The sequence below is a fragment of the Benincasa hispida genome, chromosome 9 (genome assembly GCF_027475165.1).
Source record: "Benincasa hispida cultivar pf3 chromosome 9, pf3_genome.v1.1, whole genome shotgun sequence".
Taxonomy (NCBI): Eukaryota; Viridiplantae; Streptophyta; class Magnoliopsida; order Cucurbitales; family Cucurbitaceae; genus Benincasa; species Benincasa hispida.
The window spans coordinates 68785181-68857269 of NC_143486.1; the positions used below are offsets into that span (position 1 = coordinate 68785181).

Below are 72089 nucleotides of genomic sequence, written 5' to 3' on the forward strand. Positions count from 1 at the left end.
GGTTGCCATATCGATCCAACAAAACATACTTAGTAGCTTCATACATCATCACATGTTCATAATTTAAAGATATGCGTTACTTAGGAAAACTTATTGAAAACTAGTTAACATGAAAAGCTTTCAGTAAACATGGATTTTCTAAATCATTCATAAAGAATTTGCAAAACATTTAAAGCATTTAAAGTCACTTACCATCTTTAGATAATCCTCACAAGATTAATGAGCTTCTTTTCTTTATGTCACGCTGTGGACTTAACAACATATTTTAGCTATTAGTTATGGTCTCCTTTTGAGATTAACTTTCATAATTAAACTCATAATCTTCCACACGTAATGACGTTACCTTCCAACGCCAACCCTCCTAGGCATTGAACACTTAGAGTAACTTTAGAAATCAGGCTTGGCTAAGCAGCAACACATCTTTCCATCGCCCACCAACAAGTGTCCATCACATGTCCTAGGCATTCCACGAGCTACACACCAATGCCCGACCTTGTCACCTACTTAGCCCCATGCTCAACCTCACATAGTCTGGTGTCCATCTCAGTTCGTGCAGACATGCTGACCATCGAGCTACCTGTTTATTCATCCCAAGCAGCTGTCTGCTTGTTCAACATTTCTAGATTCAATTTTTAATTTAAATAACTTATTTACTCGATGGCAAACTCAATGCCTGATCCCTTTCTCGCTCACGCATACTCGATGCACGATCCCTTCCTCGCTCATGCATACTCGATACACGATCTTTTCCTCACTCATGTATACTTGATGCACGATCCTTCATCGATCACACATACTCGATGCACGATCATTTCCTCGCTCATGCATGGCTTTTACTCTATGCTCACCTAGTGCTTACTCGATGCTCGCCTAATGTTTACTTGATGCTTGTTTAGTGTTTACTCAATGCTTAGTGGCCAACACTTAGCCAAAAAAATTTCTTGCTAGGCTAACTTATAAACACCTGAGAGCTAAGTCTCCAATACTTAAGTATTTTTCCTTCTTCATTTCCTTATCCTTTACCCATTTCCCTACAATTCCACATTAACTTAAATATTAAACCCCTTATTTTTCTAATCTCAACAATAAACATATGTAAATAGGAAAAGTAGGGTTCGGGTTTCACGTGAGCTGTACCAGGTGCTGAGAGTTGGGATACAATTCCATGTTCTATCAAATAATTTTGAAACGTCATATCCATAAACTCTTCATCTCGATCAGATCGAAATGTCTTAATAGTTTTATTTAATTCATTTTCAACTTCAGCCTTGAGTTCTTTGAACTTTTCAAAATATTCAGACTTATGTTGAATTAAATAAACATACTCATATCTTGAATAATCATCAATAAAAGTGATGAAATATTCAAAACCTCCCTTTACTTTAACTTTCATCGAACCACAGAGGTGTGAATGTACCAGCTCTAGAGGTTCTTTGACCTTATGACTTTTTCAAGTAAAGGGTCTTTTAGTCATTTTATCTTCAAGGCATGACCCACACACAGGTAAAGAATTTTCTTCTAACTCGCTTAGAAGTCTATTATTCACCAACCTCTCAATCCTATTGAGATTGATGTGTCTTAATCTCATGTGTCAAAGTTGAACATTTTCTTTAGGAGAAATTCTAAGTCTTTTATTTTGAGATACCACAGTTTTGAACATTTCAGTGTTATAGAGGGTTTTAGTTGCTAACGATCTTAGCACATAAAGATTATTTTCCAGTTTAGTAGAATAAATATTGATACCATTCTTTGAAATAAACACTTTATTTACATAGAAATTTATACAATAAACACTTTACAGAAATTAAGTTCCTTTTTAAACCAGGAACTACATACACATTTTCTAGTAAAATAAATTTATTCTGTAAAGTTAACTGGAGACCTCTCACTGCCACAGCCGAGACGACGTGCCCAGTTCCAACCCGCATCGTCATCTCACCAATATCAAGTTGTCGCCAGGAACTAATTCCCTGAAATGAAGAATAAACGTGGTTAGTGACGCCATAATCTATAATCTAGGTAGGATCATCATTCTCCATTAAACATGTTTCCAAAACAAGTAAATCATATTTACCTTGCTTGGCCTTCTTCTTTTCTGCAAAGTACTTGGGACAATTCCTCTTCCATTGTCCCTCTTGGTTGAAATGGAAACAGATTCCTTTTGCAACCTTTGTTTTCTTACCCTTTTGGACAGCAACTAGTGGGTTAGCTTTTCTCTTTCCGCCTTTCTTCTTCTTCCACTTTTTGGTGTCAGAGAAAGAAGTTACAGATTTTGTCCCAGAGGTCGAACCTCTGTGGAACTTCTTAGAGGATGAAGCAACATTTGTCTCACTCTTCTTTTCCTTGCTTTTAATCAAGGACTATAAGGTCTGTAGCTCGTTCAGTAAGATGGTTAGGTTGTAGTCAATCCTGTTCAAAATAGCATTGCTACGAAAGTGTAGAAAACTTTCAGGTAAAGATTCCAAAATGAAACTAACCTGGCTGGCTTCATCGATGACAGACTCATTCGTCTTCGCCACGTTGAAGTGGACCATCAGGTTGAGAACATGTTCTAGAACAGATGCCCCTTCTTGCATACGGGCATTGAAGATGTGTTTGAGAGCGTCATGCCTAAGTTGTGCAGACGATTGTCCGAACATTCCCTTCAAGGACTCCATAATCTCACGGACTATAAGCATGAGTTCATGCTTCTTAGCCAAGACTTTAGAAATACTCGCCAAGATATACGCTCGGGTCTTTTTGTTTGCCCGTGTCCAGCGCTCGTATGCTTCTCGAAAATTTTGAGCAGCATTTAAAGCTGAAATGGGAGGACAGTCCTCCATCAGGAAAAAACGAAGGTCATTTATGATAAGTATTTTGTTGATTACGTTTTTCCATGAAGTGTAGTTTTCGCCCGTTAATTTATCAACAGCGAGTAGATTTAAGGTCGTGGAAGTCATTGTGAAATAAATTTGCTAAAACCATACAAATTATTTATTATTAGTTTATTTTCATTAAACCAACAAGACAACCAATCAATTTTAGCAAGAAAGTCTAGTTTACCCTAAGTGACATCTATTTTGCAATGATGTTTCAGTGAGGCAGTACAAAATTCACCGTAAGGTGATCAAGTGTCCGTTCACTAAAATGAGACAATTTCAACTAATAGACAGAATAATTCCTTGTTACTGTCACTATTAGTCACCATTGTTCTGTCAAAAATTTGTTAAACTCGCTAAACAACTCTTGTAAGTGTAACCCATCATTTTAGGCCTTAGAGTTCTGCCCTAATGAGCCAACCGTAAGGAAAAACCAATTGGAACATGAAACTAAAGTAACTCTATCCATTGATGGAGTTTGAATAAAGCATCATGCAAAAATACCATCCTTTAAGGGGACACCCACGGTGTCACGAGGCCATGCTTGAAACTTTACTTCAAACTATAGAGAGAGATCGAGGGGTGTGTTGTCACACGTCCCGCTCCCACTTACTATAGACACTCTCTCCATTTACCTTGATATTGATCTATATAAATGCCACCCGTAGGAGGACACCCATGGTGCCTCGAGGTCGTGTGTAGATCTCACAATGTGAACTTTAAGGAGAAACATGAAGAGGATGAAATGAAGTATCATATACTTCATTTTCCTCCCACTGAGCGTTTTACTTAGGGATAATTAACTTAGGAAAATTCGGCTACTAATTTTATCTAAGTGATTGTTTAATTTGCCCAAAAATAAGACTTGCCTTTGGATAGTTAAATGATTTTGATTAAGATTTGTTAAACTCTTTAACAAACTTTAATCAAACTTGCATGCATATAACAAACCTATATAATTCACCTTTCTAGGTAAGTTCTCAGGTAGGGGTGTTACGTTTCCGTCAACTTAAATACCCCAACCTAGACAGAACATGCCTTAGACGAAAAGTCCCTTATAGTTACATTTGTTACATAGTTAATCTTTTATTAAGAATCAATTTAGTCCAATTAAATTGATAAAAAGATTAAACTTATATTTCTAATCTCATTAGAAATGTGATCTTAGGTCTATCTGAATCATGTTTTAAAATAGTTTTAAAAGATAATTTTGACCTAAGGTTTGCATGCAACTTTGAATTATTAATTTTAATTTCTAATTTCATTTTGTTATAAAAATTATAAGTAAATGAAATAAATTAAAACCATTCATTGCATGTGGAGCATACTTAGGTAATTTTATAACAATTATGAATTATCCTAAAATGGTGACATGCTTCATGCAATTTCATTTCATTACTAACATACATAACAATTATATACTAAAATAATGAGATTATTAATAACATACTTTAAACATACATCCATACTATATATTATAACTCTTATAATATTAATGATGCATGCATATGTTATTAATGCATGCATGCATATATTATAACATTTATACTATATGATGCATGAGCATTCTGTAATATTAAAACATGCTAAAACATACATTATAACAATTATAATATAAATGATGCATGAAATAAATATATAATCTATGATGGGATTTTATACTATATGGCATACAATATGACATATAATAATAAAATAATCATACATCACATGCATAATTTAAAGACAATTAATGGATCGAGATTGGACACCTAAAAGAAATAAAAACATAATACAAAGGAAGAGTCAACCAATTCAAAACAAGTGAACCTGGTCTTGAACCGCTCGACCGGAACTGCCTAGCACTGATCGCCCACATCCAACGCATAGCAACGATCATCCAACGTCATGCTTAGCAAAGATCATATATTTCTATCGCATAGCAATGATCGCACAATGTTATTGCATAGCCACGACACATAGTGCTATCGCATAGTTATAATCGCACATTGCTATCACATAGCACCTCACGCTAAGTGCCATCGCGCAACAGACATCGCCAAGCACCAATCGAACGAGCTTTCTTGTTCTTCCAAATTGGATTTTGTTTTCTCCAGAAAACACATCGGCAACAGCACGAGCGACTCAAAACTTTAAATTCATACTCGATCGCACTTAAATGCCCCAAACATGGGCCCTTACAAACCAATTTGCAGAAAGAAAGCAATGAATATAAATAGTCCAATTCCGAAAACATCCAATAATCACAAAATCATACATTCCACATAACATTCATCATATGAATTACATAATACAAAATCCCACCAGAACTCTGTAAAATTAATCCAAAATTTTGGAAAAATTTGGGCCAAAAATCGCGCTCTAATACCAATTGAAAGAACCAATAAAAGTCCTTGAGCGGAAGCATGGGATCGGATCAAATACCCAAAATTTATAGAACATAAATTTTATAGCAAAAACATACAGATTATGCATTTAAAAGATAATTGCAACATGCTTTAAAAACATATTATAGAAGAGAAAAAGAATTTAAGAAACCTTGCCCTTAAAGAACTCTTCTTCACGAGATTCCTTCTCTGAATCTTGTCACGAACAATCTCGAACCCTCTAACTGTCAATGAGGACACCATTAGAATGCTACCTTTGTATTCTCTAGGTGAGAATCCAGGAGTTTTGTGGGCTTTAGCTATTTTGGAAGAATGGTTTGTTAGAGTATTGAGAGGAAGAGATCATATTCATCAATTCTCACATAACTTTTTTGTCTCTTTTTCTTATGAAAACTACATCAGGAAGAAGAAGAATAACCTCTTTTTATTTTCCCACTACTACGTTTAAAAGAGAAAAGAGGGTGAGGGAGTTACCTTCCAAAATGATTTTTAAAATAAATTAAATTAAATTAAATTATTTTCATAAATCAATTTAATATATATTTATATGATATCTACCTTATCATATAATATATATTAAATTATATGTTATATCAAATATACACATAACCTATAGTTTTTTTATTGTATCAAATACAATATAACCTGTAGTTTATATTCTCTCACCAATGGCATTTAATATAAATCTCATTTATGTTAAATTTAATTATGTGAATCAAATTCATATAATTAATATTTTAATCATATTCAAATATTTATTTCTTTTCAAATAAACTTTATATTATAATGTATCGAAATACATTATAGTAATTATATCACATATAATTAGATTAAATTAATTCTATCACATATAATTAATTCCCTCAATTAATTTGAACAATTCAAACTAATCCAAAAATTGATTCTCATTAATTCTGTTGAGCTACAGAGGGGACCTCATGGACATGTAACATAAAGCTTCAACTGTACGTGAATAATTAATTAAACTTCTTTAATTAAATTATTCACAATCCGCCAATTGTCGGGCACTCCATTAAAGACCGACAGCTGCACTTTTCACGCTACATATATATTTTTGTGTCCATTAGATATAACCAATCAACAGTACAATGACCCTTCACAAACTACTCATAAGTACAGCTAGGCCAAAATACCGTTTTGCCTCTATAGTTACATCTAACTCTTTAAGTACCACCGATTCCTCTAATGAACAATAAATCATAGTCCAACTATGACCAAACCCCTCTCGGGCCAGGAGACAGTATGGCGCCATATTGTTCAAGCCCCGAAATCAGCCCTTAAGAGAGCAATTTAACTACTTACCCCGACGTTGGGGAAGGAGTGAATTCCTTCTTATGTAGCTGTATTCCCAACTCTCAAATCAGAAGAATCTCCAAAATAGTAGGCTTGTTGAGTCGGCGATCTGGTCACTCTCACCTATACAAATCAAAGGATCGCATTCATAGACAGGAGTTCACAACTCACTCAAGATTCAGGTCATGTTATATTTGGTCATCCTCGTGAAATGTAAGTGTATTATGAATGGCGTTATATAATGAGACTAAAAATTTCGTGGTCTGGTCTTATACAAACTCCTTTGTATAGAATATCCCCGCTCACATGTTTCCACATGAATTATCAGGATCGGATCATTTGTAACATTTTACAATAATTGTAACATCTACAAAGCGGGTCATACTCGTAGTGTCACCAGGATAAGGTATCCAGCCTTATCCATCTACTACAAGTCATTAGGTTATCACTTAAACATGATCCACCTGTATGTCTCTACATACATGTTTAAGCTACAAGATAATCTTGGATGTTAGTTTATTGGTTTGTGGTTAATGCAACTAATTTTGAAATAAAACGTCACATATTTTATTACATAAATAAAATGTTTGTACATTACAGTTACAAACTATGGGACCCTACGAGATTTAGGGCATTAACCTCAACAATGTGGTCTTCTTCCAAAAATGTAGCATTTGTCGATACAAACACTTTATTTTCACTTTGATCAAAGAAGTACCCATCTCTTGTTTCATCAGACCACAGGGGTCTGAATGTATAAGCTCCAAGGTCTCTAGGTCTCTTTGACTCTATAACCTTTTCCAGTAAAAATTCGTTTTTTCATTTTGCTTTCAAGGCATGACTCACATACAGGTAAAGAGTTTTCTTCCGAACCATTTAGAAGTCCACTTTTCACGAACCTCTCAATCCTATTGAGATTAATGTGACCTAACCTTAAATGCCAAAGGTGGGTATTTTCTTTAGGAGAAACTCTTGGTCTTTTAGCAATTGTTGCCATTCTGAACATTTCAATATTTAGGACAGCCTTTGTAACTAAGGGTCTTAGTATATACAAGTTACTTTCCATTGAACCAAGGTCTATCTCCATTCCATTCTTAAAAATAAACACTTTATTTTCAGATAAGGATAGAGAATACTTTTGTTCAATCAGACAAGAAACAAAGATTAAGTTCCTCTTGATATTAGGAACTACATATACACTATCTAATAATATATATTGTTTCTTGTCTAAAAATAACTTAAGCTGGCAATAGCTAAAATGACCTCACCAGTACCATCTAAATTATTGATTTCTTCATATACACCATCTAAATTATTGATTTCTTCATAATCAACCCCTTTCGCTTGAATTGTGAGAACTTTCACTCAAACAATTCCTACGTTGATTGCATGATCTTAATTGTAGTGATCATGCTCTCAAATATTTTGGCCAAGACATCGGGTATGCTCGCCAAAATGTAAACTCGGACCTTATTATTGGCCTTCGTCCACCTTTCGTATGCATCATGAACACTTTGTGTTGCATCAAGGGTTAGGATTAGAGGACATTGTGAAGTCAAGGTTGTTTTTCATGAAAATAGTTTTAATCGAATCTTTCCAAGTTGTATAATTAATATCAATCAAACAAGTAGAGGCAAATGACTGTTTAACATTTTGCTGAAATGAAACAGATTAATCTACATTAGATTTTAGCATAACTATAAAACATCCAATCAATTTTAGCAAAAATTAAATGAGCCTCATTTCACATCTAATTTGGATGGCTGAACAGAACCAATTTTAGTTGATGCCTGAACAGAATCAAAGCAAACCCATCAAGAAAAGATTGTCTCGAATGTATGAACCGTAATCTGCTCTTCTAAATTCAAAGGTTTAGGCTCATGGAAGCCTTTCATTTCATTCAATAAATCACCATGCTATACAAAAGAATCATTTCTTTGCATCATTATTATGAATGTGCATCCAAATCTATACTCCACAGCACATTTGCATCTAACATCTGCCACACAATCTTCTCATTTTGCCAAACCCCATACTATTTACAGCCAATTCTATGTCAACTCAATATCATACACATATAAACATCTAACTGATCCATTTTTTTTTTCTCGTTCTTCTGTTTTATGTTGCAATCCCTTTAAATTGTTGCCAGGATAAAGACAGAGTCAATGCCTGATGGCAATGAAGTTGTGAGAGAGGCGCTCGAGCTGAGACTTGACCATGTCGCTGAAGGAGAAACGAGACCTGGTAATTTGAGGCGTCGATGGAGGGCTTGTCTCGTTCTTGACTCGAAGGACAATGGGGCCAATTTCCTTCTTCACGGACTCCACCATCTCCATGTCTACTTCTTTGCCTGAAATATCTTTGACATAAAATGCATTAATGGCCTTCTCTCCCTGTGTTGCTATGTCTGCTCTCACCACATTCAGCCCATTTTCCCGCAGAACCCTTGTTATATCTGATAGCAATCCCGCCCTGTTGTTTGCACATAACTCCAGCCTCACTCCCTGACCAATATTGTATTAAAAAATACATCAACATCAATATACTTGCAGCTTCTTCCTGATGGCGGTGTAGAGATTAAAGTTCCGTCTCTGTAAGTGATTTGTTTTGTTTCTTTTTTTCTTTACTTTTTGTTAAAATCACACCTTGGTTCCTAAACTTACTAAATTTTATGTTTATCTGCAGCTCCTCTGACTGTATTATAGGGATAAATATCAGGACCAAACTTATAGTTCAACATAACTTTTTCTTTAGGGGTATTTACCTCGCAAACACGACGTTCAATGGCTGCCTCTAAGCATTTTATCACCCTATGCTTGTCATTCTCTGAGTTCAAGGGGTACCCATTCACATGTCTTATAAAATACTCCTGCATCACAAATTTATACCATTTCCAAAGCGATAGGTTAGAAGAATAATTTATAATTTCATTTTAAATTGTGATGTTGGATTGAAATGGTTGTAGTTGATAATACCTGAAAAGCATAACCTCCCTTGGAGCTAATGGAAGCATGGAAGATTACATATTGCATATCAGTAAGAGTACAAACTGTGTCAAACATAAGCCTCGGCCGATCCTTGCACTCGATGCTGACAATGGAGTATCCTTTCTGATCACAGCTTTCAATCCCCACCGTTGTCTTCCTCCACTCTTCATTGCTTTTGGGTCTCTTTGAAATGGATTCAGAGGTCCAATCATAATCTTTAACTGAGAGCAAGAGTTGGTGCAGCCGCCGCTCCACGTTGGTTGTTATGGTGGCTGATATCTTCACTTCTTGTTGCAGGGTATGCGTCCAACTGGTGATCGGAGGGGCGGTTGCCGCCCTGAGGACAGTGGAGAGATGCTCCTCAATGCTGGCAAGCCGGTTGGGATCCTCGATAGGACTATCTGTAGATTGGTCCGAAATGTAAGCAATGCAGGCCAAACGAGCATTGTGGCTCCAAGCATGAGCTTCCACAACGTTGCAATGGAGGTCAGCCAATGCAGCAGATATCTCGGAGAAGAGACCGGGCCGATCGGTGCCAGTCATTTCGATGGCCGTATGCTCGCCGGAGTTATCAGATTCCAGAAGTTTGTTAGCATAGCGTCTGGTTTTGGCCGAGTTATCAGGTCCTTTGGTTGTTCCAATTGCCTGCACGTGCATGGAAAACAGCTAAATCAAGCAGATGGTCAAAAAACAAAGATGAAAACACAAGGAAGAGTGGATTTTTACGGGCCTGTTGGATCGAGTTGATGACTTTCTGGTCGGTAAGTTTGTGGCTATTCTCATCTTTTACATGAAAAACTGCAGGTAAAAAAATTACCCAAATTCAATTCCATCTCAGGAAGCATCTCATCAGAAGAAATGGGAAAACATTTATTCATATTTGGAGAAAAGAGAAGGGAAAAATGAGATGGGTACCATCCATGAACCAGCCTGCATCACAAGAAATATAGCTTTTTGAGATTGAAAGGTTCAAATCTGTTAAAATCTGAACCACTTCAAGGAGGAGACCTTGTTTGTTCAAGCTATCCACCTGCATGAGAAATGAAGCCCATCTGATCAAGTAGAAGCCAATGAACAATCAAAAGAAGAATAGTTAATAAAACCCACTATTAATTGCTACCTTAACAATGGTGCAATCCTCCATGCTTTCATTGTCAATGCAGACCCTGCAACTGCAAGAAGAAGAAGAAGAAGAAGAAGAAGAAGAATATTAAGGATTGATTGCATTGGAACTTGGATGAAGATAATTAGAGGGTTTAATCTGGAAGAAAATAGTAGCTAAGTTAATTTAATTACTTACGTTGGGCCATTTATCCTCTCAGGAAGAGTATCAAAATCAGGATCAAAGTAGGGCCAACAGACATTCTTCATGCTGCAAGATAATTTTTTTTTTGTTTTAAAAAAAAAAAAAGAAAAAAAAAAGTCTCAAAGAAGAGAAAAGAAAGAGAGAGAGAGAGAAAGATGGAAGATGAGAAGAACAATGGGAAATGCATGGAAATGAGCTAAAGAAACCTATAATTAGGGAGGAAATGCATGATTTGAGGGATGAATTTTGCTTGGCATGCAAAAATAGATAATGATGAAGAAACTAGAGAGGAAAATGGGAAGAAAAAGAAAAAGAAAAGAGAAGAAAAAGGCCAAAGGGAAAAGTCAATACAGAGGTAAAGTAGGGGAAGATGTGGGAGTATCCCATGGCCAGCTGACATCCATAATCAAACTTTGTGGCTCTTTAATTTATTAATTAAGATTAAAAGAAAGAATCTAAGATTCTTGCTTTAACCTCTTAATTAATCAGAGACAAAATGACAAAGCCTTTATATAAAATTTGAAAAATAAGTTATTTTAATTTTTTGTTGGAACTGGAAGGGGGAAAAAAGGAGAATAATAATGTGTGGAAGTGGTTTGTCTCAACTCTTTAGAAGAAGAAAAAACAGAGCAAAAGTGTTTTGTGTGTGTATGTGTGTTTGAGAGGACACGTTTTCTGTTTTTTTTTTTTTTTTTTTTTCTTTTTTCTTCCTTTTTCTCTCCCTTAGTTTGCCATGTTTTTTTTTTTTTTTTTTTTTTTTTTTTTTAAATTTTACCTTCTCTCAACCTTCTGTTTTCTTGGTTTTCCTTAAATCTCTCTATCTCCCTTCTTCCTATTTTGGCAATGAGCATTTTATGGTATGTTGTCACTTGTCAGCTTGTCAGTCAAATAATGGTTGTCCTTGAGTCTTTGACTCCTTGTCCATATTTTTCTTTTAATTTTAGAAAGTGAGACAGAAAAACCCACATTCTAGAGATACGAAACGGTAGACAGAAGCATAATTTAGTGGTAATTGGTAGTAATTCTTTTATTTAAAGTTTGGAGTTCAAATCTTTATACTTGAAGTTCAAATCTTTATATTTTACGTTTGGTGTAGTAACGAGATTATATAAATTTTATGAAGTTTTGTTAATTGCTTGGAGGATGGTCTTATGGAATATTTTGTTCTAAGATTTTGATTAATGAGAGTTGTATAATATATATCATCATTATATTTAGATTGTACCTTTGGTAGATTCTTAAATCCTTTCAAATCTATGCTTCACTTATTGGATTGTTCCATTTCCCATGAATGTGTAAGAATTCAAGTTATCTTAATTCTCAAATGTTGTATTTTATATCAATTAAAAGATTGATTAATTAATTTTATTATTATTTGATAAACCAATAATTATTTTTCAACATTATAGATTCTTTTCCATAATCAATACAAAATTAGAACTTTTTCATGAACGTTATATTCTTATAGATTTTAAGTGAAAATATCATACTTCGTACTTTGAAATTTTTTTCAACTTTCGAAAAATTTTTCAACTTTTTTTCAATTTTGATTTTTGTACTTTTAGGTTTTAATTGTTCAATTTAATCTCTACTGTTTATTTACTTATTGTTGATTTTTTAAAAGAAAAAATTATTATACACTAATATTTTTCTATAAAATTGAAAAACATATTTCTTGTATAATTAATTTCAATAAAAATTGCGTATAGAAATCAGTGGTATTTTAACCTAGATTTTATTACGAACGGATTCCATTTCAACAATTGCTTTGCAAATATATGAGATTGGGAGTCTAAACTTTCCATGACATACAACACTAGAATAAAAATAAAAGTTAAACATTAAGAGGCGAGATGAGCGATTTCTTTGAAGATTGTGCATTTAGTTTATTCTTATTTAGCATCTTATATGAACATGCTATATAACAGATCCTAATCAGAAACATTTATTTTTTACATAACTTTGATGAGTGGACTGATACAACAATAAGAACATTCCAAAAAGCAATTGATAGTTTGAGGTCACTTTGAGCAATATAACACCCATCAAATTATTTGGAAAAAGAAACTGTTACTAGAATGCTCAGATACATTAGATGAGATTCAAATAATGAGGATTCTTTATTTGGAAGTTAGAAGGGAAAAGAAAATCTACCCTTCTCTTTTCTGTCCCTCAGCTACATGCTTCTGCTTAGTTCATACGGTTTTTTCCTTCTCAACTCGGACTAATCTGCCTATTCGACTCCTATTTAAACTTATTCGTGCATGATATGATAAAAGATCAAGCAAACCAGATTGTCCATTTTCATCCAAAATTCATACCGAGGCAACACATGAACAATATGCTTGATTATTAACCAAGACAAACTTTTCTTGATTCAGCTAATTAAGACGTGTATTTAGTCGATGTCGGTTACCTCAGTCAGTAAAAAGCCATGAAGGAAATTGAATCAGAGAACCAAGAAGGTAAAAAGAAATGACAAGGGATTTTCTGGGATGGCCTATTTGCCTATAATGAACTTTTATGACCTGAAAAGAGAAATGCATATGAATGGCATTTGTAACTGCTCGATACTAAGAACGGAATCAACTAGAATCCTCACAAACTCAACTATGAGAACCCTATATTCATAGACCATTTTGCTATTTCATTCAATCTTGCATTCCGCTCCCAGAACCGCTAGACCAGTAAAAATGCCAACTCAAAAAAAAGTAACATCCTTCTCTCGTGATGTTATCCATCTTAGCTCTATTAGGGAGGAAAAAAAATTGACTATGTTACCATTGTGGCTGTGACCAAGTGTTCAATCAAGCATGGTTGAACCATGGTCCAACTCCACCACCATTCACATGGCCATTGCTGTGGATCCCTGAGCCATTGGGGATGAGTGAAGGAGGCATCCCGACTGCCATCGGGGGCGGTGCAGAAGTGTACAACCCATGACTGTGAGAGAGGGAATGAGGGCTCACAAGAGGACTGCCAGCCGGACTCCCTTTGCGCTGTTGAAGAGTATGAATTTGCCTTAATCCTTCTTCATGAATTCGGGATAACGTCTCTAGCTCCTTCATTGACAGAGCTTCCAAACCAGCACCATAAAGAGGGGCATGTCTTGACATTTCCTCTTGTAGCGATGCTTCAAGTGAATGAATATATTGCTGTGCAAGAGAAGAAAAAGTTACATTAATCCAACATGGACTAGAGTTGTTCTGTTTGAATTAAAAAGAGAACGCAGGACGTTGTGGTGATAGATGAACTTCTGTAAAATTCTCGAAAATAACACAAAAATAAATCACACGTTTAATAAGCATCTTCAACATTGAATTGATTTTTTCCTATTGTTCTGCTTATCCAACAAAATCTGTGATAATAACTAGAATTAGGGGTGGATGCAGAAAATAGAAAAAAAAAATGGAAAAAAATGTATAGAACTGCTGCAAGAATAATATAAGGTCAACGGCCTTCAAAAAGAGTTCTCTCACCACAATCTAAACCCTGATATTTTATACAGATTTCTTCAACGATCCCTTCACAATTCAGCCTTGAAGGTATTCGGTCCATAGTAGAATGTTCATCTTTCAGTAACAGAAGACAAAAGATTTTGTTGTGTGGATCTCTTTATTTGAAGAGCTAGAAATTGTGGGGAAGTGATGTTAAGGAAAACCCGTGAAATAGCTTAATTTTCTAAGGAGCTCTTAAAGAATGAGGAGCTTTGTTTGAAGGTTCAAAACTTCATTGCTCACGTAGAATTTCTGTAGGTGAAGATTTGAGTAGTTTTCATTTTTTCCATCATTGCATTACACTAGGAGGGTGTTGACTTCATTTTGGGTGCTTGTGAGTTAGTTTTAATTGTGGGTTCGTTTACTTTTGAAACTCTGATACCTTTTCGATATTTAAATGAAAAGGTAGGCCTCTGTTTCAACCATCTCAACAAACTCCCCTCTCTAGGTTGAAAAAAAAAATTGACATGGCAAAAAGGTTAAAGGGTGTGTTTGGAATACATTTTCAAGTGTTTAATTTAAAAAATAAAACATTTTGGAAGAAATTGGAGTGTTTGGCAATCACTCAAAATAGTTTTTCAAGAGTATTTTAATCCCTTTTTATCAAAAGTGTTTAAATAAAAATGAATTTTTTTAAACACTTTTTTGTCAAGTCAATCCAAACGGGCCATAAGTTACCTCCCCAAATCCACGAGTTCAGTTCAGGTGTCTTATTTAGGTATGAGTACTTAATTACTCGCTGGAGCTGCACTGGACTACATTTCTTGCAAACCATGCTCAAAACAGTTAAAATGCGTAGCTTTGCTGAAATGCTCACCAACTTTCATCCCTCTCTAAGTGGAGAGCTCTTTATAATTCTCTTTTGGGGTATACCCCTCTTTTATAATTTCATACCATCCATGAAATTGTTTCTTATAAAAAAAAAAAAATGCTCCAAGCAATTATCTCTTTCCTGGTTGGGCTACACTCCCATCCTCCAGCTCACCTCCCCTTTTTCTCTAAAAATGAGACCAACGCTTCTTTCAGCCCATCCAAGTTCATAATTGCAACCAAGCTCGTAGCGTTCAATACCTGACCAGATATTATTTCAATAATAACCAATTCTAATCCAACTGAGATGTTTGATTCTTTCCACCACATCCAAACCAAGGGAAACCTTGGTTGCTCCACCTCCAGCTCTCACTTCTCTTCCAATGTCTCAGGCAGACACATTTCAGTTTCTTTTGCTTGTTACAGCCATCTCCAAAGCTGTTCTGAAACATTTTTGTAACCTCTACTTTCCTCAATTTCATGGATGTCAAAACACCCTTCATTTCCATCAGCAGACCACGAAGACTCTCCCAGTGTTGTATAGATTTTGGATCCACCACAAGGAAATGCTCTGTTGCTATTGATAAGAACCGGAATTTGGAGTGGAAAAGAAAAAGATATGGCACGTACTGGATAACTGTAGCAAGGAAAAATAAAGAGGTTGATGGATTTTCATGGCTACTACGTCTTTTCTTTTCTTTTTTTTAATTAACAATCATTGATGGTGTCAGGTAGAAGTTTGCCTTCTGAAAAAATTTCAAGGGTACACGACCTCTCTCGCACAATCTAATCCTCAATGTTTGTCTACCTTAGCTCATTTACTTCTCCCGATTTTTTGTTGTCATTAACAACTTCCCCGAAAAAGTTCGAATTATCTCATATAGTGACTCCTATACTAGCTAAATTACATGTACAATAGATCTTCACTGTTGAAGAGATTTTTGCGAAGTATGATGCAGACCTAACATGACCCATACATTATATATCCACTCTAATGCTATATCATTTTTGTTCGTTAAATTTGGCAGGCAACAGAAATTTAAATAAGCAGACAGAAATCTAATAGAGAGATTACTATCATGTCGAATTAGGAAAAAACCTGGCAGGCCTGCAATTTTGCTTCCATCCCATCAATATATGCTTCACATCGAGCAATCTGCTCTTCCTTCTCCCTCTTTTCTCCTTCAGTCTGTCCAACTGTTTGTGTAAGCCTACGAACTTCATCTTCTAGTGACTGCCGGATTTCTTCCCTCGTCATATTCTCATTTGCATACCGTTTCAGTTGTTCATCAAATCTTTTTCGAGCAGCTTCAGCACTCTTCAATCTCTCAGCAAGTGCATTTTTTTCCTTCACTACTTTCTGCCACATTAGAGATTGATGTCATTAACAAGCTTAAAGTGATTGATCATACGAGGCAATAACCAACTATTTAAAAGAAAACAGTTAGATTTTCACTAGCATGTGAACATATATGGCAACGTAATCCTTGGAGCCCTTTCCTTTAGGAGGGTCTCCTTTTGAGGACTTGTCTTTCTGTATACTATTGTATTCTTTCATTCATTCTCAATAAAAATAATAATAATAAATAAAAGCAACTTAATCCTTTTATTTCTCCAAGAACAGTAAAATCACAATAGCAATGGATAATGAATGACAGAAGAATGGCATGTGACCACCGAGTTACAAAAGATTTCTCAAGTAGATCAAAAGAAAAGAGATATTATAAGAGCTATAGAAAGATGTACGAGGTTCTCCCTTGAAGCCTCACAACTATTTTCTTGGATTGAAGTTTTAGATTTTTCATTTCCATTAGTTACCATTTTCTATAATTCAATACTAGGAAATTGACATTTCAACATCAAATTTTTTATTCATTCAACCAATTATTTGTATCAGTACGATCTTAATAACACTTTCCATGGATAGACATATAGGAGACTATATGTACAACACTTGATGACATCAATGGCACCTATAGTTATAGCTCAGTTGTCCAATTTTTTATGGAAATGTTTAAACATAAATGTTTCAAAATTTCAATGATAAAAGTGCAGATCGGATACAATAATGGTAATGAATACAAGTCAATATGCAGTAACCAAGTTAGATCATTTAGAATACGATTCAGCTTACAGCATTCATTGAGCATCTAATATATAAACTTATTTGCAAATCATTTCCGTACTAGTGATAAGTATCAAACGGAGATGTCAACAAAAATCTTTGGAGGCCTTTCTGGCTTGGCCAAATGTTTTTCTATTAGTCTTTTGGCTACAGCTAAATTTATTATTCATTTTTCTCAGAACGTGTGTGCATGTAAGTAAAGATTAATTCAAATAGGGGTTGTCCAAACAACTTACTGCCCATGAAGAAAGGATAGTCGTTAGTTTGAATAATCATTAGCTTAAATTATCAATTGATACCTTCATCTCATCACGTTTTCGGGATTTCAATTGTGCAATTTGAGTCTCAGCATCATGGAGACGATCATGGAGAACTTTCTTCTCTGCTGTTAACTTCACAATCTCATCATCTCGCTCAGAGCGAAGCCACTCAAGCTGACTCTCAATGTCATGTATTTGTTCAGAAAGTTCCCTTCTCTCGCGAGAAAATCGCTCCATCTCAGCCTTCATCTCATTCTGTCAATTTTTTTTTAAGATCAACAATTGTGAAACAGCAAATGGATAATAAAAAGTTAAAGTAAGAATCTTGATAGAATCTATTCCGAAAGCATTTCTTAACTTTTTATGTTTTTACGGCGTGTTTAAAAGAAGTTACAAAGATCATGTAAATTTTGTGTTAAAATTTAATACTTTACTTTTTAAATTCACCATGTTTTCTTTGACGTGATTCATTAATTCTCGCCATCCATATACCATTCAATGGGCAACTAAATCTAACTTATGAGCAATGTACATGGGCAAGCCAGAATCAAATACCTTAAGGCGATTGTTCATAGCATCAGATTCACTCAATTTTTGTGACAGAACAGTTTTTTCTTTCATCATATTTGAAATTTCTAATTTGCTTTCTTCACGGATACGGATGATTTCATCTTCAGTAGCACATAACTGGTGCCAGAGAGCAGCACGGTCAACATTTGCTAGTTCCGCAACATCTCTCATCATATTTAGCACAGGTCTGATTATTTCTTGTTCATCACCCATCAACATAACCAGAATTTCCAAATCCATATCTACTTCACGGTTATTGTCTGCACTGCTGGTTACACGATCAACCAATCTTTTTAGCATCCTGGCCCGATACGACTCACTTGCATACCACTTAAACAATAATGGGTACAGCATTTTCACAAATCCTCTAACACGAGGGTCTCTGGAGAGTGCTAATGTTTCGGCAAGACCAACAATAGAAGTAAAATCATCCCGCTGGACTCTCAGCTGCTCACTAGTTTCTCCATCTATTACAGAATCTCCAGGCTGGAAGCTTTCAGTTACAAATCTAGTGTTGCTATTTGCTTTTTGAGCAAGACGTTTTTCCAACACCACAGCAATAGATTTAACCGTGATGGCACCACGAGCTACAGCTCTCTCAAATGTCTGTGATGCTTCAACGGCAAGACATGGTATCGATAACATCTCAATCAAGATATAGATATCAGAAAAATGACGAGCAGCATGTAAATCCTGTTCATCCAACGGCTGTAAACTTTCTGAAGCAGGGCCAGGTTCACCAAATAAGAAAAGCTCATGTGATATTTTTGAGCAGAAATCATCAGCATCATCATCACAATCAATATCTCTGAGTATAATATCAGAAACATCACCCCAGCTATTTACAGTTTTACTTAATAAATCAAGAACACATGGGGAAACCTCCATGCCCAAATTCTTCAGCCTACAGCGTACGGATCTCACCTATACAATGAGGCAGAATAAGGATGTAGTACTCAGAAAAGTAAACATAATAATAGAGTACAAAGGTTGCAGAAAATATAAGCAATGCCCAATCATTCCATATACATACCGCTTCAGAGAGATGTTGGCACTGAGCTCCAGCTTTGAAAACAAAATCTATAGTTGCAGCAAGAGGCTCATCATTTGAATCTGCTAAAAACTCAACAGCTTTAAATAGAACTTGTTCCCAAACTTCAGTGCCACACTCCAATTGACTAAGAGCACCAAAAACCTAAGGAAAAACAATGTTCCAATCAGGAGAATGAAGCATTCTAAAATCAAATTTTAGAAGAAACTAAAATTCCAGCACAACATAAACCATAGGAGCACATGCGTTACACATGATTGTTTCCTTCAAGTAATTCAGTGAATAAGGATCGAAAGGAGGATATATAACACTGCACTTACAGGTATCCGCAGTGCTGGCTCAGCACCAGGCTGTTGAAGCCGTTCTAAAAGCACACCAGCAGCCAACGGATGTTCTGAATGCTCGACCAATTTAGGTACTAATGCAACCAGGTCAGAGTGTAGATGTCTGGGAGCTTTATCCAGCACAAGTGCAATCTTTTGTGCAGACTGAGGCCGTCTTCTTGGCTCAGGACATCCTCGAGGGACAGCCCCATCTAGGGCTCTCAATGAATTTACAATCAAGCCTAAAAGCTCCTCAGATTGCTCAGGCCACTTGGTCTGCGAATTCAATTTGTGCTACCAATAAATGTCAAGGAACAAAAGAAAGTCGTTCACCACTGAAGCAGCATTAAAATGTACCTTTGTACGGAGGAAGACATTCTCTGAAACCCCAGCAGATGTTTCAGGTGGATGTATTAGCTCTTCAGGTAGAGACTTACCCTGCCTATCAGTTCTATTCATGTCAGAGCTTTGTACAGCAGGAGCACTACTACTTTCCTCGACGGAATCCAATCTCTGAAATGGAGGAAAATCTGCAGCCTCTGTTGCTGCATTTTCAATTTCACCTTCCGGTGGAACGGTAGTAGCTCCATTGCTAGGAACAGAAGGCTTTGAATTTGCTTCCAAATGATCTCCAGAGCCCCCTTCCGAAGGTTGACAACACTCAACCATTATATCCAACAGTAAATCAATAATCGCCTGCTGTAATACTTTGACTCCCATCAGCAAATTCATTAAACTGGGGGACGACTCATCTGTCTTTGAGACCTTTTTCCCATCATTGCTACCAGATAGTTTAGTAGGAAGAAGTAAGCGCTTAACTTTAGCGGGATCATCAAGATAAACACGAAGTCCAGTAAGAAAGCCTGCAATTGCACCGGCATCCATTAAAAGTTTTTCTCGCAAAGTGACTTGTGGTTGTGAAGGATTATCCCCGTATGTTAGATGAAACCCAGCTGTGGATAGAAGGTTTCTAAAAATGTCTTCTTCATCACCACTTATTCCTTCACTATCTTCTGAATCAATGAGTTCATCCGGATCAGTAGTCAAAGCATCCTGATCATCTTCTGAAGCCAAAACCTGAAAGGAAGGTACCGCTTGAAAACAATCACATAACCATCTCACATAGTAAAAGATATGGGAGTTTTTTTTTTCTTGTCTTAAGGAAACAAATTTTATTGATGTATGAAATTTACAAAAGAAGGCCAATAGCCCAAACCAAAGGTGTTACAAGAGGTTTCTCCAATTGGTAAAGAGATGTAAGGTTATAAGAGAAAGATATGGGAGTTCAAAAATATTAATTTTGGAATAACTGATTTATAAATAGCCTTGAGAAATAGACAGAATTAAGTCCAAAATTGTAGCCCAAGAGATAAACAAATATCCATGAATTTCTTCCTTTTCCCTGATGAGTTCTACACTTCTACTGAAAAGCATATACCCGAAGTGTGAACATATCAGGAGAAGGAAAATGTCTTCTTTGCCATTTGTGATTTAGTGTAATGAACTTACATTATAACTTCCTTTATTTAGTCTTCTTCCTCAAACAATTCTATTACAGAAGTCAAGAACCCAAAAGTCAAACTAATTAATAAATTGAACTGAAAAATTACAAATCTTATGTAAAAATACAAATCTTATGTAGACATTCATGCATAAATATCAAGAACTTTGAAGAACCAACAGTAAATAAAGACAAATTAACAAATCAATAATCAAGTGACAAATAACTTTCAGTTACTGAGAGGAGAGAGAGAGAGGGATAGAGATTTGAGCCTAAGTATATAACTCTCGTACATTGTAGGTCTTGGTGCGTATGAAAATTTTAAATGAAAGAATTTTGTGCAATTGAGAGCATAAAAGTAAAAATGATGCAATAAAACGATGTTCTCAATCAATTACTTGAAAAGAAACAAAAGCTACTGACCACCACCAAGCTATAGTCTTAACTTAATGGTCTTAAAGTTAACTCAAGAGCTTTTTGTAACTCTAGATAGGACCTCTTCGATAGAGTTTTTTTTTTTTTTTTTTTTTTTTTTGGTAATATATCTTATTATCATATCATCAATGAAATATTTATTTTCTATCTTATTATCTTGGATTGGAACTCATTTTTGTACAGTTATTCTCTTAGTTGGCCCATTCATACACCCTTCTGATTTTTTCCATTTTTGAAAGCTTGGTTTTTTTATTTTTTTAAAGAATGAAATATTTGTTTCATATAAAAGAAAACAGAACCATGGCAAGATCCACTGACCTCAAGATCTGAAAACTCAAACCATGGGCAGCAATCCAATATTTCACATACGAAAACAACTGTATCTCGTACAAGAAACCCCGCTTCTGCCTCTAGCATGTCTGACACCTTCATGAATTGCAAAACAGAATTATTCCATGTCTTTGTACAAATAGAAGACTCCTTCCACACAGTTTTTGCTGGATATTTTTGATTCACCACGGCCATTTTGTATCTGACCCAAAAGTTTTTATCTGGATCACTGCCAACAGACTGATCACTCTCCAGATAGATGCAAATGGTGTCAAAGGACTCATAGACGCCTGCAATGTTTGAAATAAATTTAATATACAAACTCACGACAATTTTTATAAGAAGACAAATAACAGCGTTTCCACCTAATTAAGGAAGATGCAGAAGACATACCAATACGGAGCTCACATCCACCAGCTTGAAAAAATTTACTAAAAATTTTACGAGTCTCCATTATTTCCTTGAAGGACAAAAAGTTCTCCACCTTCCATGTAAATGAACTTTTTTTGGCCACCTTATCTGTAAGAGAGCTGGAACCGGTTGGCTCCATGTCTTGATCGTTAAAATCCTGCATCACAGATGTCTCCTTTAATATAAGGACCTCTGCGGAGAATATTACAGTATCCTGAACAAGAAACCCGGAATCTTGATCAAAGAGGCTGGTAAGTGTGACAAACTCACGCCATCCCCAGTCTTTTGCAGCTTTGGAGTACCGGTTTTGAGACTCCTTTGTAACAGATTTCTCTTCCATCTTCTGGTTTACTACCGACAACCGATGACTCACAAAACAACTCCAATCACTGGAAGTATTTCTTGAATCCGTAACTTCAAGAAAGACTGAAAGGTGACATGGTGGTTGAGACTGCCCTGGTACCAGCAAGTAGAAAGGACAATTTAATCAACGTATCCTAAAACAAAGACTAACAATAAACAAGAGCATATATGTCCTGTTAAATTGTCAATCAACTTAACATGCAACTCCAACAATATGGAAACAATAACAATGATATCAGACTATCAGAGACATCTAGCATGATCTAGCCAAATATCGTCTCAACTCAAACCATTTCCAGCAAGAAGATACGAAGTGCACGTGTAACTTGATGGCTATATTCATATACAAGTTTTTAATCTCAGAGCAGACAAAACATAGAGAGTGAGACGTGCTTGAAAAAAGTTCAGCTGAAAGAACCATGATAAAGAATAAAAATAAATTATCTACATGTTGACCACGGCAGGCTAGAATGTCAACCCAAAACAAAATTCATAATGATTAGATAAAATTCTAGATGCTTGAGTTTTTCTTTCTTTCTTTCTTGTAGGATGTCTCATCCTCTTTCTAATCTAATTTCGGTTTCGTGCAGAAGTTTTTGGGGGAAGTTTGGGCATACCTCGAGGATATACAATGAGGCGACAGTCGCGGTTCCCAACCTGAAATCTCCTGCTCTTGATGCAAAGACCTGTAATCTTCCTCTTCTTCAAGAGGTCCTTTAACCTTGTGAAGTTCTCAATCCTCCATGTGAATTTCCCCATGTGACCATCTGATTTTCTAATTCCACTTCCATTTCTACCTCCAATTAATCCACCATTCTTTGAAAAATTACTAAACTCCTTGATAACATGAAAGGAGGTACTAAACACAGCGGTATCGTCAACTAAAAAACCAGAATCTTGCCCAACAAAATCAGACATCTTCATATAGTCATTCCACCCCAAACTGGTATTGTCCCCACTCTTATTATCAGCTGCAAATCTCCCATATGAGTCTCGATGCATGTGATTCAAAGCAGGCTTCTGGTTTAACACGGACATCCGAAACAAACACCAACAACTCCTATCAGGTAATATTACTGTCTTTTCGGTATCCTTGCTCTCTAGACACATTGATAAATATTCAGCCCCATTCACTGAGCTCTGATAGACACTAATCCTCAAATTACACTCTCCAGCTGGGAAGACGGGACTCATTATTTTCTGTGTTTTTATCATCTCTTTAAACAAACTAAAATTATGAACTTTCCAGGTGAACTTGCCGCTGAGCACCTCGGGCGCAGGGCAAGCAACAACCGAGGATGCCATCATCATAGATGAGGCTGGCTCATTGTTATCCCGGGTAAAGTTTACAGACTCATTGAGAATTAGAATATCAGCAGTGATCAAAATAGACTCGTTATTAAACAGATAACCGAGCTTAGAATCAAACACGGTGGAAGAGGGAGTAAAATCGCACCATCCGTGTGACTTCTTCTTGCTCGAGAAACGGTGCCATGAATCCCGATGAACGGTCTTGGAATCATCAAGAACGTTGACGATGGCCAGACGGTAGCTCGCAAAGCAATCCCATTTGGAAGAGGATGTGCCGCGCGGGTCCACGATTTGAAGGTAGATTGAAATATAGCCCGGCAGTGCTTGGGAATCCCCTTTTGGATATATCAACAGACGGCAATCGTAACCTCCAACCTCGAAGTACTTGCTCCATAGAGCCCTAGCCTTGATTCTTGGAAAATTTTGTACTGTCCATCTACACACCGCGGAGAAGTCCCCTCGTCGATCGACAGTCACCGTTTCTTGCGCCCCGCCGCCATCCCTTGACCCGACGGCCAAATCCTCCGCCGCCGCTGCATTCGATATCGATTGAAGCTTCTCCAACGGCGTCGTCGACGATGAGGACGACGACGATGATTGCGAGTGCTCCGATAACCCCGTGGTGGATGATGAAGATACTGCCTCAGATATACTCTGCTTCATTGTTTCTTCTCTTCTGAGGGCTTTGTTCGTTCGTTCGTTTTGGTTTCTCTTTACTTTTGCTGTTTTCTTTTTCTTTTCTTTTCTTTTCTTTTTTTTTTTTTAAATCAAATTTTCACGTAGAGAGCGAATGAAGAAGAAGAAGAAGAATAAAGAGATAGAGAAATTAAAATTTTAAAAAAAAAATAAATGAATAAAACAAAATAGAGAGAGAGAGTTTGTGATGTGTGGTGAGAGGGTAAGAATAGTGAAGCTTTGGACAATGAGATGCGCATGATAAGCTAACTTGCGCGTTTTTCCCTTCGAAATTTCTCTATCTTTTATTTTTTGGATCTTAAAAATATATATATAAATATAAACATAAATATTTACACAAAATAACCAAATAACAAAATTTTAACCTTTTTTTAATAGAAACGGATTGAATTCTATTCATGTCTATCAATGATAAAGATTGATAGAAGCCTATTACTAATAGAAGCAAGTCTATCAATGTTTTTTTTCTATTTCTGAAATGGTTTGAATGTAAATTTTTTTCTAAAATTTATTATTATTATTATTTAATCCATTTAAATAAAAGTTAATTTTGAATGACCAAATTAAAAATATATTATAAGTACGTGAACTAAAATGAATAATCTTCAAATTACGATGATCAAAATAATATTTTTAACTATTTTTTTGTTAAAATATTGTTTTTATCCTTCAACTTTTTACTAAATATAAAAATAAAAAAAAAAAAAAAAAAACTTTGAAATTTTTAGTTTGTGTCCATTTGATTCCTAGACTTTAGAAACATCCATAAATTTCTAAACTTTCAAATTCAATTTTGTATCCATAAGTTTTTTAAACGAATGATAATAAAAATAAATTATTATCCAATGGAATTTTTTTTTACAAATATTATATAATTTTCAATTTTATGTCTAGCACAACCAATTTTTTAAAAATTATATATTAAACAGGTAAATAGTCTATTAAATGCCAAAATTAGCTCTTAAAAAATATATAAAATTAAAAATTTAATAACTTATTTGATATTTTATAAAATTGATCCATCTGTTAGGTACGAAATTCAAAATTATAAAATATATTAAATAATTTTTAACATACGAAACCGAAAGTTTTAAGAATAAAATTGTAATTTAAGCATCTCAAAATTAGTCCTCTAAAGTAGGATGTCTCGTTCGAATTTCTTAAGTGATATATTTTTATTGATCTATTTCAATAGTGTTTAGACAGATAAGTGAATCCCATTTAAAATGCACTTCAACCTCATAATTTCGATATATTTATTAATCTGTTTCTATTGTGTTCAGTATGGGTCTTCTTTCTTTTCCCAATAATAATAATAATAATAGTAATATATACATATATATAATTAGCATATTTTTATAAAGTTCGAAGACAAATTACTTTACTTTTCCGCGGTTTTCAATTATAGGAAATTAATAAAAATATTTATAAATATGGTAGCCTATCCCGATCTATCGCAGTAGACTATGACTTTTATTATTATTTATAAATATTTTCAATAATTTTACTATTTAAAATAATTTTTTATATTTTTTGAAAAATTTAATTTGGTATGTACTTTAATTTTCTCAAAATATGGCAACTTTTTTTAGTTGTAACTTGTGAATGGGTGATTTTAATATTTGATATTTATGAAGATAGTGTAGATCTTGACCAATTAAATTATACTCGGAATAACATTAATTTTAAATGTCTACAATTGTAAATCTTTTTAGTACAATGATTAAGGAGATATTAATATTGAACTAGACTTACTTTGGAAACTTCATTGTGAATTTTTAAATAGTAAAAAATAGATGTTTTAAAACAAAATTCAATTTGGCTCTTCATATTTTAACAATTTAAACTATACATATTCTATCAATCAATAGTTAAATTAATAGATGAACTCGAGTATAAACTCGATATTACTTTGCATATACTCTTCCTCTAAGATTGAAAATTCAAATCTTTGTATCCCCGTTTTTATATTGAAAACTTTAAAAACAATTGACGAATGATAACTTGTTTTTCCAAATTTATAAATTGTCATTTTTCTCTCTCTCTCTCTCTTGTATATCTTCATTTTTCATAAAGCATATTCTACTCATAATTCATTTTATATATTTTTAAAGGTTTGTTTGGTATAGAATCTGAAAACATAAATTTAAAAACAATATAGTGAATGAAAATAAAGTTGTATTTCTTATTTTCAGATATATATTTAGTAACAGATTTATAAATTGAACTATAATATAAACAATTATAAATTAATTGTAGTTATCTACTAAATATTAGTTGACAATAAATTATTATTATTTTATTCATGAACATGTTTTATGTTTTAACCGATGTTACAATTATTATTTTATAATATTATATAGTTTAAAGGAATATTTGAAATGATGGTCCCTATCATTTGGAGTAAGTTAAAAATTAAGTATTGTGGTTTATAATTATAATTTACCATTGATAAAAGCTTCATAATAAATAGTGTCCGTGGTATGGATTATTTAAAAGAATTTAACCTAACCTATAGATTATCAAGCCATATGAACTAAATTCTAAATTTTAAAATATATAGACTAACTTTCAACTTTATCCAAACCATATGGATCAGAAATTTAACCTAGTTTAATTTATAATACATTACATAATACATAATTTAATTTTAAAAAATCGAACCAGTAACATGACATACTATATTTATATATTTTTTATTTTTATTTAATATAATCATGCATTTTAATTTTTAAAATTCAAATTCTACATACAAGAGAAAAAAAATGTTGTTTTCAAAATTTACACTTATTTGGATCACAAAATTCAAAAATAATCTTTAGGAACAAAATTGGTGTTGTCTGTCAAACACATGTTGTCTGTCAAATACATATTCGTTGAACTTAGCGAACCTGAAAGAATAAAACATAATTTGAATTACGAACCAAATAGACCCTAAGATATCGATAGAAATTTCATATCACGAGTTTTTTAAATTCAAGTAGCTCTTAAGTACCACAATAGATAAGCTCTTGACATTATTTGGAGTGGAGAAATCGAACATCTAAGTTAAAAGGTCGATAGTACAAGTATTATATCAATCGAATTATACTCATTTCGACCATGGTAGGTAAACTAACATGCACTAAATTGTAATATTCATCAACAAAATGTGTAAATAAAAATGCTAATAGTAAATGCAAACACAAACAACTACATTAAAACACTAATAATTTATCATAAAAAAGGAAACTTGACAATGAAAAATATGTTAAAAATTTTGACACTTAATTTTTAAAAGTGACCAAATGTTTCTATATTTGGAAAATAGCAAAGTGATTTAAAAATCAATTACGTAATAATTAATAGATGACCAAAATATCTTCCTAAGACATAGGTTGTTATTATTATTATTATCTTGAAAGAAAAAACATACTTTTCACAACAAACCATATTTGGTTGGTATTCAAAACACATTTGGTTTAAACAACAAAATTGAATTAGGACATAATTTATTGTTTTGATTTTTAAAATATAGGTAAAAAAGGTCATAAAATTCAAACGTAGAAACTTGGAATAAGAATCTCCTAAAGAAAATAAATAAAAGATGACTAACACACCAAAAGATCGTAAAATTGACCAATTGTAGGATTATTGGCAGATGTATATATTGCATTAGTAAAAAAATAGGGGTTAAAATTCAACATGTTTAGCCACAACACACGTATCGTTTTGGGAATATTCGATATCAACCACAATACATTTTTGTCTCTAATAATCCTAATGATGTTTGATTTGTTAAAGTCATCTCGATACCTGGGCAAACGAGAAATAGTGTGATTTTTAGAAGAAAAAAATTACCTTGAAGAGAATCCACGAATTGTTGAAATGATGAATATGTAAGGATAACAATTTCAAGAAATCGAAAATCGTGATCATGAAAATCTCCATCTCATCTTCCTTCAAACAAAAATCTTATTGGACGAAATGTCATAGCAACATAAAAATCCGATTTAAAAGAACGTAAATAAATCGATGTTTGATACTTATTTGATGTGAAGAAAATTTGGATATACTAATAGTTTAGAAAATGATACCCTAAAATCATTAAAAAAAAAAAAAAAAGTACTATCGATTAGATCTCGTAACTGCTTAAAAGGTATAAAATAGTACTAAGGTAACAAATATAGAACTAACATTGAAAAAACACTTATATAATATTAGATTTTTTTAAAAACAAATAGATCTAAATAAGAAAAAGGATATGAAAATCTGAAAAGATAATCTAAAGTATAACGAATGGGGGAAGATGAGGTGGAATTTGAAAAAATAGGATGGAGTAAATTTTATGATTCAAAACTGAGGGCCCAACGATTTTTCGTTTTTTTAATTTTTATTTAGAACGAAGTTACGGTACATATGGAAATATTACTAAGGTCATTTTGAGGTTAATGGAGGTGGGAACACGTGCTAGGCAGTTATTTGCCATGATTTTTTATTTCTTTTTTTTGTCATTTGTCCAAAGGAAATCTTACCATTTATGGTACAATCCAATTTTCCTTAAATTTTTTAATTTGGACTGCATTCTATTTTAGTCTTATTATGAATTAAGTATTAGTTAAGGTCTAAATTCAAGAAACTGGCTAGGCCACTTGAACCCCATGTTGACATAAGAGGAGAGAAAATTTTTGATTTGTGAATCACGTGTACTGAGTTCAAATGAAACTAACTATCCCTTCTGCCTAATTTCTCTGAATGTTTGCTTTTGTTATTACCATCAGGGCACAAGCTCCAAATGTGTGACAACCAAAGAGCCATAAAATAATCAAGTTCCAATAATTATGAAAGTAAGCATATATCTCGAGCTTTAACACTGTTCAATGTTTGACTTGGTTAATTTAGGCATTGAAGTGTGTATGGCACGACACTGCACTTGTGCGGCATCTCGAGTAGATCAATTTGGTTTAAATGATAAGATTCATACAAACAAGTCCTTATACCTTTATTTGTCCAATTTTAATCCTATCAAATTTGGTTTAAATGATACTAATAATTTTCATTCCATCATGTTATAGAAGTAGTGACAACAAAAACTTTTTTTAAAAATAAACCAATATTAAACTAATTGAATTAAATATTTTAAAATATAAAAACTATAATGAAACGAAAATCGAAACTAGAAAATGATATTTTACCCTAAAATTTACAAATGCATAAAATTTGGGGGACACAAACAAAAGATAAAATGAGAAGCATTAATTTGAAATAAACGAAAATTCAAGGACCCTTTTATAAATAGAATGAACAATGTAACAGTAGACCACGTGTCAGCTCACGGAGTTGAAAGAATCCCCATTTCCCCAGACCTCTGCGAGCTTCACTGTGACTCGTGCTTCTTCTCCAGCGGGCCAAGCTCGGTAGATTAATTGGACTTCGAATTTTCCGGCGAATTCCTTACCCCGGCGGTTCCTCTCCGTCGATTCTGTAAGATCACCCCGATTCTCAACCTATAGCTGCATAATTTCAGTAATTAGGGCATTGAATTGGTCGAAAAGGTATCTGACATGTTTCTCTCATATGGCTCTATGAATTCGGTTGGTTTTGGACGAATTTGAAGAACTGTTGGGTAAACTTTTGCATTTGTTGAATTTTTTGTGTTGAGGAAGAGAACGGAAAAGTCTGTATATTCGCTACCATATAAAAAGAAATGATTACGACACGTTGTCTCGTTTACTCGATGGACTGTCATTAAGCAATTCATGCTTGCACGTCAAGTTTCATGACGTTGTTGATGTAATTTAGCATTGTTGAGCCCATGAGCGTCCATTGTTTTGATAACCGACCAATTGAAATGTGTACTTGTAGTTGCCTTATTAGAGTATTAGAATTTCGTAAGGTTATATAAGGAAGGTGATTTATTTAGCAGTTAGTGCTGAAAACAATGCGATTCTTCTTGAATGAAGATAAAGTTAATGGAAATTTTGCAAATCAATTTAGTATTATGAATGCCTACTATTTACAATTACATGGATTGAAGTTAGATTATCTTGAAGGTCAGCCACGGAGTTTGATATTGGTATTTTCATATTTATGGGGGCCAAGTATTAAGCGGTGAATTTATAGGATGAAGGCTGGAGCAGGCTGAAATGTAAGTTCTCTACCTATATGCTTAGTTTTTACGTGATTTCTCTCTCATAACTGAGAGAATTTTTTTCACGAATGTCATCCCGACAAACAAGTGTGTCCAATTCTACCTGGCCTTTTATCGAAATGTTAATTCCTCGGTTCCTCAAACCCTACACGTTGAGGATGGCACTGTATTATAGGATTTATGATGGATTTCATGATACAATATATGACCAAAAATTTTGATTATTGAACTTTTATTACGTTTGCTTTCTTAATAGTTCTTTTCCTTCTCTGTTTCTACATATGCCCAATGGCCTATGACTGCCAAAACATAATTATGTTAAATCTTTCTTTCAGATGGAGGAAGTTTGTCTTAATAGCGAGGCTATCTTTGATGAATGTGACGAATATGAGGTGGATGGTGATGGTTCCTTTGTGGACAACGATGATGAATCTAGGGAAGCACAGTCAAAGAAGAATCCTCCACTGCCAACTGTGGGTTTAGAATTTAATTCTTTCGATGAGGCATACAACTTTTATAATGTTTATGCTAAGGAACTGGGCTTTGTCATCAGAGTCAGTAATTTATGGTTTCGATCTAAGTGAAAAGAACGATTTGGAGCTAAACTAAGCTGTAGCAGTGCAGGGTTCTAGAAAAAGAGTGAAGCCAACAATCGAAGGCCGGAAACTAGAACTGGTTGTCCTGCAATGATAATTATCAGGCTGGTTGACAAAAGGTGGAGGATAGTCGAAGTTGAGCTTGAACACGACCATCCAGTGAGTCCACAAATCACTCGATTTTACATCTTACATAAAAAGATGATTCTTGCAGCATAGAAAGCTCAGCCACAACTACATCCTGTAACTGAAGTTCATACCATCAAGCTCTATAGAAAAACTATTCCTAACAGTTGTAATGGAAGCTCAAATGTTGACCAAAGGGAGGGTATCAGTTCTGTTGATCACTTGAAACACCTTGAACTTAAAGATGGGGATGGTCATGCATTGTATAATTATTTCTTCCGCATGAAACTGACAAATCTCAATTTTTTTACTTGATGGATCTTGACAATGATGGGCACTTAAGAAATGTGTTTTGGTCCGATTCCGGGTCCATGTCTGCATATTGTTACTTTTGTGATACTATCACTATATACACAACTTGCATAACAAACAGATATGAAATTCCTCTGATTTCATTTGTTGGTGTGAACCACCATCGACAATCAGTGTTGCTAGGATGTGGCTTTGTGGGATTTGAATCAGTGGAATATTTTGTTTGGATATTGAAGGCGTGGCATAGATGCATGCTGGGACGCACTCCACAGGTCATTATTACCGACCAAAATAAAACGTTGCTAGCTGCAATCTCTGAAGTTTTCCCTAAAGCTTGTCACTGTTACTCTATGTGGTATATCATGCAAAGAATACCAGAAAAGTTGGGTGGACTGGAAGGATATGAAATGATAAGAAGCCAATTGAACGAAACCATTTTTAGCTCATTGAAGAGAGCTGAATTTGAAACTTCATGGACTAATATGGTCAAGCACAATGGGCTTGGAGATAACAAATGGCTCCAGTCACTATATGAAGATCGGACATTAGGGCTCCCATATACTTAAAAGACATATTTTTTGCAGGACTGGTCCCTATCCATGCAAATGAGAGCTTCAAAACGTTTTTTGACGGATATGTACATAAACACACATCTTTTAAGGAATTTGTTGATAAGGATGATCTTGCCCTCCATAGGAAATACCATAAGGAAGCAGTAGTAGATCTGGAGTCAAGAAATTTAAACGTTGAGTTGAAGGCGAGATGTAATTTTGAGTTGCAGCTCTCCAAGGTGTATACAAAAGAAATATTTAGCAAGTTCCAATCTGAGGTAGAAGGAATGGACTCTTGCTTCAGCACAAGGCAGGTCAATGTAAATGGGCCTATAGTAACTTAGTGTCAAAGAAAGGATTGAAGTTGAGGGAAACGAGAAACAGGTAAGATATTTTGAGGTATTGTATGAGATGACCGAAGTGGACATTCGGTGCATTGGCAGTTTATTCAACTACAAAGGTTACCTTTGCAGGCATGCGTTAAGTGTTCTTAATTATAATAGCGTGGAAGAAATCCCAGCTCGCTACATTCTGCCACATTGGTGTAAAGATTTTAAATGCAGGTATCTTCTAGGTCAGAGGTTAAGTAATACAAATGTGCATAGTTCAACATACCAATACAATCATATTATTAATTTTGCACTTCCAGTTGTAGAAGAAGGTGCACAATCTCAAGAACGTTATAAGCTTGCATTGCGAATTAGAGGAGTTGTTACATAAATTAAATCTTGTAGAGGATGATCTAAATAACAATGGATAATTTGTTCTGATGAAGTAATTGTGAAAAAAATACAAAGATTTGTAGCAAAGACAATGCTAGTGTTTATGCTCTCTCTCTCTCTCTCTTAGAACAGTATGTATCTGTTGAGTCCTTCTGTAAAACTGATTCATTATGCAGGTAAACAATTGGACAATACTCCCAGCCTCTCCTAAACCCTCCCCACTTGCAATTTGCAGTAAGCATCCGAAAGAGAGAGATCCTGGACTTTATTTATTTGATTTACTTTCCTTTGCTATGATTTCCTACAGGCCTACAAGTGGGGCATTGATCAAAGATATCAAAGCTCAACTACTTTCTTCTTCTTCTTCAGGAAAACCCTGTTTCTCTACCTCCATACATAATGATTCAACCCTTTGCATTGAAAAGCTCCCTTGCCAAACTGGTCAAAGGGAGGTACCTAACCAATTCATCATGGTTATGGAAGAAGTTTGTCTCATTTTATTGTTTCAAAAAGTGAGATATTCTGAATTATTGTTGGAATGAGTTTGAAGGGTAACAGGTGTTTGGTTAGGTAAAAACTGGCCTTATGCGTTCCGACAAACTATTGGAAGGGAACGAAAAGCAGGCATGTAATCTGCATCATGAGAGGGAGCTAATCCAATCAGAACTTCGCCTCCATGTTATCAAGTAAGTATGAAATGAGAAAGTAAGAAACACTGAATAATCATTTCTCAATATATGCAATTGCACTGCAGCATTTTGGTATATCAACTTGCACGATGTCTAGTTTGTCTATTATTCTTACTTTTTCTCGTTTTAGCAGCCTACCTATGGATGATAGAGGAGCTTTATGTGCATAATTTTCTGTGGAAGTTTAAGCAAGAGCTCTATTATCATACAGTAGTCTCTCCTAGGCTAAGCTAGTAGGGTTTTTGTACAAATTATCCAAATTTTGGAGGTAAAGGAAATTTGTCCCACTTTTTTAAATTGAGGTTTTTTTGACTCCTTTGCTGACGTCAAATTCACGAAGAAAAACTCACCTTGCTCTCATTCTCGAGCTCCCGTAGGGTATGACCCCCCTTTTTTTCCTTTTTTTGAAAATCTTGTGAGCTCATATTGCATCGACTCTGTTCAGTACCATTGAAGGCGAGACCATAAATTCTTACAATTTGACCCTAGAATTATCAACGTCCTCAATAATAGTCTTTGCTCCGTCTTCTAATTGAAGACCTGCTACTGCTATAGTCTATGGGCCCCCATGGATTCATTATAGCTAGATTGGATATATAGAGAGACTTTACAGTTGAAGATAATGCATAGAATTATTTGGTTTATAAATAGTGGGCCAGAAGATCAATTTATACGCCAAATTTTGAGGGTTGTGTGGATTAAAACTCTAAATTAATAATGGTATCAAATTTAACCCTAAAAATTTCATGAGTTAATCAATTTAATTCCTTTGTTAACAACTTATAGCTGTTTTCCTTTGATTCTATTTCTAATAAGTTTAACATCACTCAAACAAAATTATTCTTTTCTTGATGTTTAACCAAATTAACCAGAAAAATTATCACGGAGTCTTTCTAAATACGTAGAGAAAAATAAATGAATGACAAGCAAATTTACTCATATTTAATGAAAAATTGGTATTATCTTTTTTGTTCTCGCATTTCTCTTTAATTGACATTAATATTTGTATTCAAATAAGTCTTATACATGTATAAAAGTTATGCATTCATAGTTTTAAAATGAAAAGTTAATGAATAGTCTAAATTGATTCACTTACGAAAGTGTAGAGTTTAAGTAATACAATTATTAGGTTGACATTTTAATGATACAATTCTAAAGTTTAAGAATCACATTGATGTTTAACTTAAATTAGTGACACAATTGTATATAAGAGTATATTTCCTTCTCTTAACAACTACGTCAACTATATAAGAGATGGTCAACTTAAACATAACTCAATTATGTTCTTTTTTAGCTCAATAATTATAGTGTGAGGATTGGATTATCGATAATTTAGCTATGCTTGAATTGATAGTATATTTAACTAGTTAAAGACATATATCATTATTCGAGATATTTTGAATTCTCACCCCGCAGGTTTGAAGAAAGAAAAAACAGAAAGAAAATTAGAACTTTCCCCCTTGCTTTTGATAGAAAACAATTATCAAATTTGTGGTACTCGAATATGTGCAAATATGTGCAGTGCACATATATATCAAACCTGCGTTTTGCCTGCAATTCAAACCGTTCATATACCTGTGGGCTCACTCAATTGACGTTTAAGACACATTGTTGAGTATCTTTGATTTAACTTTTCAAAGGTTTAGTTTTGAAATTAAGTTATTTAAAAAATAATAATTAAAATGTCTGACAACCCCTCAAAATAGTTTTTAAAACACTTTTAAAATATATTTTAAACCGTTTTTAAATAAAAATGATTTTCTTTTCTTTTTTTTTTTATAAAAAAACATTTTTTGTCTAGTCATTCCAAATAGGTCCATTATTTTGCAAACCCACCGTCCAGTTTACAAATGGACTGATATATTTGAAAAATTGAGGTTGATCAATCTTAAAGAGGGAATATTATAAGTATAGTTATATATCATTGCATTGCAATCACCATACATAAATATATTATCTTAAAGAAATAACTTCGTTTTAGATTTAGATTAACTGTTTTAGTTATTCTATACAACAAACACCTCGAAAAGTACTTAATAACGAGCACAACTCAACTAACATAAAATATATACTCTCGACCAAAAGGTCAAGAGTTCGAATCCTTACAGTGTACGTGAGAGCCGATGCAACACAAGATAAAACATATAGATACATTGAGGTGGGGAAAAAAATCCCAAAATAATAAATAAAAAGAAAAAAAAACCAAAACCAGAACTTTGACATTTGTTTCAAATACCTTTATTCTTCTAAAATTGTACTATCAATCAGCCTTTAAGAATGTTTCAGAAAAAATGTCTCACGAAAATTGAGACTTAGAATTTCAGGTAGTAACCTGAAATGTAAATTGAGATTGCCACCGCCATTGTTCCAAGTCCTACATTGATTCTAGGTTTCAATATTCATCTAAACAACTAATAGATATCTACTCCAAATCCAAAGATAATTTTGAAACCCTCGTAAAAGGTTAATAATCATATTGCAACTTTTAAGATAATAGATATATTTTTGTGACAAAGAAGAAAGTTCATGGTTTTTTTTAATATATATAATTTAATCTTCATTTACTCGAGAAAATGGACACTCATACTACCAATGAAAAAGTAGTATACATCTTTCTAAAGAATGTTAATAATAGTCTCGTTTTGAAGTTGCTTATGCAAAATAAGCACAAGGGAGCTTTTCAGCGAAAAAATTTATAACATTTGGCTGTTAAAAGATACCAAATATGGACTTCTGACGTTCAGAATCAAAGATTTTGAAGTGGGCAAACAAAGCTAAACTTCACTCTGTATAAAAAGATTATAGATTCATCTTAAGAATTTACTTACAATGTCCGATCAAAGCCATGGCTTCTGAAGACGAACAAGTATAATCCAAATCATCAGCACCCTATTATGATGAGGAAAACACAGGGAGAGTACAAAAACAAGCTGAGTTTATAGAATCGACATAAATTAGTGCACGAGCAACGTACACAGCGGTGGAAAATCAATGCAAAACAAGAGGGAGCAACCAAACTATGTAATATTATCATAGGCCAAATTGTTGTTCTCATTCATTATAGGCATGTAGGCAATGTGACTCCATGACAAACAAAAGCCAGCACCAAGTACGCAATCACTAGGAGGAGGATTATTAGCATTACCCTGCAAGTTTTAAGGCATTTATTTCATCAGTAGGAAGCAGAATATCATCATCTTTTACGGCATTGAGATGCTTTCTAAATGAAACTTCTTGAAGCCGAAGTTACACAAACCGGAGAGCATAACAGAGACATGTTTAAGCACTAAGAATGAAAAGGCAGGGGCAGGCACTAGGAACTTTTTTTTTGGGAATATTTTTTTGGTCCCTAGGTTTTGGATTTAGTTTCTATTTGATCCCTAGGCTTTAAAATATTACAGATTTAGTCTTTAAGTTTTGAGTTTGGTTTCAGTTTAGTCTTTAGGTTTAAAATGTACAATTTTATTCTTGAGATTTGAGTTTTGTTTCAATTTGGTTCTTAGGTATTTACACTTTTAATTTGGTTAATTTTTTAAAACTAACTAATAGGTATTACCACTAAAAACAAAAAGTGAGTATTTAATTTAAAATAGAGGTTAAAAATGTAAATCTTGAAACTTAAGGACCAAATTGAAACAAAACTCAAATCTCAAGGGTGAAATTGTAACATTTTGAAACCTAAGGACTAAATTGAAACCAAACTCAAAACTTAAAGATTAAGAATGTAACATTTTGAAACCTACAGATCAAATAGAAAATAGACCTAAAATCTAGGACCAAAAAGTGATTTTCCCTTTTTGAGGAGGGGTTAAGAGCGACCACGCTTTCCATAATGCAGTTTTTCATTTAGTTTGTATGTTAGTAGCAGTTGACAAATTACAGGTGTCTGACTGAGAACAGTTAATATTCACTAAAGGAAAACGTGCTTTCCGTAATTAAGATCTCAACAGCCTATGTCACATATTGCAGACACATAATACAAAAATGCATGAACAATCCTACATTGGTGTACTTATTAGTACTGATGGAGAAGTTATTCTTAAGAAGGGGAGGAGACATACATGAGCTTAACATTTTTCCACCATACTGTGTTTCTGAAACGTCGAGCCTGCTTTCTAAATCGCATGGTGTTTCCTTGCATATTAGTAGTTTTATCCACAAGCAGCTCCAAACGGTCACCTCTCTCTAAAACTTTGTCAATATTCTCTATCATGACATTTCGCACCTGTAAAACATAAAAACTATTGGTTATCAATAACATGTGCTAGTTGCATAACTGAGAAGCAAAACATTTCTAGTGAAAATTTATTTGATATACATTCCCAAGTAGACTGATATCCATGTATTAGAAATCTGGGTCTTTCTTTGTCCTTTTTTTCTTTGTGAACAATACTTTCAGTATACTTCTTGTTGAATTTGTTCCTCCTAATAACGTGTGTTACTCTTTTTATTCAGACGGATCTTGTTTCTTATATGATATTATGCTGAGTCTGATAAGAAGTCCAGTGATATTTTGAGTCTGATTACAATGTGGCAGACTAATGGTGATGGACAACTAGAATAAGGTCCTGGAAGCGTCACACTGAAATGGCCACCAGTAATTAATAGAACTGCAACAAACTTCACAAACAAAATAAATATTCTCACAGTCTGCATCATTATATATATAACCAGCTCCTCATCCGTCCAAATTGAATATGAAGATGCATGTGTCATTACATTACATCCTCCTAGACTAAGCGAATTGTAAGGAGGTTGCTTTCAGCAACTGCATAAGATTACGTAAATAAAATCCTTGAAAATTTTAAATAATCACCTGACTCATTTCACCTTTCAGCCGGTTGATCCTATCAGCATTTGGGTCATTGGAGTAGTATTCCATTTGCTGACTCAGAACTCTTGAGAACTCATCGTTCATGCCATAAGCATTGGCTGAATGAACTGCACGGCCATATGTCCTTACAAATCTCTGATGAATATCTTCAAGGAATGCAAAAGGAATTCTCCCTGTAGAATATAGGTTGTAATTGTCATTTCAACTCAAAACTCATTGACTAGAGTTTACAGTGTGAATGAGTTGGGTTTCAAAGATGACTTGCTGCAGAAATATTATAAGATGATTGGCTTCACTTGTCGGGGGGTCAAAGCCGACTAAGATTGATAAACATTTTATTCCTTATGCCTGTATATTATACAAAGCAGCAAAAATACTCGCACTAATCATTTTGATGTTACTTAAAATGAATTGAAATCATGGAAAATATCATTCAGGTTCAATAATACAAATGTCCTCCAAACTCCATATATACTTTCTTTTAGCGAGCATACACACAGATCAAGCAATACTTGCAAACAAGGAACAGTGAACAAATATAACAACTAAACCAACAGATTTCTTCAAGAACGACGCATAGTCCACGAAAATAAATTATCCTTCAAGTTAAACATAACAACGACATCTGCCTACTCCCCGTCTTCAGACTAGAAGGCTCTACTCACAGTCCACCGCCAATTTTACAAATCAACGTTATGCTGTACTGTGCAACTAAATGATCCGACTATAGAGTGTTAAATAATTAACATTCGCCATCTAAAACAAAAATTATTCAATAATTTGCACCAGACCACTCAATTGCACAACGCATCAGTAACGAGGTTACAGGTGATATAAGCAAACAGAGTGATACTCACTTCCGGCAGTGTCATCGGCCATACAGAGCACCGTAAGGCCATCGGTACGCTTGACGTGAAAGATATACCGATCTTGCGAGTAGGAAACATGAGAATCATCGTTTCCCGGAATTTTCTCGAGTATTTGGCGAGAAATCGAGCTTGCATTCGTCGGAGTTGCAGAAAATTCAGCCAAAACCACCGATCCCCTCGCCACCAGCGCATAAATTATCGCCATGAGAGTGATGATCAAATTGATCGAATTAGGATAAAATCGACTGCAAGAAGCACGGCGCGCGCTGGGAAGGTCAGGATCTTGATTCTCTCACAGCCAGCTTGAAATTCAGGCGTTGAAGATTATCGAGGGGAGAGGGAGAGGGAGAGAGAGAGAGAGAGGGACTGAAATTAGGTTTTTTAAAAATCAAAATCAACATTGCCAACACAGCGGGAATGAGCTAGAAAGTTGATTGCAATAATTTCACCTTTTTTTTTCCTTCTCTTCCAATTATTTTTTCTTATTAAAACAAAATAAAGTAAGTTTTTTTTTTTAATAGAAAAATAAAGTAAGTTAAGGCTTAAATAAAGGTGTTCAAATGATCGGACAATCCAAACAATCGGACTATCCAATCTGTTGATTTTTTTTAAAATGTTTTTTTGAGTTTGGTTGGATCTGGGTTAGGGTGGCCATTCAAACTGCAAAAATCGAACCGTTTCTAAAAACTAAACCGAAAACTTAGTAAAACCGAAAAATATGGTTCAGACCGATTTGAAAAAATTTTGAAACCGAATTAATTTGGTTCAATCCAGTTTCAATTTCGAAAACCAAATTTGAAACCAAATCGAACCGTTTTTAACTTTTATATATATATATATATATATATATATATATATATATATATATATATATATTTATATTTAAAAAAAAAAGTAAAATCGAACCATTTTTTAATTTAAAAAATAAAATCAAACCGAACCGAACCGTTTTTAATTAAAAAAAATATATAACATAGATTTATTAAAAGTACCAAAACCAAATTTAAAAACGAATAGAACCGCATATATGTAGTTCGGTTCAGTTTCACATATTAAAAAAATCAGTTATGTTCAGTTTGACCACCAAACCGAACCGTTTTCACCCCTAAATATCCTAGATTTTGGTATTTAATATTTGAGTTTTATGAATTTTTAATTATTAATATGTGTTGTACACAAATTTAAGCATATTAAGTTAATAAAAATGTAAATAATAATAATAATAATAATAAATAATAAATAATCCGACAATCCAACCCGAATTTTAAGGGTTGGGTGGGATGGGTTGGAGACCCTATTTAGGTCATTCGAGTAGCCAACCCGATCAATCCAATTTTTTTGGTTGGTCCTAAAAACCCCCCAATCCATGTACACCCTACGCTCAACGTAGATTAGAGGGAGAAAAAAAAACATGTGGAAATGAAACTAGCTCAATTGGGATTGATGTAGCTTTGAAAATGATTGTTGGTAGTTGTACTTTTAGAAAATCAATTGTTATAAGAAGCTAATTGATATTTGTTAAATTTTAATTTTAAACATAAAAAAACGTAGATAACAATGTTTGGTAAGTTCAAACTACCAAAATTGATGTAGTTTAGCTATAATGATTAAATTAAACACTATTTAATTATTTAATTATTATTTTTTAGTATATTAAATTGTTAAGAGTTATTTATTTAGAATTTTTATAGTTTAAATTACAAACTATATTTTATCCCAGTACAAACTACATCTTGTTGCATAAAATAATTGTTATGAACAAATGTTATTTGAATTAAGGAAAAAAAAAAAAAAGAAGAGTAAAATCGATATAAAAAGAGAGATTATTAAACGAATTATTTATACTTAAAAGGGCGCCTAATTATTGGAAAAGGTAAAAGAGAACGCTAGTCTTCCACAAATCTTATGAACCATAAAATTAGAAAATGATTTTATATAAAATTTTAAAAAATTTAAATTAACAAAAATGTAAAAGGATTAAGATTTTTTCCAATGAACTTGTTGACGCAGCTAATACAATGTCAAATGCAACACTAATTCAATTCGAAATGTATTTAATTTTAATAAAATAAATCATTACTATATTTTTTATATTAAATTATAAAATTGATCCTCACGTTTTTTAAAAAAGTTAGAATTTAACCCTTATAATTTATAATTAGAATTTAGTCTTTAGAATTCGAGGAAAAAAATTATCATTAAAGACTATCTATAAGTTTTATTAAACCATAAAAACTTAATTCTATTTTTTTTTTTGAATAGCACTAAATTCTAACTTTTTTTTTCCTAGCTACATGGAGCAGATTTGTAATTAAACCATTTTTAAATGGTAATAATAATATGTAAAATAACAAGTTTAATCTCATAACTTTAAACCATTTTTAAAATGTAATAATAATAGGTAAAATAACAAGTTTAATCTTATAACTTTGAGGTTTATTGTTTTATTTTATTATTATTTTTAAGTTCAAAGTTTGAATTTATTTGGACTCCACTTGGTAACCATTTGATTTTTGAAAATTAAGCTTATGGATACTAATACCACTACCAAATTTCTTTATTTGTTATTTACTTTTCACTAATGGTTTATAAAACCAAACTAAGTGCTTTCAAAAAGTTGTTTTTGTTTTTTGATTTTGGCTAAGAACTCAAGCATTGTACTTAAGAAAGATACACATCATTGTAAGAATGTGGATTATATAGATCTAACTTTCAAAAACAAAAACAAAAAATCAAATGATTACCAAACGGGCCACAGTTTTTGACTTGAAAAGTGCTTAGCAGGTCTCTAAGGTTGACTTAATACCATTTTCGTTTTTAGTTGTTTTTTAAATTTATGTCTATTTCCTTCCAATTTTTCTATTATGATTTTCATCTACCTTAAGAATATTTATCCTAGTCAAATTCTAAGAATAAAAATAAAATTTTGAAATCTACTTTTTTTTTCCTTCTTAATTTTCAAAATTTTGTGTATTTTTTAATACATGAGTAGAAAAAATGGATAACAAGCATGAAAACTCATGGATTAATTTTTTTAGAACAAAAGAACCAAAAGGTTGTTAGGGCCTAAACTTTCCATTTATTTTAAACAGGTTCTTCAACTTATTTATTTATTTGTCTACTAGATGGAATTGATTTATTACATATGAATTTGAATTTTAGAAACTTTTAATTGCGTGTTTAGTATATTTGTGAGTTTAAAAAAAAAGAAGAAAAAATTGAAACTTCATAAATTGAATTTGCCATTGATCAAATAGGCAAAAACTTCAAAGTTGGAAACTAAATTTGTGGTTTAACCAAAATAATAATAAGTTTATTTATTTATTTTAGTTCAACAACATATGGTTGAACATTTAAATCTCCAAACAGTGCGTATATATTTTAAGAAGTTGAACTCTACTTATATTGATTTAGGGTTCGTTTGGATTGATTTGAAAAAAAAAAAAAAGTATTTCAAAAAATATATATTTTTTTAAACACTTTTGATAAAAATGGATTAAGGACCTATTTGGATTGACTTAAGAAAAAACGGTTTTCAAAAAACTAATTTTTATTTAAATACTTTTGATAAAGAAGGATTAAGATACATTTGAAAAGTTATTTTGAGTGGTTACCAAATACTTCAATTCTTCCAAAATGACTTATTTTTTTAAATTAAACACAAACACACCTTAAAATATACTTTGAAAAACTATTTTGAGTGACTCCCAAACGTTCCAATTTTCTTCAAAATGACTTATTTTTAAATTAAGCACTTGATATTGTATTCCAAACACACCCTTATTATTTTGGTTCTACCATTTGTTAGATTAAAATTTCAAATCTATGATCATTTGGTCAAAGTTATGATACTTAAGTTGGTAAACTAATAATTTAAAGAAATAAGTAATAATTGAAAGTATAAATAATAAATCTCAAAAAATTATATGAATTAATATTAAATAAATTATAAAATATAGAGAACAAAATAATATTTTAACCTAATAATAGATCAGCTTGTATGATAAATGAGTGTAAAGTATGTTTAGAATACATTTTCAAATATTTAATTTAAAAAATAAGTCATTTCGAAAGGAATTTGAGTATTTGACAATTACTCAAAATTAGTTTTTAAATGTATTTTAATTTTTTTAAATATTTAAATAAAAATGAGTTTTTTTTTAAGAAAAAAATTTCTCAAGTTGAAGGTGACACGAATTATTTTGAAAGAAACGGAAATGCCACTTTGCATTGCCCTCCATCTCGTTTCATGAGGAAAGATAATATTTTGAATGTTTAGGAGTTCAAATTTGTTTGTTTGAGTCTACCAACTTTAACTAAAATACAAACCAACGTATTAAATAGAGATGATTTGTCACATAAAAAAAGAGTATATTGTTGTTTCTTTGATATATATATATATAAACAACAACAAATGTGAGGTGAGTCAAACTTCTACCATTGAAAAATACAATGATCATTAGATTTTTTTTTTTTTTTTTTTTTTTTTTTTTTTTTTTTTTTTTTTTTTTAAAGAATTAAGTTTATATGGATTTCATTTTTATTATCTTATCTACTTTCTAGAGTGTTCCAAATATCAATCTAAATACTAAAAAACAAAAAAAAGTTAGCCTTGATTTTTGTATTTTAAAAATTGGGGTTGTTTTCTCACTATTTATTCATCATGTTTTCATATTTTATAAGTAAACATTTGAATTGATATGAGCTAAATTCTAAAAAAATAAGTTTTTAGATCTCGTTTTTTGTGATTCTTGAAGATCTCCTATCTATGTTGGATCCAAGCACATTGATCATGATCGACCAATCAAAGTATTGGAAGGTGTGGCCATCACAATGGAACTTTTGTCTTTTATTCAATCGTCAAGGTTTTTAAATCTGTCGGTCACTGGAATCCAATTCGATCGAGATTATTCACATCAGCTAGTCGTTCGAAAACAAAATATGTGGTTGTTGCTATGGTGGAGCTTACACATCATGTGGATGTCTTTTTTCTTTTGTTATTTATAATCGTTCTTGTAATTTGTGGTTCACTCGCTTATACACATTATTTATGATTGTTTTGATATCTTGCCTTCTTCTTCTATTCAAGAAGTCACGAAGCTTGTTGGGACTCTTGTTTCCTCTGTTCATCCTCAAAATTCAATTATAGTTACTCTACGGCCAACGCATCCATGCTTCTATCAAATCTCCCCATAGCATTGTGAGTTCCAGCTTAGGGTTGCCTGCTAGGTCTGCCACTTTTGTTGTCTCACCACACCTTGTTAATAAATCCTAACTTTCGAACCCTAACTCCTAGTTTTTCAAAGCCTTGTTCGAATTTTGTCCAACTCCTAGGTTTTCCTTAAACTTGAATTACTTCTCCCGACTCTCCGAGGTTTTTACAACAAAGTGACTCTGCCTTCTACCACATAACCCTCAGATTTTCCAAAATCTTTGATCTGATACCAATGTGTCATATCCTCTCTCAAGCTTACCTCTTTCACCTTGAAGAAGGCGTGAAGACAACAAATACCTTACGCATGTATTTATAATTTAAAACATTTGAAAATAAAACCACTCACTTCCAACTTTATCAATTTTACTCCTCATTTTCTTCTAGTTTAACGCATGTCCTTCTCCTATAAGCTTTCTTAGATTTAAAGCTGTTGGAATACAGAAACAAACAGTGGAAAAAAATACATTAAGCATTCTAATTCCATAATTTTGACATCAAAATAAGCATGTTCATAAGTAATTAAGAAGGTTTCAACACATATTTTTGAATATTCTCCAATGCAAGCTGCTCCTCATAAATCCTCAGCTCCAAATCTTCAGTGAACCACTAAAAGATCTTCTCTACTATTCTCAATCTTGAATTTGAGTGGCGGAACTCACAAATGGAGTGAATTTGTGAAGGAAATAGAATGAGTTTTAGGTGAGGAAGAACTCAGCATGAACAAAATTTTCTAGTAACTTCAACCCTCAATTCTGCCAAATTGGAGTGGTTTTATTCTTACTACATACAGGCATGTTTGAATTCAGTCAAAGACACCTCCAACTAGATGATTGAGTGGGATAGATGTGTGAATTGTAAAGTTCCACCTACTTAGTGAAACATTGAATTTTTCTACTAAGTGAAAAATTCCAATTTTCAAATACAATTTGAAAGTTAATTTCAATTAATTAAAATTTCAGAATTCAATTTCTGAAATTGAATTATATTTGAAAATTAATTAATAAAATAATAATTTAATATCAAATATTAAATTAATCACACACCTAATTTTAAACACAAATCATATTCATATAATTAATATTTAAATCAATATCTAAATATTATAAACTCTCCAATTTCGTTTAATTTCAATAAACACTAATTTGAATTTAAACTATTCAAATTCAAACCCTAAATTCAATTTGAACACTTCAAACTGATATTATTCCAAATTCATTCAATTTACTAATTCAAGGCGTTTTTATGAGCTAGTAAAGGGACCTTATGGACCTACAGATCATGAGCTCCAATGATTTTAGATTAATTGGCTAAAATTCTTTAGACCAAATTAATCAATATTCGTTAATTATCGAGTCACACCACTATAGCTCGATAGTTTCACTCTCCTCACTATAGATATATTTGTGTCCACTTGATTTAACCATAATCAGTAAGTCGACCCTTCACAGGTTGTTTGTAATAACGACTAGGTCAAATGCTGTTTTACCCCCGAAATTGCGTCTTGCTCCTTAAGTTCCACTGATCATCTAATGAACAATTGGTTTGTGATCCAATCACTAACTGGATCCTTCTCGGGCCAATGAGAGGGTGGGAGCCCTTGTTCAAGACCTGGATTCAGCACTTAAGAGAACAACCTTCCTTCTATCCCTAAATTGGGTAGACATGAATTCCATCTTGCAGAACTATGTCCCCAGCTATCTATCCGATCTTATCCCTAAAATGGGAGGCTTATTGAGTAGTAATGTTGGACTACTCTCACCTATGCAGATCAAAGGATAATTCCGAATAAATAGGAGTTCATAGTTAACTCAGAATTAAGATCGAGTTACCTAGGTCATCTAAGCGAAATAGTCAGTCGTATACTATAGACCATTTTGACTATTTACTTGAACCCCATCCACTTTTATGTCTCCACATAAAGTTTAAGTATTCATATAATAGTCATAGATCTTATTTTATTGGATTTAATCTTTACAAGTGCAATTTACAAGTTCAATAACAACTTTATTGATAATAGAAAATGTTTAACTCTACAAACTGCGAGTTTTAGGACATACAACCCAACAAAAGCATAGTTTGAACACTTAGCCAACATTATGACTCCAACATACTACGCTTCCAACTTTTTCATCCCAACTTTTCCCCACCAACACTTAAGCAAATTTTTAGCCTCCAAAATTTCAGCATATGTTCCAACCAAGTATTCTTAACTCCAATGATTGTTTAGTGATCTTTAAACCTAAATGGAGGGAAAAGAAATCAAGGGCTTACAGGCCTCGACCTCGACCTCCGAGTCGGGGTGGGCTAAGTGGGCTCTTTTGAGCCCAACTTATTTTCCCTTTCATTTATTAGAACTCTCCTGTACCTGCTCCTTAGCCAATCTCGGGTCCATTCTGGACTAGGCAACTCTTTTGGTTCGATCTTGACTTTTGATCTTTTTCTAGTTCGAAATTACCCATAACACTAATCCCCTACTCCCGTGTTGAGGCTCAATGGTTTGTCTTGTTTACAGGCCAAAGGTCTTAATTTGAGAGTAAATTTGTGGTAGTTTGAGTGTTTTGGCTCATCATAAGCCTTTGGCTCACGTGCCCTCCCTTCAAGATGTGCATCTTTTGAGTTTTGGGTTGAGCGTGTGATCACTTTGAGCAGTTTATTTTAATTGATACCCGGGTGATCTTTAGACCGTATTTTTATAGTGGCCCTTTGATTTTCAGAGGATTGGTTTATTAACCTTCCTTTAAATTCCTCGGAGCTAACCTTTATAGGTTAACCTATGGGATTGCTTGAGTGTACACAATGTACATTTGTTAATAATAATAATAACAGTAGTAGTAGTAGCTTTAATGGGAAAATGGATTAAAGGTTACATGGCATTGTTCCAACGGTCCAAGGAGTTTATGGTGGCGCATGTCAAGCTCACGCCTTGAGGCCAAGGCCTTTTTTTTTTTTTTTTTTTTTTTTTTTTTTTTTTTTAAATTAAAAAGCTTATCGATGGTAGATTCATAGGTTCTATGCATTCTATGGTTGAGGGAAGATTTTTCCTCTCTGGTCGGCCAAAGTATAAGTCCCCAAACGTAGTACTTTGATAACGTGATATGGGCCTTCCCATCTTGGACCGAATGCCCCAACTATTTAGTCTTTGGTATTTTGCATTATTTTTCTTAGCACAAGATCTCCTTCTTTGAAACTTCACTTTTTTACTATTGTGTTATAATAACGTGCAATTCTATTTTTGTACTCCGCCACTCGAAGCCATGCCATCTCTCGATGTTTTTCTATTAGGTCAAGGCTCAACCTTATTGGTTCCTCATTCTCGTGATGATCAAATTGATCCACCCTTTGTGAGGGAAGACCAATTTCAACTAGAACAATTGCTTCTACACTAAAGGAGAGAGAAAAAAGGAGTCTCTCTTGTAGAGGTTCGTGCAGTCGTTTGATAAGTCGATAACACATTTGGTAACTCCTCTAACCACAACCCTTTTTAATCCTTCGAGCTTAGTTTTTAGGTTTTGTTTTAGAATTTTGTTTACCGCCTCGACTTGTCTATTAGCATGAGGCTATGCAGGAGACGAGCAATGATGTTTGATTCCTAATCCTAAACAAAATTTATTGAATGTTGCATTGTCAAATTGCTTTCCATTATCAGTAACTAGTGCGTTCGAGATCCCAAATCAGCATATAATGTCTCTTCAGATGAAGTTAGTTATTTTCTTCTCAATTATGATAGCTAGTGCCTCTACTTGGCTCACTTCATAAAATATCCACTGCTGCTAATGCAAATTCACTTGCCCTTTGCCTTGGGAAAAGTGGTCCGATGAAATCTATTCCCCATTGTGTGAATGGCCATGGACTCACGATGTTGGTCAGTGGCTTTGGCGACTGTCTTGGAATGGGTACAAAATGTTGACACTGGTTGCATGCTTTTACAAACTTTTCGAGCATCTTGAAGTATCAATGGCCAGTAGTATCCTTGCCTTATGATCTTGTGACACAGAGATCTTGCACTAAAGTGGTTTCCGCACACCCTTTGTGGATTTCCCTTATCACATAATTTGCTTCATTGCTAGAAAGGCACTTTAGTAAGGGCATTGAGTAACTTCTTTTATAGAGCTTGTCCTCTTTTAGTATGTAATGAGCTGCTCGTCTTTGCACTTTTCTGGCTTCCGCTTATTTTGGTGACAATTCTCCTTCTTTTAAATATCTTACTATCAGATCCATCTAGGTTATTTCCTTTTTATCTTCTTCTTTTGCTATAGTGCTATCCCTCTATTTAGTTTATTTTTTGAAATCAATCTTGCGAACATCAAAGCCAGAATCCTCCTCTTTCAAAGTCCCCTCTTCTGCTGTGCTCGGTTGGTGCAGAACCTCTACTGATACTGTCCTGCTTAACTTTGTCTCATAGGCTGTTGCTAATCGGGTCAAGGAATCCACATTTTCTTTTTGAAATCTTGGGATTCGCCTTATTTCATATTTCGGGAATGAGGTTAACATTGAATTTAGATCAATATGTTGCCATTCTTTACTCCTTGGCCTGATACTCGACTGTTACTTGGTTTACAATTAGCTGGGAATCGGTTAGTATTAAAAGTTTTGTAATGCTTATCCCTTTTGCAACTTTTAACCCTACAAGGAGGGCTTCATATTCTGCCTTGTTATTTGAAGCCTGAAAATTGAATCTCAATGTATATTCAAGATGTTCTCCCTAAGGGGATACAAGTAGCAATCCTGTCCCACGTGAAGACCTCCTAGTGGTTCAAGACCCGGTTCGCCTGTGAACCGGTTTGCTCAATGAAAAATGTAATAGATAGGGTTTTTCATTCCCTTTTTTTTTTTTGTTTAAAGGCTCATCCTGATCCATTAATCTATTTGTTTAATACATGCGATGTATGTTTTATATGTCATATGGTATGCACACATAGTAAATCCCACCTTAGGTTATGCATTGATCATGCATCATCTCTTTATTGTCATTGTTATAATTTAGAGAAGCATGATTTTAATTATGTAAGAGCATGCTCATGCATCATATAATATAAGAGTTATATTTATGCATGCATAAAAAGCATTGGCATGCATCATCTTTATATTATAATCGTTATAGTATAAGGGTGAATGATAGCATGTTTGCTTGGTTATTACGCGTTATATAAAAGTTATATAGTAATGACCGGACATTGCATGAAGCATGACACATAGGTTAATTTATAATTGTTATAAACGCCTCGTTATATGCAATATTTTTTTAGTTGTTTCTTTTTAAGAGTTAAAAAGAAATTATAACTAAAAGAAATAAGAAAGACATGCATGCTAACTTAGGTTTAATTCATGTTTTTAAAATGTTTAAAACTTGGATCACATAGACCTAAGATCACGCTTCTAATATGATTAGCAACCCTAAGGCTTTAATCTTTTAATCAGTTTAATAGGATTAAATTGGCTAATAAAAGGTTAAAGTGTAGCAAATCGATCTATAAAGGACCTTTTGTCTAAGACGGGTTCTGTTTAGGCTGGGGTATTTAAGTTGACGGAAACGTAACATCCCTACCTAGAAACTTACTTGGAAAGGTGAATTAGATAGATTTGATGCATGCATGCAAATTAAGGATAGTCCATTAAAGTGTTTAAATGTGACTACTTGAACTTGTTTATATCTCATAAACAAACGTTGTTTATTAACAGGCTTTAAAAGACCACTTAGACTAAAATCAGTAGCTGGATTGTCTAGGTTAATGAATCCCTAGGTAGAACATTCAGTGGGAGGTACTTGGGGCATAAGATGTTTCACTTAAACCTTTCACTTTTCTCCTAAAGTCCACACCGTGAGATCTATCCTCGGCCTTGCAGCACCTTTATTGTGTCCTCCAAACGGATGGTGTTTGGGTAGGTCAATATCAAGGTGGATGGAAAGAATGTTCATAGTAAGTGGGAGCAGGAAGTGCGACAGCATATCCCTCGGTCTCCCTCGTTAGGTTGAATAAAGTTACTGCGCATCGCCTCGAGGCACCCTGGGAGTGTCCCCCTAAAGGATGACAGTTTTGTGCATTTCTTTATTTGATCTCCTATAAGAGGATAAGATAACTTAGTCTCTTGTCTAGGGCTGGACTCTGGCACCGAAAATGAGGGGTTACACTTACACGGAATAGTTAAAGGTTAACGATTCTGGACCCAAAAATGGTGGCTGTTAGGTTCAGTTTCAAGAGTTGGTTCTGCCTAATGGTTAAAAATGTCTCATCCTAGTGAAGGGGCAACTGATCACCCCATCGGTAGCGGTTGTTCTGACTCACTGGGGCATCATTGCAAAATAGAAGTCTATAACTTAGGGTATTTGAAACTGTTTTGCAAAAACTAATTGGTTTAAAAGTGGTTTAGCAAAATCTAATCAAGATTTGTTCGTATTTTCAGCAACTTTTTCAAATGGCTACAACCACCTTATTGTTGTTAAGCACCGAAAAATTAATTACCGATAATTTTTCAACATGGAAACATATGATCACGACGATCATAATCATCGAGGATCTCATGTTCGCTCTCACGGAGGCTTGTCCTCCTGTTCCAGCTCTAAATGCCGCTCGAAATGTTTGGGAGGTATACGAGCGATGGACAAGGGCGAATGAGAAGGCCCGAGCCTATATCTTGGCAAGTCTTTCTAACGTCTTGGCTAAGAAGCATGAGCCTATGGTCTTAGCCCGTGAGATCATGGAGTCCCTGTGAGGGATTAGTGATGAGGATGTAGAAGTCAATTTTTACTCGACAACTAAAATCCCTTGGACGCGGTATGCGATACATGTTCCTAAGATTTACGTTGATAGTCATGCATCGATGGTCATGCGTTGGAATGATAATACGTTAACGAATGTATGCGATGACCATGCATCCTGCCACAAGTTTTCTTACGCTCACGCCAAGTATAACGCGAATGCAAGTTTCTCGGGTAATCCAAGGTCGAATACAGGGACTTGTAGCTATATGATTGCAGTGATGTGCATGCGACAATTTAAAGGGAGGTTGCTATGTTAATCCTACTCCTACTTCTATCTAACAGACAATGTATTGAGAATATGCATGAAAGGTAGAGATACAACAAACCTTGACATGAAATAAATGTATGGAAAAATAGATTAAATGTGGAAATGATTTCATTGCAACCCTTAAGAGCGACCGCAAGGGCAACCCTAGTCAACGCAGGCCATGCGATCATGCAACACTCATATAATAGTAAACCATCTCTCGGTGCGAATGCTACGACTTCTAATGCTAGAACGCATGCGATATATGCGATAAGTCTATAAGACCTACACATAAGCCTCTATTCTTATTTATGCGATGACAAAGTGACACACACAAATAAGGTGATCGCATAATATCATACCTATTCCTAGGGTGCATGCGATGCAGTGTTGACAAACAGAGGTTATCTCTAAGATCTCCATTCTTGCCTATGCATTCCAATCCACTCTCCCGAGTCTTAGATTTTTGTTTTAGAATACTCTCCCAAGTATGCCTAAATGATGAATGAAGTGCTCATAGAACAAGGTAACCGCATGAACTTTGCTGACCTAAGATTGTTACTACCCCTAGTGAACAATGCATACCTTGCTTAATGCGACCAACCACTTACTTCTCCCCCCCCCGGGGCAATTGATGTAATAGACAAGCAATGCGTTAGCCTATAGATTGCAGCAACTTCACACTAAGCAAATAAGATTACTCATACACTCGTGTAACGCACACCTCTCGGTGGGTTGCTACATGCTTCATATCCTTAATCCACATGACTAAGTATGTGATACCCAAGCAATCCTACTAAATGTTGCAATGAAAGTAAAGATGCTAAGCAAGAAGATGGAGATGGAGTCGAAGGAACAAAGAAATGCATTGAAACAAATTGTATTAATTCCTTAATCACAAAATGTCATACAATACAATATAAAAAAGAAAGGAGAAGAAAATGACTGGCTGGAAGCAAAGACTTGCTCCCAGCGGATGTGCGTCAAAGCTACCGGTGGTGCCATGGATGGGCGGATGAGCTGACTCTCTCGAGATCTAGCTTCGATCGTCACTCGGAATGGATGAAGGAGGTGAAGAACTCTCAAACGTCTTCCCACACATTTCGTCTGGAACGCGGGGAAAATCCCCGGATTGAGGGATAATCTCCGGACAACTTGACTTTCAGCTCATCGGCTTCTATTTATAGAGCTTGGGTCACCAACAGCATTAATTAGACTGCTCTGAGTCTGATATTCGGCGCGTTTAGTCCTTTCTGAACCTCTGCTACTAACGGCGTGGTAGGTGAAATGTTAGCATCAGCTTTGGGTTTTCTCGAGGTAGATGCGTTGATGCGTTCATTCCACTTACCTTGCGTTGATCCCATTAGTATGCGTTGTCACATAGCCACAATCATTCAATGAGGGTATTCGCTTAATACCACAACTCTACATGATGACCGCAATCGCTTGACGAGCGCAACTCCCATGCGATGGACGCATATGGCTGATTACCGCAACATCCATGCGTTGATTGATGCGTTTGCCTTTGCACTAGAGTGTTTCTCCACATGCGGTCGTCTATGCGATGGTTCAATTTCTGCGTTTGCATCCATTTCCTGCATTAGCTACAAAAATAGAACATTGAACGCATAATTAATGCAAAATAACGGGTTAGCTGAGATTCGCCATGCCGATCAATGCAAACTCTTTTCTCGTGAATTCCTAATATGATTAACGCATATTCTGCCTAACAACCTTCATAATTCTAAGTAAAAGGCCTAAGATGACATGCATTTTTGCATGTCATCAGGGATGTTTTGAAAACCATCTAAACAGCTAATGCATGAGGCTTTTAAATACATATTCAACTCTAAAATGAAAGAAGACACCTCTGTTCGTGAACATATGCTAAACATGATGGTCCACTTCAATGTGGCGGAGTTGAATGGGTCTATCATCGATGAGGGCAGCCAGGTTAGCATAATCTTGCATTCTTTGCCGGAAAGCTTCCTGCACTTTGTTAGCAATGTGATTCTTAACAAAGTGAAATATAACCTTACAACTTTCCATAACGAGTTGTAGACATACCAATCTTTACTGAAAAGTAAAGAGAGGCAGAAGGGTGAGGAAAATGTTGCTTCATCCTCAAGGACGTTCCATAGAGATTTGACCTCAGGAACGAAGTCTGCACCTTCTACTTCTAACTCTGCAAAGGGGAAGAAGAAGAAGGGTGGTAAGGGAAAAGGGAAGGCACCTGTTAACCCACCGCCTGTCTCCCCAAAGAGACGTCCACCAGTTGCTAAGGGAAAGTGTTTTCATTGCAACCAAGATGGACAATGGAAGAGGAATTGTCCTCGGTATCTGAAGGAGAAGAAAGCAGCTAAGGCTAAGGCCAAGGCGAATAAAGGTAAATGTGATTTATTTGTGCTCGAAACTTGTTTAGTGGAGAATGATGATTCAACCTCAATAATTGATTCAGGCGCCACTAACCATGTTTGTTCTTCTTTTCAGGGGATTAGATATTGGCGACAGCTAGAGGTTGGTGAAATGACGATGCGAGTAGGTACCGGGCACGTTGTCTCAGCTGTGGCAGTGAGAGGACTCCAGTTGACTTTACATAATAGGTTTCTAATTTTAAATGATGTATATATTGTTCCTGAACTAAAAAGGAACCTTATTTCTATAAAGTGCTTATTGCAATGTAAATACACTGTTTCTTTTGATTTGAGTAAAGCGTTTATTCACAAAGATGGTGTTTTTATTTGCACAGAAAATCTGGAATCGAATTTATACGTGCTAAGGCCGTTAGCCATTAATTCCCTCCATAATACTGAAATGTTCAGAACTTCCGTAACTCAATCAAAACGTCAACGAATTTATCCAAAAGAAAATGCCCAACTTTGGCATCTACGTTTAGGGCACATAAATCTGAATAGGATTGAGAGATTGGTGAAGAATGAACTTCTAAGTGAGTTAGAAGAAAATTCTTTACCTGTGTGCGAATCTTGCCTTGAGGGTAAGATGACTAAACGACCTTTTACTGGAAAAGGTTCTATAGACAAGGAGCCTCTTGAGTTAGTAAAGTCTGACCTTTATGGTCTTATGAATGTGCAAGCCCGAGGTGGCTATGAGTATTTTATCAGTTTTACAGATGATTACTCCAGGTACGGTATGTTTATCTTTTGCAATGGAAGTCTGAATCCTTTGAAAAGTTCAAAGAGTTCAAGGCTGAAGTTGAAAACACATTGGATAGACGGATTAAAACACTTCGATCAGATCGAGGTGTAGAGTTTTTGGACTTCGCATTCTAGGACTATTTGACAGAACATGGAATCATTTCCCAACTCTCAGTGTCGAGTACACCTCAGCAGAATGGTGTAGGGGAGAGGAGAAATAGGACCTTGTTAGACATGGTTCATTTGAGGATGAGTTACGCTTCCTTATCGGACTTGTTTTGAGGTTTCGCAGTGGAGACTGTGGTGTACATACTCAACTGTGTTCCCACCAAGAATGTTGCAAGAACACCTCTAAAGTTGTGGAATGGGCATAAAGCTAGTTTACGTCATTTACGCATTTGAGGTTGCCCTGCACATGTGCTTGAGGCTAATCCCAAGAAGTTGGAACCACGTTCGAGGTTATGCCCCTTTGTAGGCTACCCTAAAGGCCCACGAGGGGATTATTTTTATGATCTAACAGAAAATAGGGTGTTTGTTTCAACAAACACTACTTTCCTGGAGGAGGATCATATAAGGGAGCATAATCCACGGAGCAAAGTCTTGTTGCGTGAGCTTTCCAATGAAATTACTGAAACTTCAACAAGAGTTGTTGAAGAGCCTGCTACATCAACAAGAGTTGTTGATGGGAGTTCATCCAGTAGGTCGGTTCCATCTCAAGAGTTTAGGGAACCTCGACGTAGTGGGAGGGTTGCGAACCCATCTGTTCGCTATCTGGGTTTCATAGAAATCTTTGCTATGGTAGCAAATGGCAACGTTGAGGATCCGTTGTCTTATAAGAAAGCAATGGAGGATGTTTACCAGGATGAATGGGTCAAGGCCATGGATCTCGAGATGGAGTTGATGTACTTCAACTTAATATGGGATCTTGTAAAGCAGCCTGATGGGATTCGCCCTATAGGTTGTAAATGAATCTACAAGCGCAAACGGGGTGCTGATGGGAAGGTATAGACCTTCAAGGCTTGACTTGTGGCAAAGGGTTATACCCAGGTAGAGGGAGTCGGCTATGAGGAGACTTTTTCGCCTGTTGACATGTTAAAGTCGATCCGCATCCTCCTATCCATTACAACTTATTATAATTATGAGATCTGGCAAATGGACGTCAAGATGGCCTTTCTGAATGGCAATCTTAAGGAGACCATTTATATGGTGCAGCTCGAGGGATTCATAGCCCAAGGTCAAAAGAAAAAAGTTTGCAAACTGAATCGGTCCATTTATGGATTGAAACAGGCATCTCAATCTTGGAACATACGATTTGATGTTGCGATCAAGTCGTATAGCTTTGACCAAGACGTTGATGAACTTGTGTCTACAAGAAGATCATCAACGCTTCAGTAGTCTTCTTAGTGTTGTATGTAGACGATATCATACTCATTGGGAATGATGTAGGTCAACTGACTGCAGTTAAGAACTGGCTAGCGACTCAATTCCAAAAGAAAGATTTGGGAGAGGCTCAGTTTGTTCTAGGTATCCAGATCTTTCGGGATCATAAGAACAAAGTGCTGGAACTGTCTCAAGCATCGTACATTGACAAGATGTTACTCAAGTACTTGATGCATGACTCAAAGAGAAGCCTACTGCCATTCAGGCATGGAGTCACTTTGTCTAAGGAAATGTGTCCTAAGACGCCTCAAGAGGTTGAGAAAATGAGACGGGTCCCATATGCGTCTGCCGTTGGCAGTTTGATGTACGCGATGCTCTGTACTTGTCCAGACATCTGCTACGATGTGGGCATAGTCAGTAGGTATCAGTCTAACCCAAGCCAGGGTCACTGGACCGCATTGAAGAACATCTTCAAGTATCTTCGGAGAACGAGGAACTACATGCTCGTGTATGGTTCGAGGGATTTGATCCATACAGGATACACGGATTCTGACTTTCAGACTGATAAGGACTCTCACAAGTCCACATCAGGGTCAGTCTTTACTCTTAATGGACGAGTTGTAGTGTGGCGAAGCACTAAGCAGGGGTGCATCGCCAACTCCACTGTGGAGGCAGAGTACGTAGCGGCTTGCGAATCTGCTAAAGAGGCCGTCTGGCTCAGGAAGTTCTTGACAGACCTGGAAGTTGTTCCTGATATGTCTAGGTCCATTACCCTTTATTGTGATAATAGTGGGGCAATGGCGAACTCCAAGGAGCCAAGGAGTCACCGGGCGCGGTTAACACATAGAGCGGAAGTATCATCTGATTCGAGAGATAGTGCATCGAGGGGACGTGATCATCATGCAGATCGCTTCGGTGCACAATGTTGCTGACCCGTTTATGAAGGCTCTCATGGCTATAGTGTTTGAGGGTCACCTATGAAGCATGGGTCTATAGGATCGCCCGCGATTGAACAAGGGCAAGTGAGAGATTTTATTGTACTGGGCTTTTATGCCCTAGTTTATTGTTATATACTAAGTTTTTTGTACACCCCACTTCGCTTTAGGACAAGTGGGAGATTGTTGAGATTGATGCCCTAAAGTCTCGTATCCTGTAGTTTGTAAACAGTATATACGAACACCAGTGATTGTTAATATATGATATTTACTTCACATCTTGTTGTTTTGCTCGGTTATTTGTTTTATTTGCTTTACCACAAACCAATAAAAATAAAATCCCTGGTTATCTGTATGTGACTCAAGCATGTATGTGGTGACATACAAGTGGATCATGTCTTGAGTGATAACCAAAATGGTCTGTAGTATATGGATATAGGAGGGAAACCTTATCTTGGTAATGCTACAGAAGCAGCCCGCTTTGTGGAATGGTCACAAGTGTTGTGACTTGCCACAGATGGTCTGATCCTGATCATTTGTGTGAGCGGGGGCGTCCTATACAAAGAGTTTGTATAAGACCTGACCACGAAGTGTTAATGTCTCGTTATATAACATCGTTCATGACAGAGACTTCACTTCATTAGGATGACCATAGGTAACATGACCTCAATCCTGAGTGAGTTGGGAACTCCTGCCATTGATGTTGGTTCTTTGATTTGTATGGGTGCGAGTGGCCAAGTTGCCGATTCAAACCTACTATTTTGGGGATTCGTCTGATTTGGGAGTTAGGAACTTAGCTACACAAGATGAAATTCACTCCTTCCCCGAGGCAGTGGTAAATAGATAGATGGCTCCCTTAAGGTCTGATTTCGGGGCTTGAACGATGTGGCACCATACACCTTCTCTTGGCCCAAGAGGTGTTCACACATAGTTAGACTATGTTGTATTGTTCATTAGAGGAATCAGTGATACTTAAGGAGTATGATGTAACTACAGGGGCAAAACGGTAAACTGGTCCAGCTATACTAACGAGCATCTGTGAAGGGTCATCGTATTTATGATTGGTTATATCCGATGGACACAGAAATATATCTCTGGTAAGAAGAGTTCAACTGTTGGTCTTTAGTGGAATTACTGACAGTTAATGGATGGTGAAGCTTGTGGCTAAAGAGTTTATTTAGTTATTCACGTACCGTTGGAGCTTCGAGCCACAGGTCCATTAGGTCACCTAGGTAGCTTGGATAAAGTCGAGAACCAGTGTTTGGGTTAATTTGAAATGTTCAAATTGACAAGAGGAAGTTCAATTATATATGATATAATTGGACTGGTTAATTATACATGATATAATTGGCTAAATGTATGAGATACATTATTTTAGAGGAAATTAAATATAAATATGATTTATATCAAGTAGAGGAGAAAATACTTTAGTAGATATATGATATCAAACTATAGGATATAAATATAATATGATTATATTTATTAATTAAATTAATTGATTAAGTATTTGATAATTAACCGATTAACCCACGTTCGGACGTGGGAAGTGGGGCTGCGAAGGTTATGGTAACCGATGAGTTAAAGCTATGAAAATCGTTTTCATTTGATTATTCAGTCGTGTATTCGTATCGCCCGTGCCTAAAAAGAATCCGTGAAAGAGCGATCGTGAGAGCCTATACGATAGAAGCTCGTTCGTCTAAACGATCGTCTAGTTCATGCGTTATCTAAACGATCGTATAATCTTTCCTAAACGATCATTTAGTTTTTCCTAAATGATCATGTAGCGCTACTATACGATAAGCATTTCCGCTATATGATAGCAAAGTTCATCTCCCACTTGCTTATCGTCTACACGACATCTTCTCCTTCGTCCTCTACCAATCTCACCAGAGCCCACTCTTTGGGTTTTTGACGCCGTGGATACCCGGGTTTCTCTTATGGTGGTGTCGTCCTCGTGGCATTGTTCGTGTACGCTCGGATCATGGTGTTGCAGTCGACAGACTCGTCGGGTGCTGGTAGATCAATAGGAGGTTTTTCGCTGCTTTGGGTTCAGTCGTTCGAAAAGTGTCTTCATCTGGTATGAACCCTTTCCTTGTGTTTTATTGTATTTTGAGCATGCTGAATATGAGTTTAATATGCATAACTGTTTGTATGGAATGTATATCATTTATGTTTTGGTCATTGTGAAATTAGAGCGATCTAAGCCCGCTCATGGTTCAGTCGTTCGAAAAGTGTCTTCATTTAGTATGAACCCTTTCCTTGTGTTTTATTGTATTCTGAGCATGCCGAATATGAGTTTAAGATGCATAACTGTTTGTATGGAATGTACATCGTTTATGTTTCGGTCATTGTGAAATCAGAGCGATCTAAGCCTGCTTATGGAACTCTCGGTATGAGATCCTTCACTTTTTTCATTTGCTGACCCATCCACAAAAAACGTCCATAGGGTCTCTAAAGTGGTTGTTTGGAGAGAATTCACCTCTACTTTGGTTTCGATTTCAAGTTATCTTGAGGTTTCCTTGTCCTGTCTTATATCCTTTGTAGTTAATCCCACTATAAAATTTGTTATGGCTTGACCTTTCATTGATGTTCTTAGTTTATAATGGATATCATGCTCACTTAATTTAACTACCCATTTCATAAATCTGTTGGGGTTGATGCCCTAATCTTAGTGGGTCCTGTAGTTTGTAATTGTAATATACAAGCAGTTTATTTTTAATAAAATGTGATGTGTTTTATTTAACATCTAGTAGCAATAACCCATAAAACCAATAAACGAAGATCCAAGGTTGTCTTCTGTAACTTGAGCATGTATGTGAAGACATACAAGTAGATCATGTTCAAGCGATAACCTAAATAGTCTGTAGTAGATGGATAAGGCTGGGTACCTTATTCTAGTAACGTTATGAATATGACCCGCTTTTTAGTTGTTACAATTGTTGTAAAGTGCTACAAATGATATGATCCTGATCATTCACGTGGAGACATATGAGCCGGGGTGTTTTATACAAAGAGTTTGTATAAGACTAAACCACGAAATAAATAGTCTCACTATATAACACCGTTGATAGAAGAGACTTATATTTCATCAGGATGACCATAGGTGACTTGACTTGAATCTTGAGTGAGTTGTAAACTCCTGCTTATGAAGGTGGTCCTTTGATTTGTATGAGTGAAAGTGGTCAGTTCGCTGACTCAATATGCTTACCATTTTGGGAATTGCTCAAATTAGGGAGTTGGGAACGCAACTACACAAGAAGAAATTTACTCTTTCTCTATAGTTAAAGAAAGTAGAAAAATTGCTCCCTTAAGGGTTGTTCCGGGGCTTGAAAAATGTGGCACCACACCCTCTTTTGGGCCGAGAGGGATTTTGTCATAGTTGGACTATGAATTATTGTTCATTAGAGGAATCAATAGTACTTAAGGAGTTAGATGTAACTACAAGAGCAAAACGGTCATTTTGGTCTAGCTATACTTACGAGTAATTTGTGAAGAGTCATCGTGTCGTTGATTGATTATATCCAATGGACATAAAAGTATAACTGTAGTATGAAAAATGTTGTTGTCGATCTTTAGTGGACTGTCTGGCAGTTAATAAAAGGGGTAATTTAATTGAAAAGTTTAATGAATTATCCAAGTACCATTGAAGCTTTAATCTATAAGTTCATAAGGTCCCCTCCGTAGCTTAACTGGGAGTATTGAGAATCAAATTAATTTTAGATTAATTTGAATTGTTCAAATTAATTGAAGAAATTAACTGCATATGATATCAATATGATGTATTTGATACATTATAATATAAAGTTTATTTTGAGAGAAAATAAATATTTGAATATGATTCACATATTATTTATATGAATTGGATTCATATAATTATTTAATATGAATTTGATTTATATTAAACATCATAGATTATTTAGAGTTTTCCAAACTATAGGTTATATTATATTTAATATAATATAAATTATAGTTTACGTGTTATATTTGATATAACATATATATATCACTTAATTAAATAAAGGAAGGGAGTTATGAAAATAACTTCATTCCCCTAATATTTCTCAATAATTACGTGGGATGTGGGTGGTTGGAGGAGTTCGATCTTCTTCTTCCAAGACATAGAAGGTCTGTGTTGATCGATCGATACTGTTTTCCCCAAGAATTCTTTCTGTATAAAATTCTTTCGAAATCTTACTCTCTCGCTCTCCCAAAATTGATAAAGAGCTCATAAAATTCCCCTGGATTCTCATTCCTTTAAAAGAGTACTATGGCTTCTCTGTTGGTGGTGTCCTTTTGGTGGAGTTGCTGTCCTTGGAGGTTTCCGTTAATTGAGTTCGTGCAAAGCTTAGGAGAGGACCGTGAATATTTGTGTCTTCAAGGGTTAGTTCTCAAAACCCTAATTTCTCCTATTCTCTCTATTTTCTAAAAGCATGTTATAAATTTTTGTTAGAATGCATATTTTTCTTCTTTGTATTATTCATATTCTGTGAAAATCGAATTTGGGACACGATCTTGCTTCCGCATCAGTTTTCACAAATCTTCAATTAGCATTAAAGCGACGTTTTGAGTCTCAAATTCCATTTTTCCAGAATTGATTTATAGAGTTATGGTGGGTTCATTTTTTTTTCGCATTTATATGATGAATGTAGGTTTTTTATTGCTTTATATTTACAAATTGGTCTGTAACAGCCCGTTGTTGTTGGGTGTAAATTTGCGATAGAGTCTGTAATTCTTTAGTCTGGGTCGTTCCGACGAAGATTTGGAAGTGATGGGGCCAAAATCGAAGCAAAAATGGCATAAAACACTACTGTACAGAACTGTTCTAATGCGACAGAAAGGAAAAAGTTTCTATAACGCCACGACGCCTCCGAGACGGAGAGGCATAAAGGAAGGCCAGTTCACGTGCGGTTCGCCTAGGTAGTCTGGTTTGCATGCAATTTGCTGGTTGGTTCAGTCCAGGAAGTTTAATAGTTGTTTTTCCTTATTATTGATGTAATATTTTAAGTCTTAATTAATTAAACTAATATAAATGTTATATTAATTTAATTAATCGTTAGAAAGTCAATCTTGATCTAATAATGTGTTCTTGTTTATTTATTTTAAATTATGCATTGGATGTATGATTTAATTTTTTTATATATGTCATAATGTATGTCATATAGAGAAATTATTCATGCATTATAAATATTATAAATGTTATAATATAGTTGCATGATTTAAATTTTATAGCATGCTCATGCATCATATAATATAAAAGTTATAATATATGTTTTCATGCGTTAATAACATTGTCATGCATCATTTATATTATAAAGGTTATAATATATGGTTTGAATGTATGGATGAATGTTTTTTTTCCCACTACTTTAATATATAATTGTATGGTTAAGTAATGCTAAATGAGATTGCATGAAGCATAACATTACTTTAGATAAATTATAAATGTTATACTTTTATGCAGTATGTCATTAGATGCAATCTTAGGTTTTAATTTATTTCCTTTATACTTTATAATTGTTATACATAAATGAAATTAGAAATTAAAATGTATAATTTAGAGTTGCATGCTGACATAGGTTAATTTTTTTTTTAATAGTTTAAAATATGATTCACAGTAGATCTATGTTCATAATATTTCTAATGGGATTAGAAATAGGTGTAATCTTTTAATCAATTTAATAGAATTAAATTGATTTAGAATAAAAGATTAGCAAATGTATCTATAAGGGACCTTTGTTTAAGGACGGTTCTGTCTAGGCTAGGGTATTTAAGTTGACGAAAATGGAACATCCCAACTTGGGAATTGATTTGGAAAGCGAATTAGATAGATTTGCTACAAGCATGCAGTGATTGATTAAAGTTTATTAAAACATTTAATGAACAATAATCAATATTGTTTATCTATCTAAAGTAAATGTTACTTTTGGGAAAATTAAATAATTACTTAGTAAAATAAGTAGTCATATTTTTCTAAGTTAAATTAACCGTAGATAAAACACTCAGTGGGAAGAAAATGGGGTATATGATACTTCATTGTTTCTATTACATTTCTCCCTCATAATTCATACCGTGAGACCTATACTTGGCCTCGAGGCACCTTTGTTTATGTTCGTTCCCCTATGGGTGGTGCTGTATAGGTCAATAACAAGGTGAATGGAGAGAGTGTTTATAGTAAGTGGGAGCGGGACGTGTGTCAACACATCCCATGGTCTCTCTTATTAGTTTGTAGTAAATTTTTCATGCTCGGCCTCGAGACACCTTTGCTTGTATCACTCTATGAATGGTATTTGTATGATTTTTTTTTACCTAAACTCCAAAAATGGATAGGATTGTTTTAGTTTTTACCCCAATCGATTTTTCCTTACAGTTCGCTCATTGGGTAGAACTCTAGAATCTAAAATGAGGGGTTACACTTACAAGAAAAATGTTAAACTAGTTAACAATTTTTTAAAGTAAACAATGGTGACTAACAATTATAAGAACAAGAGTTGTTCTAGTGTAATTATTGGTTAAGATAATCTCAGTTCAGTAAAAGGTAATTGATCACCTTACAGCGGCTTTCACCTTACCCCACTCAAGCATCATTATAAAATAGACATCATATAAGGTGCATTAAAATTATTTTTCTAAATTGATTGGTTTTTCAAATTGGGCAATGCTTGTATAACTAATATAAATAAATTGTATATGACTTCTGCTACATTAAATATGCTTGCTACCAACAAGTTAAACGACGATAACTACACACCTTGAAAAACACAAATCAATACAGTTCTGATCATCGATGACCAATGCTTTGTCCTAGTTGAGGAGTGTCCTCCAGTCCCACCAACCAATGCCACCTGAAATGTTTGGGAGACATATAAGCGATGGGTTCGGATAAACGAAAAAGCCTGAGCGTACATCTTGGCAAGCCTATCTGAGGTCTTAGCCAAGAAGCATGAGCCCATTCTCACTGCTCGTGAGATCATGAAATCCTTGAAGGGAATATTTGGATAGCCATCCACTCAGCTCAGGCACGATGCGCTCAAATACATTTTCAATGCCACATGCTATAGGGGGTCTCTGTTCGAGAACATGTTCTGAACATGATGGTCCACTTTAATGTGGCGAAGATGAATAGGTCTATCACTGATGAAGCCAATCAGGTTAGCTTCATTTTGGAAACTTTACGTAAAAGTTTCTTTTAGTTATGTAGCAATGCTATTATTAATAGGATTGACTACAACCTGACCACCTGATAGGATCTACTAGCATGCAATAGAAGCAAACAGAATCAATAAACACTCTAATTACATTTAATTTTAGTTCCAAAAGCATGCGTAAGCATAAATTTAAGAAGATGGTTTCTTAACAACATACCTTTGATGAATTCTCCCAGTTTCAAGCTGCTCTTCACATGATTCTAACTCCAATTCAACAGTGAACTACTAAGAGATCTTCTCTATTATTCTCAATCTTGAATTTGAGTGGTGGAACTCCAAATTGCAGTGAATTTGTGAAGGGAAAAGAGTGGGTTTTTGTAAAAAAGAATAACACTGCAACAAGAACTTTTCTAGCTGCAAAAAAGATCATATCTATAAATTGAAGAGGTTTTATATTTAATTCACATGCAAGCACTGAAGTTCAACAACATTGATACTTCAATCACTTGAAATTCAGTAGGCAAGGTGTGTAATTGCAAAGGAAACACCTCCTACTTCACAAAAGTGGGGTGTTTCCACTTTCTATTTTCAAATTTCCATTTTCCCTCTTATTTGTTTTTAATTTCAATTAATTCAAAATTAATGAAAATCAAAATAAAAAAATTCAAATTATGAAATTTGAAATAAAGTGAAATATTAATTTATTTTAAATTAATTAAACATATTTAATTAATTAAATAATAATTTAATAGTGTTGTTTTTAAATATAGAAAAATAAACTAAAATATTTAGAAAATGTTGCAAATTTTTAGAACTATCAATGATAGACGCTAATAGACACCGATAGACTTATATCAATGTCTATCATTGATAGACACTCATAGTCGATCAGTGTCTATCATTGACAGTTCTTAAATTTTACTATTTCTTGTAAACATTTTCAACAGTTTTACTATTTAAAATAATTTTTTAATTTAATATAAAATATTAAATTAATCACACACCTAATTTAAAACATGAATCCTATTCATATAATTAATATTTAAATCAATATTTAAATATTATAGACTCTCCAATTTTGTTTAATTTCGATAAATTAAACATTGATTAATTATATCGAATATAATTGTACAAACTCTAATTTGAATTTTGAACTATTCAAATTCAAACCCTAATTTCAATATAATATTTTCAAATTGAAATTCAATTTGAACAATTCAAATATATATCATTCCAAATTCACTCAATTTATTAATTCAAGGTGTTTATGTTTTACGAGCTAGTAGAGAAAACTTATAGACCTACAAATGATGAGCTCCAGCAATTTACGATTAATTGGCTAAAACTCTTTAGCCCAAATGAATAAGTATTCGTTAACTATCAAGTTACACCACTATAGCTCGATAGTTGCACTCTCCTCACTGTAGATATATTTATATCCATTTGATTTAACCATAGTCAATAAGTTGAGCCTTCACAGGTTTTTTTGTGATAACGGCTAGGTCAATATGCTGTTTTACCCTCGATATTACGTCTTGCTCCTTAAGTTCCACTGATCCTCTAATAAAAAATTGGTTTGTGAACCAATCACTAAATCGGATCCCTTTTGGGCCAATAAGAGGGTGGGGCCCCTTGTTCTAGACCTGGATTCAGTACTTAAGAGAACAACCTTTCTCCTATCCCTAAATTGGGTAGGCGTGAATTTCTTATTATACCCTATGTCCCCAGCTATCTACCCGATCTTACCCCTGAAATGGATGACTTATTGAGCCGACGCTGTTGAGCCAACCCTCACCTATGCAAATCTAAGGATAATCCCGAATAAACAGGAGTTCATAGTTAGCTCAGGATTAAGATCGAGTTACCTAGGTCATCTAAGCGAAATAGTCAGTCTTAAACAGTAAACAACATTACAAAGTAAGAGTGACTTATTTCTTGGTTCGATCTTACGTAAACTCATTACATAGGATGCCCCCACTCCTCATGTCAATACATGAAATTATCAGGATCACTTCGTTTATAGCACCTTACAACAAATTGTAACACTACAGAGTGGGCTGCTTCCGATAGTGTTACCAGAATAAGGCACCCAATCTTATTCGTATACTATAGATCATTTTGACTATTTACTCGTACTTGATCCACTTTTATGTCTCCACATAAAGTTCAAGTATTCATATAATAGTCATAGATCTTAGTTTATTGGATTTAGCCTTTACAATTGCAATTTACAAATCACTGAGAACTTTATTGAATAAATGTTGAATAACAACTTTATTGATAATAGAATATGTTTAACTTTTACAAACTGCAAGTGTTAGGACATACAACCCAACACCACCTTGCTCAACGAGTTACGAACTTACTAATCCTTGATGAAAGTCAAGGAACAGAAGGGTGACACAAACGTAGTCTCTTCCTCTAAAAGGTTCCACAGAGGTTCGACCTCTAGAACCAAGTTTGTACATTCCTCTTCTGACACCAAAAAATGGAAGAAGAATAAGGGTGGCCAGGGGAAGGCTAACCCACCAGCTGCTGCCCACAAGGGTAAGAAAGCTAAGGCCACAAAGGGGATATGTTTCCATTGTAACCAGGAGGGACATTGGAAGAGGAATTGTCCCAAGTACTTGGTGGAGAGAAACAAGGACAATCAAGGTAAATACAATTTATTTGTATTGGAAACTTGCTTAGTGGAGAATGACGATTCAACCTGGATAATATATTCGGGCGATACTAACCATGCTTATTCTTCATTTCAGAGAATTGATTCTTGGTGGCAGCTGTAAACTGGAAGATAATCTTTATGTGCTAAGACCATTAGCAAAAAAAGCCCTCATAAATACTGAACTGTTTAAAACTATGGTAACTCAAAATAAAAGACAAAAAAACCCTCATAAATACTAATCTTTGGCACCTAAGATTTGGACACATAAATCTCAATAGAATTGAGAGATTGGTTAAGAATGGACTTCTAAGTGAGTTCGAAGAAAATTCTCTACCTGTAAGTGAGTCATGCCTTGAAGGCAAAAGGACTAAAAAATATTTTATTGGAAAAGGTCTCCAAGCCAAAGAGCCCTTAAAACTTGTACATTCAAACCTCTGTGGTTCATAAATGTTAAGGCAAGATGAGAGTTTGAATATTTCATCTCCTTTACTGATGATTATTCAAGGTATGAGTATGTTTATTTAATGTAACATAAGTCTAAAACCCTTGAAAAGTTAAAGGAGTACAAGGCTAAAGTTGAAAATGCATTAAATAAAACATTAAAATATTTCAATTTGATTGAAGTGGAGAGTACATGGATATGAAATTCCAGGACTATTTGACAGAACATGGAATTTTATCCCAACTCTCAACACTTGGTACACCTCAGCAAAATAGTGTATCAGAAAGGAGAAATCGAACCTTGTTGGATATGATTTAGTCTATGATGAGTTACCTTCCTTACCTGACTCATTTTGGGGTTATACAGTATTGACTACAACTTATATTTTGAACTGTGTCCCTTCCAAAAGTCTTATTAGAACACCTTAGAAGTTATGGAATGGACGTAAAGCTAATTTGTGCCATTTTAGAATCTAGGGTTGCCCAGCACATGTGCTTGAGGCAAATCCTAAAAAGTTGGAATCTCGTTCAAAATTATGCCTATACCTCAAAGGATTGAAAGGTGGTTACTTTTATGATCTTAAAGATAATAAAGTGTTTGTGTTTACCAACACTACTTTTTTAGAATAGAACCATATAAGGAAGCATAAACCACACAGTAAGATAGTGTTAACTGAGTTTTCTAATGAAACTACTGAAGCTTCAATAAGAGTTGTTAAAGAGCCTATCACCTCAACAAGAGTTGTTGAAGTTGGATCATCTAATAAGTCACATCCACCTCAATTGTTGAGGGAGTCTCGACGTAGTGGGTGAAGGAACTCTTTTTATAGAGAACCTATGAGCGGAAGCGGATCGTCCCAAACTCCATTGTGAAAGAACTCAAACATTTACAATCATACTAAAAATATTATGCATTAAACATAAATTACAACATGCTTCGGAATTAAATACAAAGGATCAAGAAAACAATACCTTTGAAGAACCTTTTTTCAACTGTATCCCTCGATCAAATTCGAGCGCAACGAACAAGTCGAACTCAATCTCCTTCAAACACTAACAACGAGTATCAACTCGATCCTCGAACAATAGGACACAACCATTAGGTTACCTTGGTATTCCCGGTATTAGAATCCAAGAGTGGTGGGCTCTGGTTTATTTTGGATTGAGGGAAAGATTGGAGTGAAGGACGAGACGATCGAGTAGACGATGAGAGTATCGTGTAGCAAATGGAAGCCTTGGGCTCTGGCTTATTTTGGATTGAGGGAAAGATTGGAGTGAAGGACGAGACGATCAAGTAGACGATGAGAGTATCGTGTAGCAAATGGAAGCCTATAACATAGACTCGATGCTCGATTGTTTAGATAAGAGTACTATCGTATAGTAAAACTCGATCCTATCGTTTAGTCATTCGAAAGTGAATCTGATAAAGCGTGGGAACAATAGAAAACTGTTTTCTTCTTATCTCTTAATTGCCATTAAATCGCATAACCACCCACTAAGGTTGGTTATTGAGAAAAATAAATTTAATTATCTTATAATTAATAAATTATAAATAAATACAATAACTAACTTATCATATTATATTTATAACCTATAGTTTTAATATTGCATCATATACAATACATAAACCATAGTTATTTTTCTCTTTTTATGGCATTTAATATAAATCATATTTATATTAATTCCTCCAATCAAACAATAATGTATCAAATACATCATATCATTTATATCATATAATTGAATTAATTTAATTATATCATATAGAATCAAATTCCCTCTTGTTAATTTGAACATTTCAAACTAACCCAAAAACTGATTCTCAACTTGAATCCATTAAGCAACCAAGGGGACCTTATAGACCTGTAGCTTGAAGCTCCAACGATACATGAATAATTGACTAAACTCTTTAATCACACTATCCACCATTCGTTAACTATCGGGCACTCCACTAAAGATCGACAGCTGCACTCTTCGCACTACACCTATATTTCTGTGTCCATTGGATATAATCAATCAACAGTACGATGACCTTTCACAAATTGCTCGTACATACAACTGGGTCAAATTACCATTTTGCCCCTATAGTTACATCTAACTCCTTAAGTACCACTGATTCCTCTAATCAACAATAGATCATAGTCCCACTATGACTAAACCTCTCTCGAGCCAAGAGAGGGTGTGGCGCCACATTGTTCAAGCCCCAGAATCAACCTTTAAGAGAGCAATTTATCTACTTACTCTTGCATCGGGGAAGGAGTGAATTCATCTTGTGTAGCTGAGTTCCCAGCTCCCCCAATCAGACGAATCATCAAAATGGTAGGCTTGTTGAGTCGGCGATCTGACCACTCTCACCCATGCAAATCAAAGGACTGCCCTCATAGGAAGGAGTTCAGAACTCACTCAGGATAAGGTCATGTTACCTATGGTCATCTTAGTGAAATGAAAGTCTTAATTATGAACGACGTTATATAACGAGACTAAACCTTTCGTGGTTCGGTCTTATACAAACTTCTTTGTGTAGAATGTCCCTACTCGCATGTCTAATATACGAATGATCAGGATCAGATCATTTGTAGCACTTTATAACATTTGTAACACCTACAAAGTAGACCACACTCGTAGTGTCACCAGGATAAGGTATCCTCCTTATCCATATACTACAGACCATTTAGATTATCACTTAAAACATAATCCACTTGTATGTTTCCACATATATGTTTAAGTTACAACGATAACCCTGAATCTTAGTTTATTGGTTTATGGTTAATGCAACTAAAAAATCAAATATTTCATAGACCGAAGTGAATAAAATATCATATATTATAAACCACAAAATGTTTGTTCATACAAGTGTTTACAAACTATAGAATCCTACGAGATTTAGGGCATCAACCCCATCAGTGGGAGGGTTGTGAACTCACCTATTCATTATATAGGTTTAATGGAAACCCTAGTTATCATTTCTGATAACGATATTGAGGATCTATTGTCTTACAAGAAGCCAAAGGAGGATGTTGACAAAGATGAATGGATCAAAGATATTAATCTTGAAATGGAGTCTATACTTCGATTTTGTTTGACATCTTGTAGATTAACCTGATGGGGTTAAACCTATAGTTTGCAAATGGATCTACAAAAAGAAACGGGGTGCTGATGGGAAAGTGCAAACCTTCAAAGCTAGACATGTGGCAAAAGGTTATACCCAGGTTAAAAGGGGTCGACTATGAAGAGATTTTTCACCTGTTGCCATGCTGCATATTATGACTATGACATTTGGCAAATGGATGTAAAGGCCTGAGGGATTCATAACCCTAGGTCAAGAGCAAAAGGTTTGCAAGCTTAATCAGTCCATTTATGGATTGAAACAAGCTTCTCGATCTTGGAACATAGGATTTGATATTGCGATCAAATCATATGGCTTTGACCAAATGTTGATGAGCCTTATGTTTACAAGAAAATCATCAACAGTTCAGTAGTTTTCCCAGTGTTGTACGTATATGATATCCTACTCATTGGAAATGATGTAGGTCTACTGAATGAAGTTAAACATTGGCTGGCGACCCAATTTTAAATGAAAGATTTTGGATAAGCGCAGTTTGTTCTGATCATTCAGATCTTTAGGGATTGAAAGAACAAATGCTAGTCTTTTCTCAGCATCATACATTGACAAGATGCTTGTCAAGTATTCAATACAAAACTCAAAGAGAGGTTTTTTACCTTTAAGGCATGAAGTTGCATTGTCTAGGGAATAGTGTCTCAAGACACCTCAAAAAGTTGAGAAGATGAAATGGATCCCTTATGCATCAATTGTTGGTAGCTTGATGTATGCAATGTTATGTACTATACCAGATATCTGCTATGCAGTTGGGATAGTCAGTAGATATCAATCGAATCCAGGATTGGATCACTGAACTGCCATTAAAACTATCCTCAAGTATCTTCAAAGAACGAGGTATTACATGCTTGTGTATGGATCTAAAGATTTGATCCTTACGGGATACACAGACTCTGATTTTCAGACTGATGAAGATTCTAGGAAATCCACTTCGAAATCGGTGTTCACTCTTAATGGAGGAGCTGTAGTCTGGAGGACCATTAAGCAAGGGTGCATTGTTGACTCCACTATGGAGGCAGAGTATGTTGCAGTTTGTGAAGCTGCCAAGGAGGCTGTCTGGCTCAGAAAGTTATTGGCTGATCTGGATGTGGTTCCAGACATGTTAAAGCCTAGCACCCTTTATTATGATAATAGTGGTGTTGTGGCTAATTCCAGGGAGCCTAGGAGTCACAAACGTGGGAAGGACATCGAGTAGAAATATCATTTGATACGAGAGATTGTGCATCGAGGGGACGTGATCGTCACACAGATAACTTCGTTGCACAACGTTTCTTATCCATTTACGAAGGCCCTCAAGGCTAAGGTGTTAGAGGGTCACCTGCAGAATATAGGTCTATAGGACATGCCACATCTAGTCTAGGGCAATTGGAAGATTTTGTACTGGGCGCGTGTTGTATGCCTTAGTTTCTTGTTTTTGTGTACTTTTATATTAGTTTGACTTTTATGATGTACAATCCACTAGCTTTAGGACAAGTGGGTGATTGTTGGGGTTGATGCTCTAAATCTCATTGGGTCATATAGTTTGTAATTGTAATATAAAAATAATTTATTTATTTAATAAAATTTGAAGTATTTTATTTTACATTTAGTAGCGTTAACCCACAAAATCAATAAACTAAGATCCAAGGCTGTCTTATGTAACTTAAGCATGTATGTGGAGACAT

The 72089-nt window shown here is 34.7% G+C and overlaps 3 protein-coding genes and 1 pseudogene across 6 annotated transcripts; 1 reads left to right on the forward strand and 3 right to left on the reverse strand.

The window, feature by feature from the left end:
- Positions 1 to 8418: 8418 nt before the first annotated feature.
- Positions 8419 to 11833, reverse strand: LOC120086687 (ACT-like superfamily protein). Of its 3 annotated transcripts, none has more exons than XM_090317866.1 (8): positions 11207 to 11833; positions 10850 to 10921; positions 10670 to 10721; positions 10465 to 10579; positions 10280 to 10347; positions 9538 to 10194; positions 9327 to 9431; positions 8419 to 9066 (listed from the first exon to the last, which is right to left on the reverse strand). In XM_090317866.1, exons 1-8 carry the CDS (start codon positions 11257 to 11259, stop codon positions 8725 to 8727), a joined length of 1464 nt encoding a protein of 487 aa, XP_090173992.1. In that variant the 5' UTR covers positions 11260 to 11833; the 3' UTR covers positions 8419 to 8724. The 3 variants fall into 3 exon arrangements, with proteins under 3 accessions (XP_090173992.1, XP_038899378.2, XP_090173991.1); XM_039043450.2 differs by lacking the exon at positions 11207 to 11833 and adding an exon at positions 11062 to 11145; XM_090317865.1 differs by lacking the exons at positions 10670 to 10721; positions 10850 to 10921; positions 11207 to 11833 and having other exon boundaries at positions 10276 to 10347; positions 10465 to 10581.
- Positions 11834 to 12880: 1047 nt separating this feature from the next.
- On the reverse strand, positions 12881 to 24691 carry LOC120086913 (TRAF-like family protein). The gene is made up of 10 exons (XM_039043721.2): positions 23149 to 24691; positions 22151 to 22624; positions 21746 to 22047; positions 19849 to 20568; positions 19489 to 19767; positions 19151 to 19312; positions 18103 to 19041; positions 17587 to 17802; positions 16262 to 16522; positions 12881 to 14010 (listed from the first exon to the last, which is right to left on the reverse strand). The coding sequence occupies exons 1-10, from the start codon at positions 24503 to 24505 to the stop codon at positions 13663 to 13665; spliced, it is 5058 nt and encodes a 1685-aa protein (XP_038899649.1). The 5' UTR covers positions 24506 to 24691; the 3' UTR covers positions 12881 to 13662.
- A 5128-nt stretch (positions 24692 to 29819) lies between these two features.
- LOC120085835 (protein FAR1-RELATED SEQUENCE 6 pseudogene) lies at positions 29820 to 33067 on the forward strand (annotated as a pseudogene). The gene is made up of 3 exons (XR_016532143.1): positions 29820 to 30001; positions 30576 to 30665; positions 31004 to 33067. The product of XR_016532143.1 is annotated as a protein FAR1-RELATED SEQUENCE 6 pseudogene (transcript).
- A 3358-nt stretch (positions 33068 to 36425) lies between these two features.
- Positions 36426 to 39837, reverse strand: LOC120084474 (vesicle-associated membrane protein 711). Its single transcript, XM_039040262.2, has 4 exons — positions 39356 to 39837; positions 38481 to 38671; positions 37726 to 37889; positions 36426 to 36810 (listed from the first exon to the last, which is right to left on the reverse strand). Exons 1-4 carry the CDS (start codon positions 39570 to 39572, stop codon positions 36723 to 36725), a joined length of 660 nt encoding a protein of 219 aa, XP_038896190.1. The 5' UTR covers positions 39573 to 39837; the 3' UTR covers positions 36426 to 36722.
- Positions 39838 to 72089: the final 32252 nt, after the last annotated feature.

What these genes read in the sequence shown, in the direction of transcription:
- LOC120086687 (XM_090317866.1), bottom strand. Translation starts at nt 11,259, where the DNA reads ATGGATGTCAGCTGGCCATGGGATACTCCCACATCTTCCCCTACTTTA. An exon ending in TCTTCCCCTACTTTACCTCT is followed by an intron (nt 10,922 to 11,206) that starts GTATTGACTTTT and finishes ATTATCTTGCAG; the next exon opens with CATGAAGAATGTCTGTTGGC. An exon ending in TCATCAACTCGATCCAACAG is followed by an intron (nt 10,195 to 10,279) that starts GCCCGTAAAAAT and finishes ATGCACGTGCAG; the next exon opens with GCAATTGGAACAACCAAAGG.
- LOC120086913 (XM_039043721.2), bottom strand. Translation starts at nt 24,505, where the DNA reads ATGAAGCAGAGTATATCTGAGGCAGTATCTTCATCATCCACCACGGGG. An exon ending in AGCCAGCACTGCGGATACCT is followed by an intron (nt 19,313 to 19,488) that starts GTAAGTGCAGTG and finishes GTTTTTCCTTAG; the next exon opens with GTTTTTGGTGCTCTTAGTCA. An exon ending in GAAAACGTGATGAGATGAAG is followed by an intron (nt 16,523 to 17,586) that starts GTATCAATTGAT and finishes CTAATGTGGCAG; the next exon opens with AAAGTAGTGAAGGAAAAAAA.
- LOC120084474 (XM_039040262.2), bottom strand. Translation starts at nt 39,572, where the DNA reads ATGGCGATAATTTATGCGCTGGTGGCGAGGGGATCGGTGGTTTTGGCT. An exon ending in GGCCGATGACACTGCCGGAA is followed by an intron (nt 38,672 to 39,355) that starts GTGAGTATCACT and finishes TATATTCTACAG; the next exon opens with GGAGAATTCCTTTTGCATTC. An exon ending in TGGAAAAATGTTAAGCTCAT is followed by an intron (nt 36,811 to 37,725) that starts GTATGTCTCCTC and finishes TAAAACTTGCAG; the next exon opens with GGTAATGCTAATAATCCTCC.